Source organism: Cyrtonyx montezumae, unplaced genomic scaffold, assembly GCF_038088225.1.
Source record: "Cyrtonyx montezumae isolate F1298 unplaced genomic scaffold, pur_monq_1.0 scaffold_17, whole genome shotgun sequence".
Taxonomy (NCBI): domain Eukaryota; kingdom Metazoa; phylum Chordata; class Aves; order Galliformes; family Odontophoridae; genus Cyrtonyx; species Cyrtonyx montezumae.
The window spans coordinates 3,714,926-3,787,014 of record NW_027071903.1 but is presented as its reverse complement, the minus strand read 5'-3'; positions in this window follow the sequence as shown (position 1 = coordinate 3,787,014).

Here is a 72,089-nt window from a genome sequence, read left to right as displayed (position 1 = left end):
ACATGAAGTTACCATGGAACTTTCTCCAGAGCCAAAATAATGCTTGGACAACTGTTGAAAATGCTGTTGTGGGATCACTAAAACAGTGACAGAAGACACAGTGTTGCAATCTATCTTGTTATTCATAGCAAAGGCTCATCTGTTGAACACAGAGAACGTGGCATATTGCATCTACGAGGACTGTATCTTCAGAGGAAGATCAATCAATAAGCAACATTAAATATTCAGCGTGATTGCAACACATCCTGGGGATAAGGATTTTGTTTAATGTCTGGTTACTTGCTATTCAAAGTCAGTATAATAGTTGAAACTGATGTTGCTGCTTCTCAGCCCAAGAAGGAATCTCTCAGAAATGCATGTTTGTTGGAGAACATGGCACAGGAAGGGTTAATTCATTATTTGAGAGCATTGTAATCCAACAGACTGTTCAACAGTGTGTAGGAATTAAGTGACCTGAAAATGGCATAACTAATTGCAGAGTCTTGATAAAAAAAGTAATGTGGAGGTTCATGAAATGTGTATGAACTGTATCACATATTCATGCCCTATTACTGTGAATTCTGAAGTGTCTTACTGTTCAAGATAATAGACCTTGATTCAATTCAGTCTGATGTAGTATGAATTTTATGTGCTAATTAGTAAAGCATTTCTTAATGATTAGGAAAAAGTAGATAACATCTGATTGAAATCCTAACTGTCAGAGATAAAACAACAATACAACTCAGGGTGGAAGGAATGCCAGTCAGGCTGAATTCAGGTGTCTTAATTATGATAATTAATGATTGTATTCCCTATATAAATGAACTCAACCAACATGAAAAGCATATTGTAATTAAAGCTCTTTTGAAAAGCAACATTTAAACAAATGCCATTGGTAATATTAATTACTTTTCTCATTTTCCATTTCACATTTGATTGCATTGGTTCACTATGGGGCTAATATGCAAAGACTTTGAGCTACTACAGTACCTACTTAAAACAGAATTCAGTATTACACAGAAAGAGGACTTAAAATCTCATATCTTCATCATCGCACATAATCACTGAATTTTCTCACTTGCAATGAAAATATGTTCTCCCATTAATAAACTGCTGTTTTATTTTCCATCTCCAATATTCTATACTCATATATTTTTGCCTGGCCAAAAGCCTAGATACAAGTAGACAGAGTTTTGTAGAGACCAGAGGAAATGTTAACTGAAAGAAAATATTTCTGGGGAAGAGAAATGCACAGGAAATTTTGTGTCCTAAAGAGTTATGCTTTTTAACCTATCTTAACTATTTACATTTAGGTTAATCGGACAGAAATTAAACTATGGTTTCTTCACGCTTGCTGTTGTTTTGTTTGTTGTTGTTTTTGCCATTTATTTTAAAGATGTAACATTTTTTCTGGAGAAATCTTGATTTAATTCATAATAATCCATTTGTTTTGTTTGCCTAGGCCCATTTTCAGTTGGTTTTATGAAAATAGCAATTCGTACACTGGATTTTTGCAGCTGTGAACCAAAGGCAGCATTTAGACATTCTCGTTTAATGCTTACACTGATTTTATCATGTAAATTCCTGTGAAAACTTCAGGTGACAACATATACATAAGTATTAAAAGTTGTCTTTTAGGATTAGTAAGAAGTATATCAACAAATCTTGTTATCTATGTTTACTACATTACTATACCAGAAAAAAATGCTTAGTTATAACACTTCTCAAAATAGCTTTAAGCCAGTATATTAAGGGTAATTTAGCCTAATAGAAATACTGTGAGTGCAGAATATCTCCCCTGGAAGCCAATCCTGTTCTGATTACAATTCTACATAGGAAATAAAACACAAGCTAGCAAAAGCTTCACAGCTGCAGACCAGAGTGACAACATAGAAGAATGAAGAGATCAGTAATAATGGATAAAACTCTAGCTTCAGTAAGGTCAAGAGCCAACTCTCATTGATTTTAATGATGCTTGATATTCCTAATTCATCATGTTCGAAGTGACAAACATACAAACATCATTTAGTACAGAGCAGTGGTCTGCTAAACCACACCTCCAAAAATATGTTTTTTCTTTTTTGCCTTGTGTAGTCAGACACCTGAGAAATTTGCCATCAGGCTTTGAATATATACTTTGAAGTGATTTAATTCTATTACAGTATAGTCTGCTCACCACATATTTTCGAACTTCATAGAAAAGCAGTCTGTAATTATTCTTCCAGTCAGAATAGGTAAAGGTATAGATACTTCATATTCTTTCTCCCTTCTCTTCAATGTTCTTCACCATTCTCTTTTTAAAAACTGGTTCTCTCCTTACTTTCACTCTAACACTGAGCCACAAGAAACCAGAGTTGATACAAGCAAAAGGAAGAGCTATTCTTTTTAAGGAATAGGGTAATCCAGAAAAGTCATGTATTCTCAAACATGAAAGGAAAACAGCTTGAGAAGTTCCTTCATTTCTGTTAAGACCTCTGTCTTTCACAACATAAACTTTCATGCACCTTTTCCTGTGATCACAAGGACAGCTTGCACCACAATTGTTACCCATACTGCTGTTTCTAAGTCTCTCTCCACTACTTTTTAACATAACTGATGAAAATTCATTTACATTATAGCAAGGCTAGCGTTCCTGTCAGCTTCTACAAGGTTGAAATTTTGCTTAATAGGCACAAACATAGTCTGAGTCTTTCCTGGAACTAATTATGCTGTGATTTCAGTTCACAGACCCACAGGGCAACAAGATTTGAGATGCTCTAAGGACTCAGCTACCTTCTGGACATAAAGCAAGACTCCAATAACCTGGAATAACACAGTCGTGTGGAAGGAATGACTACTACGCCATATGCTCACTCAGAGGGACCTGAGAGCATAATTTCACCTATCCACATTGTAGGCCTCAGATACACAGGGATCTCCAGCAAGATACCCTTACCTCCACTGCCAACACTTAAATGAGGTCTGGGAAGGGATGGATCTTAGCTCCATCTCTTCTAGTCACTCAGATGCATTACATGCACCTGAGGTCCTCTGGGTTGGCCCTACCTTCCCACCAGGTGTTCAATCACTGCTTTAAGCTGTGACAGCATTTATGCTACATACAGAAAGTTTTATTTTTCACTTTTAGCTCCCTATTTCTTCCCCTCAAAAGACTGCTGCTGCCCATACACTGAGTGTCCACTGAGTGAATTAGCATTACTATTTTGTATACAGCCTGTAGTGTACAGAGTGTTGTAAGTCTATTTTTTTAATTCAATGGTTAGCAAGTCTCACCCAAGACTTAATGATCAAACATTGCCTTTTTTCTTAAATTCCATATGTAACAAAAGTGCTTCAGTGCCTATTCCAGTTGTACACATTAACTTGAAGGATCCAAAACAATTGAAAAGATAGTTAATCAGGTTTAAAAAGAAGAAAATAGGAGAGCTTGTGGAAAGACATGCATTTCATTTAATTTGTAATGCTATTTCCTTTTCTTTGGTTAAAATTGTCTTTGTGTTCAAAACGTTTCTGCCAACAAACTTAAATACAATTCTAAACTATGCGATACTGTGTCTTTAAATATTTTATTTTCATACTGAAATTGTGCAGGAATTTAATGATCAGACCTGCTTTATTTTCCAGTCTGTCTTTCATCTTTGAATGGTGATTTTCTTTTTTTTTTTAACACTGTGATTTAATTTGTTATAGAAATTTTTTCAACTACTGTGTTTTATAATTTAAAGAAGTGTTAACATACCCCTGCACTCCCACTGTAGCCTTTGATAATAGAACGTAGGAGTTGAAAACGGCACATCCACTAGATCAATTGCACTGAATGGGAGAGCAGGGCTAAACAGCACAGCAAGAGGGAAATTACTTTGGTGTTTATGTTTGCAATTTGAGGCCCCGATCCTGCAGACTTTTAGGCAGTTGAGCAAATTTACACAACTGAATAATCTGATTTAGTTCAAAGGGAGTACTCATATATGCTAAATTTCTTACCTGCCCACATGTTTATAAGCTGGAGGCCTAAATTACCACCGAGCTGTCACTTTTGGTGGAGGCAGCTTCACTGGATGAAAACACCATTTTTTCATTTTCTTGTAATTGTTGCCAAAGGAATAGCATCACATTCCCCTGATCTAGATTTATGAAAAAGGAAACAAGAGTTTGTACTGCTAGAGTGCACATGAACATAAATCGAAAATGGTAGTGGGGCTTAAGTTTCAGGAGAAAAACTAAAAAGCAATTTAAAATACAGCAGAATATTTTCTGTTATATAGTATATGCATTCTGCTCCTGTTGACTTTGTTAGTATCTGAAAGTACCAAAGAAGGAGGAGGTATTGGTACTTAAAATGTAGGCTTGAAGAGCAAAACTTCTCCCTGTTAATTATTACTCATTAATGTAATATATCTACTGTCACGCTACTATGACTCTACGTTGAGAATCTGCGTAACAAAAATACTATAAACTGATACAATAACAGACAAAACTGTTAGCCATGATCAGTAAACACTAAGGGAAAGCATGAGACTTCTGACTGCATTGAAAAGGCACTGAAAAGACATCACAAATGATGTGCTTCCATTATAAAATACAGTATTTTCTTTCCTAATTTTATAACTTGTATTACTTGCAACGAGGGAACAACTTCACTTATTAACTACAGTTTCTCAAATAAAATAAATCCTCGTTAATGTTATCAACATTTTGTCAAAAGAATATCAAAGTTTGTCCTCTGGCCAGCCATCACTGAGAAAACTGTTGGTCAAACAGAATGGCACCAAGAAAGCTCATGCCTTCTTGCAGTTCCAGTGACATTAAACAGGAGCATGTCTCACACATTAAACAGAATTATCATTGCCTGTGTTGTGCATTTATGAAGGGAAAAATCCTGCTACAATAGGGATTCATTAAATATGTTGAAGGAAATATTGAAAAGAATACAGCCTGAAATACAGACCAGTGTGTTAAAATCTTAATGAAAATTAAACTAATAAATGCATTGAAAATATTTAAATATTTTCTTGTTCATTAATGGTTATTCATACATAAAAGTCTGTTAATCTAGATGAAAGCTGTTGTTCCCAAGAGAGTGGTGATGCTTTTTGTTCAGATGTATTGGTTCAAGGGCTAATATTCTAATGTGATGCTCAGCCTATAAACCAGTTCTATCCTAAAATGCACTTCTACAATCATCTAGCTGTGCTCCAACTGGATATGAAGCACTGATAAATAAAAGACTGTTATACTGATTTTGTAATGATCTAAACTCAGTTTGCATGAGCATGAATGCACAAAGATAGAAAGTCGGGAGATTCAGATCTCAGCTGTGGATATTATGATCAAAACAGGATGGAAATATAAACAAAATATTTTGGATACTTTACTGAAGGAAACTGATCAGCTGAATAAAGGTCTAATTTACATATATTTTATTCTGCAGAGAAGACGTAAATAATCTGGTTCTAAATACTGTACAAACATCTTATTCTGATTTGTACAAGCTACTCTTGTCTAAATAGAGTTCTTTTTTTTTCTGTGTAATGTTGAGAATTAAGGCTTTCTAATCACCTCAGTTGCCATTGTTATTTCAGCCTGCTGTGCAGGGCTCCTACTTGAGAATACTCTCCCACCCCCACAGTTGAGTTGGCTTTCAGCCATGCTAGTGGAACTAGGAGGAGGAGGATGTATAGCCAGAAGACCTGGATGGCTCTTTTCAGTATCAGCTCTCCAGTCAGATCAATCAGTCTAAGCAGACCAGGAAACTGAACCCTGAGGGAGCTGACATGAATGCTTCCAAGGGGAACTATAACTCTGTAATATGTTTTCTCCCCCAAAACAATGTTTTTTGGGGTTTTTTGTTTGTTTGTTTGCTTGTTTGTTTGCTTTGTTTTGTTTTACATTTATAAAAGGATATTTAAAAGATTCATAAAGATTTCATTGTGTCTGACAAAATTACCAAATGTTTATGGTTGAACGATACACACTTTTATAGTAACACTCATATCAGAACAATAGATGTTCTACAAAATCTGAATGTTAATTAAAAGGTTAAGTTAATAAACAAACAAAAAACACAATGAATTAATATTCAGATCGTGTTATTCTTGACCTCAGAAAAGTCCTCCATTCTATCATATCCTTCTCATTATTCTTTCCTTATTACACATTTATGCGTTACAATCGTAGAATCCTAGAATCATCTAGGTTGGAAAAGGTGTTCTCCAAAAGTGAATTCTTCCTAATGTCCCATTTAGAGTTGTTATTTTATAGCACTTTTTGTTAAACAACTTCTGAAAGTAGTAGTGGTAAAACACAATACATGTATGTATAACATCATTTACAAAAATATCACTACCCCAGAAATTGCAGACAGCTGTCAGTAATGCAGAAAGAATGAGCTCTGTATACTTCTTCCAACACAGAAAAGGCAAAATCATTTCCTTTCACTTCCTCCTTTTTACTGGCATTCAGTGTGCATTATTCACAAAGTAAATCTTCAGATACTTGTCCCTGTACTTTCAAAGATTCATATTTGGATCCAAATTCAAATGTTAGGTTCCCTGATAAGGCCATATCATCTTATCTGGTATTATCTGGGACATACCTTCAAAAGAAAGTTTGAACTGTAAGAGGGAATATTCTTTCCTTTTTTATCTCCTTCATCCTGACTAAAAGGTATTTTCTACCTATCAGTAGATTTCTTAATGCTAGTATCATACAAAAGACAGGCTCCACTATGCTTTATATGCAGTAGAACACTTTAATTGGTTTAATAATTACATTATTTCCCTCTATATGAAGGTTTTCTCATTTCTTAGGATTTTTCCCACCAAAAAGTTCTCCAAAATGTCTAAATCCAGCTACTACACTTGCAATTTTCAATTCTAGATGTTCCCCAAAATAATATGAAACCTATAAAGATGCCCCTAGTCACATTCATTGTCCAGTTGCTTTTTTTTTGTCATTTTGCTAATCTTTTTTTTCCAGATGCAATGTGGGTCAGAGTTTTGATGAGAATTTCTGAATTTCTAACTTACACGCTATTTTTGTTGAACTACAAAGTCTTTTTTTTCACAAGAATTTTAAACATTATTATGAACAAAACCAATACAAAGAATTGTCTCTCCTACACTTTTTGAAGAGGAATCCTCAGCACCATTTCATCCTATACTACTGCTACTAAGAAGATGAGGAATATGGAATTCAGGTATCCTGAAATTTCATATTAAAATTGTTTATAGAAGGAATGAATCTTAATGAGCTGAATTTATATGACTGCTTACTGATTCAAATCTAAACATATCCAGCATTGACCACGGATTTTGTATATCAAACATAGTTTTGGACAACAATCTCCAGTAGAGGAGGTAAAAAAAATAAAACATAAAAGACACAGGATCGTAAGATGTTTTGCTTACTGTAAAAGTAAAGTATATGCTTACTGGTAGAAGGAGGGACTACATCTTTCTATCAGTAAAACAAATACAAGAATCAAACATTACTGAAAACTCAAGAGTTGATTCATTGCAATTGTATTTGTATCTGTGGTTAAAATAAATCATATTTGTTCTTAAATTCAGTCAAAGCTGAGCACTGAATGAAATTAGGCTTTACAGTCAAAGCATAGAAATAGTAATCTCACTTGAACAGGCAGCGGTGAGAGAATAGCAACGTGGAATCTATGAAACCTACATGTGTCACTAATTCCATTCAAACACCCTCATCTTCAAAAAGCCATATTAGAAAAGTTATATTTAGGAAGTTATATCTACCATGCTTCATTTACAGCTTCTGCTAAAGTGCTACTATACTCTATACAAATAAAGGATTAGAAGAATAGTCTTAGGAACAAAAGCCCACACAAACGACATTTTGCTGGCTGTTGCTTTCTGAGCCTGCTTTGTCTGTAAGCAGAGTTTACACTGAGTATGTCAGAAGAATTTCTATTTCCATCACACTGCTTATCAGGTCTGATCTAGCTGTGAATTTCTCACCCATGACCTCTTCTGTTGGACGGAAAGGGTCTCTGCTCTCAGGCTAACAGAAAACTCAGACTCACTCTAAAAGCTTCTATCCAGCTTCAGGCTTCTCCCTGCTCAGGAGTTCATTAGCTCTTAGCGTTTTTTGCCTCCAGGACTATCACTTCATAAGTTCATAAGTTCATAAGTTCATAAGGTTGGAAAGGACCTATAAGATCATCTAGTCCAACCATCCTCCTATCACTATCTCTACCCAACTACTAAATTAAGTCCTTTAGCACCTCATCTAAACGCTTCTTGAACAGCGCTAGGGATGGTGCCTCAACCACCTCCCTAGGCAGGCCATTCCAGTGCCTGACCACTCTTTCAGAAAAGAAATGCTTCCTGAGGTCTAATCTAAATCTTCCCTGGCGCAACTTGTGGCCATTCCCTCTCGTCCTGTCATTACTTATCAGGGAGAAGAGGCCTACCCCCTCCTCACCACAACCCCCCTTCAGGAAGTGGTAGAGTGCAATAAGGTCTCCTCTGAGCCTCCTCTTCCCCAGACTAAACAATCCCAGCTCCCTCAGCCGCTCCTCATAAGACTTGTGCTCCAGGCCCCTCACCAGTTTTGTTGCCCTTCTCTGAACACGCTCCAGGGCCTCAATGTCCTTCTTGTAGTGAGGGGCCCAAAACTGAACACAGTACTCAAGGTGCGGCCGTACCAGAGCTGAGTACAGGGGGATGATCACCTCCCTGCTCCTGCTGGCTACACTATTTCTAATACAGGCCAGGATGCTGTTGGCCTTCTTAGCCACCTGGGCACACTGCCGGCTCATGTTGAGCCGAGCATCAACCAACACCCCCAGGTCCTTTTCCTCTCTACATTCTTCAAGCCATTCTGCCCCAAGCCTATAGCATTGCATGGGGTTATTGTGGCCAAAGTGCAGGACCCGGCACTTGGTCTTATTGAACCTCATCCCATTTTGCTCAGCCCAGCTGTTCAGCCTATCCAAATCCCTCTGAAGGGCCTCCCTACCCTCAGCATATTGACACATCCTCCCAGCTTTGTGTCATCTGCAAACTTACTGAGGGTACACTCAATTCCCTCGTCTAGGTCATCAATAAAGATATTAAACAAGATGGGCCCCAAAACTGACCCTTGGGGGACACCACTCGTAACAGGACGCCAGCTGGACTTAACTCCATTAACCACTACCCTCTGGGCACGGCCCTCCAGCCAGTTCTCCACCCAGAGAAGAGTGAACCTGTCCACACCACGGGCTGCCAGTTTCCTTAGGAGAATACTGTGGGAGACCGTGTCAAAGGCCTTGCTGAAGTCCAGGTAGACTACATCAACAGCCTTTCCCTCATCTACCTGTCTGGTCACCCAGTCATAGAAGGAGATGAGGTTGGACAAGCACGACCTGCCCCTGGTGAACCCGTGCTGGCTGGGTCTGATCCCTTTATTGCCATGCACGTGTCGTGTGATCTCCCTCAATAACATCTGTTCCATAACTTTCCCTGATACCGAGGTCAGGCTGACAGGCCTGTAGTTCCCCGGGTCTTCCTTACGGCCTTTCTTGAAGATGGGAGTCACATCGGCAAGCCTCCAATCTTGTGGGACCTCTCCAGATAACCAGGAATGCTGATAGATGGCAGAAAGTGGCTCGGCAATCACCTCTGCTAGCTCCCTCAGCACCCTTGGGTGGATCCCATCTGGCCCCATGGACTTGTGGGAGTTCAGATGGAGGAGAAGATCTCTGACTGTCTCTGCTTGAATCACAGGGGGTGCATTATGCACCCCGTCCCAGACTTCCAGGTCAGGGCAAGTACCATTTGGATAACTGTCCTGTTTATTAAAGACAGATGTGAAGAAGGCATTGAGAACCTCAGCCTTTTCCTTATCATCTGTGGTTATATTGCCTGCCTCGTTGAGTAAAGGAGGGAAATTTTCCTTAGTTTTTCTCCTGCTGTTAATATATTTGTAAAAGGGTTTCCTGTTCTCCTTTACAGCAGTAGCCAGCCTAATTTCAAGCTGGGCTTTAGCATTTCTAATTTTCTGCCTGCAGATCTTGGCCAGTTCTCTGTAGTCACCCCAAGTAGCCTGACCCATCTTCCAGAGGACATAGACTCTCCTTTTCTCTCGGAGTCTCAACAAAAGATCCCGGTTCATCCACACTGGTCTTTTGCTCCTCCGGCTTGACTTACAGGACTCCGGGACTGCCTGCTCCTGTGCCTTTAAGATTTCCATCTTGAAGAGCATCCAGGCTTCCTGGACCCCTTTACCCTTCAGGAGCGAGTCCCAAGGGACCCTTGCAACAAGTGTCCTGAACAGGTCAAAGTCTGCCCTCTGGAAGTCCAAGGTAATAGTTTTGCTAGTCACCCTCTTGACGGCACCCAGAATAGCAAACTCCACCATTTCATGGTCACTCTGGCCAAGACAATCTCCAACCTTCACATCCCCTACTAGTCCTTCCCTGTTAGTGAAAAGTAGGTCAAGCAAGGCATCTCCCCTGGTAGGCTCTTGCACCAGCTGAGTCAGGAAGCAATCATCCACACATTCTAGAAATCTCAAGGACTGCTTCCTCTGCGCAGTATTGTATTTCCAGCATATATCAGGGAAGTTGAAGTCCCCCATGAGAACGAGTGCTGGCCATCGTGCAACATCTACGAGTTGTTTATAGAACATCTCATCTATTTCTTCATCCTGACTAGGTGGTCTGTAACAGACCCCCACCACGATGTCACTCCTAAGGACTATCCCCCTGATCCTAATCCATAGACACTCTACTTTGTCATTTCCAACCACTAGTTCTTCAACATCAAAACACTCTTTGACATAGAGAGCTATGCCACCACCCTTTCTTCCCTGTCTATCCCTTCTGAAGAGCTTGTAGCCATCAATCCCAGTATTCCAGTCATGGGAGAGGTCCCACCATGTTTCTGTAATAGCTACAAGGTCATAGTTAGCCTGCCTCACAATGGCTTCAAGCTCTTCTTGTTTATTGCCCATGCTGCGTGCATTGGTATAGATGCACTTCAGCTGAGATATCTGCCTCACCCCTTTTTCCAGCACAGCCTCCTTAGGCGCTTTACTGGAGAGCCCTGTTTTATCCCCTTCCCCCGTCACAGCTAGTTTAAAGCTCTCTCAATGAGTCCAGCTAGCTCCTGTGCTAGGATTCGTTTCCCCCTTTGGGATAGGTGTGTCCCATCAACAGATAACAGGCCAGGAGCCGAGTAAACTGTCCCATGGTCAAAAAACCCAAAGTGTCTATCTCTACACCAACCTCTCAGCCAGTTATTCATCACTTGTGTTTTCCTAGCCCATTCTGTGTCCTTCACCGCCCCAGAAGGTATGGAAGCAAACACCACTTGTGCTCCCACCCCTTGAACTAATCGCCCTAATCCCCTAAAATCTCTTTTCATAGTTCGCAGACTTCTCTGAGATATTTCATTGCAGTCTGCCTGAACTACTAGTAATGGGTAGTAGTCGGTGGGGCGAATCAAGTCCGGGAGTCTTCTAGTAATGTCCCTGATTCGAGCCCCAGGGAGACAGCACACTTCCCTTCGGTTTGGGTCTGGTCTGCAAATGGGGCCCTCAGTTCCCTTTAGAAGGGAGCCACCCACTACGATCACCTTCCTTTCTTTCTTAGTAGCAGCAGTCTCAATGCACGGAGGTGACTGCCTTGCCATTGGTGACCTCCTGCGGGAATCTTCCTGCACTTCACCCCTTATCACCTCTTCAACTTCCAAAGCTGCAAACCTATTGCTTAGGGGTATCTGGGGGCACTGGGGAGGCAGAGGGGGAGTTCGCCCACGGCACCGAGTAGGGACTCTCTGCCAGCCCTCCCCATCCCTCAGATATCCCCCTTCTGCCCTACGGGGACAGGTCAGGGAGTCCACCAGAAACTGTGGGGGATCTCCCTGGTACCTTTCTCTCTGGCACTCTAGGGAGTTACTCCACCAGTCAATCTCCCTCTCACAGTCCCTGATGGCCCTCAGTCTCTCAACCTCCTCCTTCAATTCAACCACCATGTTAAGCAGATCTTCCACCTGCTCACACCTTGCACAGGAGAACTGCTTAGCACCCTCATCTAGTAGTAGCAGGCTCTGACACTCCTTGCAACCAGAGACCTGTGTAGCCACACTTCTAGGCAGACCTTCTGTCTGGGTCGCCACAGCCTTCTTAAGGCAAGCCCTCTGTCTTGTAGAGACCATGACAGAAAAAAAAAAAAAAATAAAAACAAAGAAGCGAAAAAAAAAAAAAATTGAGAGTAAATAAATAAATAATGGTTTATAATAATATATATATAGATATGAATTGTAATGTGATACTTCGCGGCCCTCCCTGAGCCCTTCAGGGATATACCCCTTCAGCCCTAATCAGCTGAGGAGTGTGGGCGAGGGCGCTGAAACCCTGGCAGCGCCTATGCCTCGTTAACACCTACCTCGTTAACACCTGCGCCTCGTTAACGCTTCGTTAACCTCTCGCGAGAACAGCCGTTGGGACTGCCTGCTCTCACTCGGTTCCCGAGAGACTGGAACCTCCCGAAAACCCACCCTGTACCTCAATCAGCCACTGCAGCTCCGGCTGTGCCGACTCCAAAGCAGTTGATCACGAGGACATTCGTATTACATTCACGAGGACTTCGTATTACATTGAAGACAGAAAACCAGGAATCTCATACCCATCTTCTACTGCAAAGAGAGTTAAATAGTACAGAATGCCATAACATACTACTGCTGTTCATCTCTCACTATCTCCTTAATTTCCCTTCTAACTTTTCATTATGTATTTTTTCTACTTGAAATTTTTCCTTTGATCATAGGTTGACTACCACCAGGCTAGAACACATAACCACCCACCACTGCTATTCTACCTAGGCCACAATTCTTTATAAAACATGTTTTTAATTGACTTCTCCATCACAGCTGGTGGAAGAAAGGATATGGACAAGGATTAAAATGTTCCATTATTGTCTTAATATTTCTCTTGAGAAAACAGGAGATTTCTGGTCACTTCTCATAATTTTTGTCAAACACACATTTATCTTTTTTTTAATAAAGTATAATATAAAGCATTCCCTTCCCATACTTCATTTAACAAGCACTCTATTTCCAGAAAGTTATTTATATTGTTTCATTATGTTTTTTCAAAATAATGTTACACTTGAGTTCACAGAAAGCAATAAATAATAAGTTTCAGTTTCTTTATTTTTGATAATATTTCTGTCAGCTCCATAAATTAACTTAGATTAACAGTCTTATGTAGAAAATCACAAATGAGCTAAGACATTTTTTGTTTCTATTTCTCCTTTCTCTGAGTCCTAGACTGAATTATAAAACCTTCTGAATGTCTCATCAGTACTCTGCCGTTTCATCTGAGATTAAATGCTGTGAGAACTTGGGATGGAAACACAGAAACTATTTACTTCCTTGGAAAAACTTGATGTATAATCATTTTCCTGTTGACCTTGTATTTTTCTACCACACTGGCTGAAACTTTCAGCGTCGTACAAGAATTTTGATACTACAAGTATCAGCATCAACTACTGAAAATATATTTTCCATTAAATCTAGGGAAAGATTCCCTTTCCCCACACATGTTTATGTTTTCAACTCTTAGTATGAGAACATTGTCACACAAAGAGGATTTTCTGTAAACTCGACATGGTGATTGACAAAAGTGATTTCTCTTTAGACAGTTTATCTGCCTACTGGAGATGACTTTTAAAGTGGAAAACTGCTTAAAAATGCCGCAGAATGATTGACAATTAAAAAAAAAAAAAAAAGAGATATGGATGAAAACAGTGATTTCATTTCTTCTGATATATTGCTTACTGTATGAAAATATTCCAGTCTAAGGAAACAACTGAAAAAAATATCTGCATCCTACCTCTAATTGGAAAATAGGCACATAATAAATTTGTTATTTGACAGTATACTTTGCTTCTAGAATTACTGATATTCATAGAATCATAGAATCCTTAGAGTTGGGAGGGACCTTTAAAGGTCATCTAGTCCAACTGCTCTGCAATGAACAAGGACATGCACAGCGAGTATTCATAGTATAATATTCATAGTAAACCAAGACTGAGGTTTTCCTAGAGTCTATAAGAACTTGAGATTCTTGCAGTTTCTGATGAGGCTTTCTGCACTGATCACATGCTTCTGAGCAAGTTTCAAACAAGTTCTCCTCTCTCTGCTACTTCATGCAGTGAGAAATACTTCATAGTGGACACCATGTTTTCAACTCAAAGGGAAATCACTTGGGAAAAACTCTTCCTCAAGAAATAGACCCTAGCAGAGGAAGGCTAATAATAATTTAGAAAAGGAAAAATGCAAACCAAATTCAAAGGAAAGGTCTTTTGGCATTAAGTAATCATTGCATGTATACTAAAATAATTATTTTAAAAGTTTATTGCAATACAGACTCAGATTTTCAGTACTTATTTTTGGTATACTGAAAATACTGGAATCATCTATGAACAACCCAACAGGATGGCATCAAAGGAGAGAAATGCTACAAAGGCTGAGTCCTGCATTTACTTCTATTTACATGTTACAGTACAATATATTCCTTTGGATAAAAGTGATCAAGTGGAAATATTACAGGGAAAATGCAAAAAATTATTAGAGAAGTACTGTTAAAAGATTAACATTTTTAAAAATTTATTTTGTAACTATGACATGAAAGTTAGTTAATAGTGAGCTAGCCAAAGGATTCATCAGTTTTGAACTCATATTTTACTTTGTATAAGTATAGAGTTATGCGTATTTTCTTATGAGAAAATTGCCTGTATGAAACAAACAACATAACTCAAAGAAGGCTATAAGTTACTGCTATTTAAATTTATACTCAGAAAAGTTTTTTGAATGACAACAGAATAATTAGCTGCAATTTCTTCATTACCTCATTATTTGAATGCTTTCAGTTATCATTTCACAAACCCTTTAGATTAAACTAATGCAAGTGGAGGTGTTGAAGCACTTTTCTGTAACTAAAAACATATTTAGCGATATATTGAGTATGTAAGTATAGTTTGGAATGAACATATTACAGAGTAAGAAACACAACTGTTATATATAGAAAATATTTGGGTCTCTTCATCACAGGATGCATATTTGTAGGGATTACCCATAAGCCTACATGAAGTACTGAATATCAAAATTCAAATTCAAATGAATTGGGGTGTAAACTCAGACATTTCTTATTGTAGAATTACCAAGGTTGGAAAAGACCTCCAAGACAATCTAGTCCAACTGTCCACACATCACCAATATCTTCCCACTTAACCATGTCCCTTAGTACAATATCTAAACATTTCTTGAACACTTCCAGGGACGGTGACTCCACCACCTCCCTCGGCAGCCCATTTCAGCTCCTGACCACTCTCACAGAGAATAAATTTTTCCCTAATATCCAACCTGAACCTCCCTTGGCACAACTTAATGCCATTCCCTCTAGTCCTATCAATAGTTACATGGAGAAGAAGCTGACCTCCACCTTTACACAACTTTCTTTCAGGTTGTTGTAGATAGTGAAAAGGTCTCCCCAGATGTTCCTGTTCTCCAGACTAAATAATCCCAGTTCCCTCAGCTGCTAATATTAAGATTTGTGTTCCAGACCTCTCATCAGTTTTGTTGCCATTTTCAGAATATGAATCATAGAATATCCCAAGATAGAAGGGACACAAAGGGATTACTGAATCCAATTCCTATCTTCACACAGGACCATCCAAAAATCACGTGTCACCATATGTCTTAGAGTGTTGACTGGATGCTTCTTGAATTCTGTCAAGTTTGGTGCCACCATGACGACTTCCCTGGGGATCCTGTTCCAGCCCCCTGTCACAACTATCTCACATACATCTGTCCTCTATGTTCTGTTTAGTACTTACTAAGAACTTCCAGGCACTGGCCTGCATGAAAAGCAAGATTAAGTAGTTTTCTAAAATGGACGCTTTCCCTGGGAAATTGGGGAATTGGTGCATATTAAGTAAAATAACTGATCTGAGATTGAATTAATGATCACTGATGTCTCCTTTAAAATCTATGAATTGACAAAAAGGTTACTATATACAGGTTAATCTGACCACTTTATAATTTAAAATTCACTTAGCCATTTCTAAAGATGTCTTTGCTTCCTCACATTCAAATGTTTTTCTCATCGGGTACTCTGATTAAATTTTCTTTAATTCAAAATTATCTTCATTATTTGCTTTTAATGCAAAAATTCAGTCTTATTTCTACCTTTTCAGTGATTTCTGGTTGACAGCTAACTAATATGGCATGGAAAATGTCATGTTATTTCTTCTTCAAAATCAAACAAGTAATTTGCTTCTGGGCATTATAAGCATTACTACAGTGGAGGAAAATCCCACCAGATTTTATTAAATTTGAATTAGTAAAAAAGAGTTCTAGTCTTCTGAATTTAGTGATATTTTCAAAATGTCTTATTTGGTGTTTAAGATATACAGAAATATAGATGTGGTCAAATATATTTTTATCTCATCGATCAAATGACAACTGGAGGAAATTATTGCATGTTTCAAAGAAATATTTTACATTAATATTGTAAAAATGGTTTGCTGAATAAATACGTGAAGGAGCTGCCACTTGAACCATAGCAGAAATGGAGGTTTGAGAATCCAATAGCTAAGAATAACACTGCTCCATTTTCAATGTACTAAAAGGTTTTTACTCAGTGGGAAACTAACTTATTAGAAAGGGCAGTCTAAAAATGTACTGCTAGGAGATTTGGGAGTAGTAGTCCTTGAAATAAAGATTTAGTATTGTAGATTTTACAATTTATCCATTTTTGGTCGTTGTTATGTGTGAGTCACAGGAGTAATAATCTTAAAATAGGTTGAAGTAAAGTTAAGTACTTCCCAGTATCTTCTATTAATTATCTGTGGAATAGAAGAAAAGAAATTAATGCAGAGACATAAGCTCATCTTGGAATAAAAGGGGAATATATTCTTTCATCGTAATGATTTTAGTGAGGGTTTTTTTTTTTTTCAGAGGAGGCTGAGTGATTAAGAAATATTTCATGTCCATAGATAGCATACAATATATAGAATTATTATTTTTTTAATTTAAATGAAAAATCTGATACAAAATGAAAGATGGCAAACTGAAAATACTGTAAACAAAATTATCAAGAGCTATGCTCTTCCCTGAGAAAAATCTGTAGGTAAATCCTAGCTAGCAGATTTATCCACTGGAGCTGTTTCAAAACTATTTCATGTTTTTTGTCTTTTTAGCTCCAGATTTCTTTTGAGTGAAGACTGTATAGTGAGAGAATATTTGTCACATATATGATGGCTCTGTGATTTAGCAAGCAATTGATATATGCCATTGCTCAAAGGTATCTCTAAGCCCTTCTAGCTATTCCAAAGCTATCTGACCAAGAAAATCTATGTTTATAGACTGATACAGAAAGAAAGGATAAAAACAAACTCTCCATTCCCAACACTTTCCAACATCTTTCCTAGGTCTTAAAGCCAAAGATGTACTTCTTCATTTCCCAGTGCTTTGACAGTTTGAAGACTGTCAACATTTTATTAAGAGAGAATTCTTCTCCCCAAGAAAGGCAGGTTTTGCATGCATATAGTATAAGAGACAAATTACAAACTTGAGGCACTAACTGTTGATTTGGGTTGATCTTGATAATGGTATCAGAAGCATATTAAGTTTTATAGGCTTTTAATACACTTAATCTCAAACTTCATATAGATTAAGCAGCGAACAAACAAACAAACAAAAAGACACACGCCAAAAGGGTCATATAAGTCTCATGAAAAAATGCATGGTTTTTACATGTGTTGCCAGTGAGTGTATAAATCATCTCAAAATTTGGTTTCCTAAGTTCTTATTCTTCAGCTCATCAGCATAGCTAAAGCCTCCACACCAATGTCCTTTTGATCATTTCATAACTGGACAATTTCTAACACATGATCTCTCATCTAGAACTTACAGCTTCTTGGCAGCAATAACACAGTTTTCTTCAACTGTTCAGAGGCTTGACAAGAATTGACAATAAACCACTATATTTTAAAATTTTCTTTCCTTGGAAACAGAAGAATCCTAGATTCTTTATTCTCTGCATGAGGAGGGGTTAAGATACTGAAGTTCCTAACCTTCATGTATTATCAAGAATCAGTATATGCGAACATACAAAGGCAAACTGACATCATCTGTCTTCTTCCATCTCTAAGAGAAAACATAAAGCATGGCACTATTTCTTCAACTGGAAACTGATGATTTGCAATTTTCAGACAAAAATAATTTACTATTTCAGGTCCCAAGTGTGTACAGTATATTCCAAGTTAAATAGTATCCATAAAATAAATACAATAATTTTTAATCTATTTCAGTGAAAGTGTTGTCATTTCATTAACAGAATCCTGTAATGAATAGTAGATTAACTGAATAAAGCTGAAGTGTTCAGTTCTAAAATGTTCAAAAACATTGCTTGTGTTTTTTTCCCCTCATCTCCTAATACTGAACATCAGTTTGAAGAATTGTATAGATATAAACAGGTTAATATACTGCATAGTTTTGTGCAGAGTTGAGTTTAGATGAAATTCTCGGTCTAGTTTACGCATTTCTTGACACACTTTCTAGATCAGTCTTCCAAATCTCTAGCTAATTATCAACATCATCTCTCCAGATAATCTTATCAGAGGATGACTGTGTCTGAAGATAATCTTTTTAGGGGATAATCTCACCACAAGATCATCTTGTCTCAAAGTAATTGTATTAAAGACATCAGTAGCTGCTAAGAAGATGGTAAGTTTTCAGAACTGGTAATATATAGCCTGAAGTTTTATAAGCATACAAAAATATGATATTTGACAGCATGGCAGTGGAAATCAATGCACTTACCTTTATGTCTTTGCTAAACAATCTACTCAAAAAATCTTATGAAAGAGAATTATAATTAAGAGTAATTTTGATAGTAATCACAAATAAACAATCTTTAAATTTTGCACTGTATGTTATAGTACTTTGCTTTAAAATCTTCTCTCAGATGAGATTCCACAGACATTATTTTGTGAGCTGATATTCTGCAAGACTTCACAGCAAGCCTCACAGCATTGCTCTTAGGAAAGACTGGAGAATAGTCCATTTCTATGGGTTGATCAAGCCATACATCATTAGTCACTCACAGTAAAGAAAATCCCATAAATAATACATCCTCCTCATGTACAAGATCTAGTAAGTTTCAGCACCTTTATCAGTGTGGTAAACTTCCACAACCAATGAAACAGTAGTAGCGACAGAATTAGAATTTAAGAGTTCTAAGCCTAAGACCCTGTCTATTTTTGATATTTCCAGAATTGCATAGGAAATATCATACTTGAATCCTTCTATTTTTTAGATAAAGACTTTCTAGTTTAGCATTCTTTGCTACTTGTGGACCAGTCTCTGTTCCTCGCACACTCAGCAGGTTGAGGATGGGATTTTTTTCCCCTGTACTTTGAAAACGTGTTTCAATGTGAATACCAGTTAATTTCTTGAACCAGTATGATAAATATAGCAATATTCATTTAAATGAAAACATTTCCACTCAAAAGTTACACTGTCAGAATGAGCAGTGCTACTTTTGAATGTACTCGCTGGAATCAACTACAATTTCCAGGCTTCTTTGATAACTTCACACATACTTGTTGAGATACTGTTTCTCTGACCAGTTAGTTAGTATTGGTTCCCTCACACTAGACCAGAATGGCAGATATTAACTTCTGGTGTATTTTCACATTATCTCTGAGGATATATATATATATATACATATGCATATATATATATATATAATGGGTTGATGTTAAAAACATAACTTCCCCTTTGTTTTATACAATTTCTACTGTTTTCCAGCTTTTATTTTACCTGTCCAGCAGCATGCACTTCATGGTGTGCCTACACTAATTGATGCTCTCAATTTCAGCTGCAGTTTTCACCTACTGTATAGCAGCTGCCTACTTTCAATTTATTTGGAGATATTCTTTATTCTTTTTCCTCCTAACCCTCATGACCCTATTTGTGCTACTGCAAAAAAAAAAAAAAAAAAAAAAAAAAAAAGCAAGCAGCAGTGTCAAACATCCTTGAATCAGTTAAACTTGGTATTTGCAGGGAGTATGCTGTTTAAAACTTCAAGTGACAATAGTAATGTGCTTCTTTTTTCCATCATATACAAAGCACCATTTCAGTAAATTACCAGTCTTCATTACTGGTATAATTTATTGTCTTGTGTTACATTTCTATATAATATTGTCAGTAATTATCCAAAATTCCAACTTTTATACTGATTAATAGTTAATCCCAAACAGCATTTAAAATTAATCTGAGAAGAAAAATAAGTCCATTTGCATGCTATAAAATTGAAATCATACTGAAATCACTTGTATGGGTCAAAAATTATTACCAACTGATATATATTATATTATATTTGTATTTTTAAATATAGTGACTTGGAACTTCTAATAATCTCACAAAGGAGAGAATCTGGGCCAAAACATTTTTTGCTCTGGATAGATCTGTGTTCAGAAATATAAGCCATCTCAGCTTACATTAACTGCAATTGGAGTCTTAGTTGTCCAAGTATCCCAAATAAATACTAATGTAAATTTAGAATTTTTTAAATATAAAATTTCTAACAAGGTTTTTCTCTGTGCTGCATAGCATAGTCCACAGAAACTCATTGTTCTGGCACAGGATTGCTGTGATAAAGTGTTTCCCAAAATTCCAGTCTGTTTTAAGTCTCCTTTTTTGCTGTTTTCCCTTTCCTGACAAATAGGAATCTCATCCCACTGTTATATTAAGATACTTCTTCACCACTTGTCAGAATGCCACTTCATACATCTATATTGCTATGTTCAAGTACAGTATTTCCTAGTGGTAATGTTGGAAGACAGTATCAGAAAAAGATTTCTAGGACAATAGAAATGAATAACTTATATTTACACAAAAAACATTGTACTGAATTTCAGTTCAGCATTCTGTAGGATCGTTCATCTATTTACACAGATGAAAATGAGAAAGAATGTTTTTTCAAGTGAAATAATGAAAATATTTTTTCTGATGCTGTCAGCTATGACCTGTGTTTCCAAGTTATATCTCTTTAATTTGAAAACGAGCTCACAAACTACATATATTTCTTTATGAGAAAATCCACTGTTCATAAATCTTTTGTGGCTTTACTGTGTTTTTCAAACTTAATGGTTTTTTGTTGTTGTTGTTTTTGGTTTTTTGTTTTTTTTTTGCATTCTTTACTTGTTTTTTTATATGTCTTAAAATCTTAACCAACTTAAATGATAGAGTATGAAATGTACCACAGGAAATATTGTCACTAATTTGAAGTTTGTTACGACAACTCAGACATATGGAACACTTGAAGAACTGAAGTGTTAAAGCCATGGTACTTGGAGCTATTTAGCAAAACTCTAAAGATCAACAACTCTGCTTTACAAAACCTTTAAGTGTTTATTAATTTAAGTAAATTTCATAGAATTTCTTTGATCACATTTTTTATAACAAAGCTTTTGCAAAGTGAGCACGCATCCTAATTGTTTATTTACACAATATTAATATTCAGACATAAGGATCATGGAAGCACAGTTAATTAAATATAAATTAATGTGGTGGAATATTTAATTATCTATTCTACACCTCACAACTAATGATTATGTAAATGCCTTGCATTTAATCTTGTTCCCAGGAAATTAACTTAATGGCCTTCAACAAATGAACATTTTGTATGCATTGCAGGACACTTTATCTAAATTTTAACAGCATGGTATTAGTTTCAGATAATAACATGATTACACAATTTAAAATGTAAATGTATACAATACTTCTGTTTTCTTGATTTTACATTAGAATATAAAGTGGAATGTAAATCTATTTATATGACTATAGCTCTGAAGTTCTGGTTCAGGTTGGACGTTAGGGAATACTTCTCTGAGGGTCTGCACAGGGAGGTGGTGGAGTCACTGTTCCTGGAGGTGCTCGAATGTTTAGATGTTGCACTGAGGGACATGGTTTAGTGGGAAATATTGGCGATAGGTGGACAATTGGACTGGATGATCATAGGGCTTGTTTCCAACCTTGATAATTCTATGTTTCTATAATTCTATTTTAAAAGTAAAACAGAGATAATAGTAACATCGTGAGGCAGTTTTTTTCATTCTGCAGTTTTGGACTTTTAGAAATATTACACACACTTGCATGCCTTAGCTTTGGAACCCAGAACACTTTTGAATCATCTCAGGATGTGATTACTGTAATTACAATAAGTATTCTTAACTATCATTAAAGTATGTACCAGATATAAATTTAAAGTGCTGGAAAAGAAATTTCATGCTACTGACCAGTACAACTAATATTTAATTAAGGATTAATTAAGACAATGTTTCTTCGAAAGGAGAAGGAAGGTTATTTGGGTCATGTGTACAGCCAGAGAAGGACTGATGATTACTACTTATTTGTCTGCAGGCATACGAGTACCTGTGCAGACTGTCAAACACTTCTTTCCTCTTATTACTCACTCTTTTGCTTTTGCAGAATGATAACAGCAGGAGAAAACTGAAGAGCATTCAAAGTCAATGGAAGCCAATAGGAAATGATCTGAAATTAAAACAAAGGAATAACAATAAGCTCTCAAAATACATTTTACAGTATTTTACATAACTTTACAGCTTCACAGAGTCAAGTATTCCACATGCTTTGAAATAGCAACACAATACAAAATTATAGTCTGGTAAATTTTACCATGTAGTGGTGTTTAGAAAAAACTCAGGAACTATGCAAAGAACAGTTTCAGACAAAAATACCAACACTTTCAAAACTTACAATGTCATTTTAATATTATTTAAATTAAATTTTTCATTTGTGAAATACAGAAAAAAAATAAAGCTTAAGATAGAATCTCTGTTTCATTTATAAAGGATGAGACTGTAAGAAACCCCTAGGTTTAACCAGGAACAGTCATTAGAATTACACATTTGCTTTTCCTCAGCATTTGTTCTAATCATCACTGTAATTACATTCAGGAAAAAGAGCATGGAAATTTTGTGGAAAGTCTTCTGAGTAATTTACCTACCCTGACTTCAAGGGTAATAGATTTTAGTTTTAAGAAATTGATTATCATTAAGTAAAAGGAAGCTACATTTTGAAGAAGAAATTAGTGTAAGTCTGTTTTGCTCTGAATTCCTAACCTGGATATTTCTTCCTTCATAACTTCAGGGGCCCTTGAGAATATGAAAGGCAGCAAACAAACAAAACAAACAAACAAACAAAAAAAACCCACAGAACTAAGTATAATGATCTACAAGTACAGAACTACATAATGTAAATGCAATTAGATAGACCTGTACAGAGTTCTTTGAACTTGAAGACACTTTGAAACCCAAATCTTGAATGCTGGTTATCTTTCCCATTATTAATTCAGACTACATGCTAAAATAATTTGTCCTTCAGATTCCAAAGAGGTACGTATTCATTACCATTCACTCATCAAAACTGTCATACAAAAATCAGTTGAATAATTACAGTGAAGTACACCCATGAAAGTGAGTTGATCAAATTAAAATTAATTAGTTGACATTGTATTCTTTGTTTAGCATGATCTTTTTTAGTCATCTTGTGCAGGGTTATACTCATATCTCTGAAACGGTTTTTGTTTTTGCAAAATAAATGAGCGATGCTACACTAGGTAAGTAAAGTTCAGAATATTACATCTTCTATGTCTCATATATCCTGCTGATTATAATAGTAATTTATCTACCTTTCAGTGTGTGAACACCTATCCTTTCATGCTTCCTTTGTTATTTCTCATTGTTCTAATTGTCCATTGCTTTTTCTCAGTGTGAGCAAAGTAAAACAGACTTTTAATCCTAAGTGCAGATGGAAAAGTCTTGGAGGACCTTAGCACTCAGTGAAAGCTGATTACACTCAATAATTACACAGAATGCTCAATACCTTCTTAGGATCATTTGCCAGTTGAGAAAGAAAGTGGATGATGAAGAGTAGAAGTTATTTTTACATATTATTTCAAGGGGCCTCATTCAACTCTCACTTGAGTAAATGGAAGATTTTGCTCTGAGTTTAATGGGAAAACTCTTGATTAACATTTTAGATCCTTAAGAATAATGCTAGTTAAACATCTGCCTATCCAGAACTTCTACAAGAAATGAGCCAAATGCAGATTCTAGACACTAGTATGTAATCTATTCATCATATAGCACCTATCTGTACTAGGGAGTCTGTTAACTGCAAACTGTACTGAGTGATGAGTTCAGAGCTGAAAAAAAGGAGATAGTTTCAAAAGCAGAAGTGATATATTCTAATACACCTCTGTATATGATGCTAGAAACATTTACCACATGTAGAAACTGAAAAAACAGTGGAAGATTACATGCCTCCAAACTTTTCAAAGCAATCATTAACCATACTTGAGTCACAATTCCCTATCTAAGCAGGGAATGCTTCTATGCCTCCAACTATAAGCCTAATGTACTCTTCAGAAAATGGATGCTGAACATTCCAATTCCTCATCCCTTTTCTTTCATCTCTGCTGTATTTCCCTTAAAACTCTTCTTGATCTCCTTTCGTAGGAGATCAAGACCTTCTCTCTGGCCTTCTTTTTATATGTAGTAGAAAAAAATGAACACTAAGAAAATAGCAGCAGTCATAAATTCTGGGGGCTGCACCACCACAGAAGGTGTGTGGAGAGGGAGTTCTAAGGGCAGAGTGCTGGGGATGGTCAGAAAGAAAAGTTAATCAAGGCTCTGCAGCCTCTTCTTACTGCCAGGTTCCCTCTGAATCAAGATGACTGTTTGCATTAACATATTTAGAAGAAATTAATTTCCTGTAACTAAGAGCACACAGGAGAGCAATCCAGTTACCATCATTTGTGGTTATCTTTGACATCTTAGACAAAATGATCTGGCTATTTTCAGCTAAGTCAGCTAAGGACATACCTCAAAATCAGATTAGAATTCACTCAGTGACATCCATACTGAGACACATTAATAGCTCTACCTTTGAGTGTGAAGTTTTATTTTTTGAATGATGCAGGTATATATTGTGCCATCTTCCCTGCATACCATTCTTACAGTCTGAGCTCCTTTACTGGCATGAAGCATCTTCAGAAACCAGATTAAATAGGATTTAGCCCAGAATCACTGGCATGACTTCTTCAAATACTTAGGCTTCACAGTCATAAAATAACAACTACTCCTTGGATTATGGCATCACGGTCTTGATCCCATGTAATCTTACCACATGCATTGAAGGGTTCTAATTTTCAGTGACAACCAGCCCCCTGTATATATTTATGTGGTGTGTTGACATTTCAAATGTCCTACAAATACTTTCACATTGATTTGGACAGAATGGGTTACAATTTAGAAAACTGAGTGTGTGAAAATCCACTGGAGAATGACACTATTGCAACTTTCAGATAGGATGGAGATATACATCAGTATTATATATCACCTTTTTAATTTTTCTAAGTAAGATGAAATACAAACTTTTAAAAAGCATTAAGTTTTTTTTCATCCTTTTGAACACAATGATAAATACCAAAAGATTTTGAAAGCAGCAGAATTAAAGTAAGTGCTCCTTTGGAAATCCTTAATAAATCAGTAGCTCAGCCTCTACACTGTTAAAGAACCTCAGCATCAAATTTCAAAGTTGAAGATGTAGTTTTTTTACTCTTTAGGAAAGAGTTGCAAATAGAAATGACTGTTGAAATAAAATAAAAATCAGCTGAATATTTATGGAATTTTTCTGCTGCTGTCTTGCTTATTCATTTCTTATTAGTAGGGACATAATTGTTAATAGAACAGACAGTGAGTTCACTTTATTAACAATTTAAACATAATGTGAAGCCAATACATTTAATTTTATACTTCTTTAAATTTAAGTGAGCATTTTGCTCACTTAATTATATAAACAACATTGTTTATCTCTTAGTGGTTCCTCTCCTTAATGTGAAGGTAATAAAAGCACAATAGAGTGCACTGTATTTTAAAAAATGCATCAGTGTACATATTTTTCTATGAATTCTAAATCATGTATAATTTTTCTCACCTTTGCTAGTATTATTCAAGATTTCTTCACTGTAAAATATATGATCCCTAATGAAACCCTTTTAAAAGTGACTGCACTCATTCTGTAACTAATTAATTATCAAAATGATCTGCTCTAGTGACAGCTATTTATCAAAGCTTTATAATGCAAATCGTGGCATTTACATTCCTATTCAAGTGATATCTACATTTAAAATCTCATACAGGATACTGCCTTACAATAAATCCATGACTTCCTCTTTTTTTGTTGTTGTTTTTTGCTTTCTACTCCCTCCTCTACAGTTCTAATTTTCTTTTAAAAAACAAAACACCGATAGTTTGGCTGAAGCCATTCTCCTCTTCGTGGCATTTTCATCTGTTAGTAATAGTCTCATTGCAGACTGACTAGATCAAGCTATTGAGCGTAAAGCTAGACAGCATTTCACTATATATGAAATGAAGAAAGATCATGCTGGGACAGTCACCTTCAACATAGTGCATTCAGTCTAAATTTACAGTAATAGACTCATACTCAGAGAATGCTTGCTGTGTTTGTTTGCAAACTAGTATGCAGTACTTACAAGTCTGTGGTTTTATTGACATATTCCTTTCCTTTCCTGTGGTTTTTAATTGAAACCCCCACTGCTCAGCCTAGCTCCTGGAAGTCAGAGAACAGAAGTTCTGTGTTTAGTTTAGCATTTAGACAAGATGAACACATACAGTAGAGTTCTGCAGCTTGATTATGAAATACATAGTTCAGAGTTGTTGGGGGGTTTGTTCTGATTAAGTAAGACTCAATATGTGTATGGAATTAGCTCTGCAAAATTAAATGAATGGTGAAGGAAATGTCTTAATGTGAATAAAACTGTCATTTTAATTTCATTGGATTACTTAGAACAAAAATTGCTAGAAGCCATTTGCTTCCCATTATGGGACAGGCACTGCTGACCAAATGCCTGACCTGAGTATTCAGTTCACAGACCTCTAAGTTATGATGTATTAGTAAGCTTGGTTAGCCAGAACTAACTTTTCATTCTGATCACTATGTGAATGCTCCATGAGCATCCCACGCTTTGTAAGAAAGACATGATTTGTTTCCGAGTAGACAGGGCTCTTGACCAATACTGCAACTTCAGTGAATTTTAGATATTTAGATATTTACTGAAACTTTTCACTGAAATTTTAGATATTAACAGTATAACAAAATGCATATGCCAAACTGATATGAACTAACATACAAAGGTCTTGTGAAAGTAAAACCATACATATCTGTTTTGGCATTCTGATGGTCTGTATCATTTCCTTATGACAGAAGTTCATATGCATTAAAAACGTTGGTTACCACTTAAAGAATATATAAGGTAATGCAAATAACATTGAACTATGACAAAAAATGGGAACCAATGCATACCAATCAAGATTCAAAACTAATTGTGAATCCTGGGGACTTTCTAAGTATTGAATTGCCCATGAAGTAGTTTCCTTACAAATCTTGTGTGTGATGAGGTAGATCTGCCATCTAAGAATTTTCACTGTAAATGACTAAAAAAACATATATTATTATTGTCTTATGGTGGAAGTATTAAACTCCTTTTCTTGCTTATAGTTCGCTTTACATATAGTTTGTACTTCCTCTGTGATTGTAATGTCAAATTTGGATATCTGTCATGTGTTGGGGGCCACGGACCTAGACACAACACTCCAGATGGGACCTCAAAAGGGGCAATCACCTCCCCCACTTCTGGCTATCCCTCTTTTGATGCAATGCAGGATACAGTTGGCCTTCCAGACCACATGTGCACACAATGTTAAGTTTTTCATCTACCAGGACCCCAAAGAAATTTTCTGTTTATAGGAACAAAAAACAAATTTTAAACATTTAAATTTCTTTCATGTTCATAGTCATGCCTGAAGAACTGATATGACCAGACATGATGAGATATACATGATTATAAAATAGTAAAAAGATGCTCTGGATCTCCTGATTTCTTAACAAGAGAGTTAGAAAATCATTGTTTTTATTCATATTAAACTTGATTAAATGCATACTGTGTATATGCTGTGGCTGTGCACATGCACTCTGAAACTTTTCTCTGACCTATCAAAATACCTGAAAAGAAATTATTGAATATTTATGCAAAAGTCATCTTCCTCGGAAGAACTGGTGATTGAAGCCTGAAGGATTAAGCTCATTGTTTACTTGTTACTAATAAATGTTGAATGTTTAAACAAGATTACAAAGAGAACTAGATTAATTCAATTTTTCTATAGTTCAAGATTATAAGGTATAAAATTGCTATCTTGTCTGAAGCTCTTTGAAACAGAAAGGTTACTCCACAAGTTTTACAAGTGGGACGCAACAGTATCTAAGAATTTGCAAGTACCCTTGTAAGTGTTGTTCATCATGCAAGAAAAAAAGTACAACAAAATCACACTGTAAGATGCAGTGCCACTCCTCTGAGGGATAAGTGGGAAACAGCTGCCAGAAGTTCATTGAAATTCCAGTGTGTGAAGGACCGCCAGTTGGCTGTCCAGTGCAGAGTAAGACAAAAGAAAGTGATATATTTTGACTGTTAGTACAAAAGTTTTTTGGACTAAGCCCATTCCAACCTTTTCCCACTTAACTCTTGAAGATTTAAATCATGTGTGCTAAAGGTAAAACAACTACTAGGTTATTGTTGCAGCAGAGAATCTCTTTGGGGAGCAGCAGGAAGAAAAGCACCTATTCCACTGCAAATAGCCACCTGGCAGGCATTCACTTGCTAGCTAATATGATCTAAAGAAAGTAAATGGAATAATGAAACAGTTTTTCAAACTCCAGTACTGGTGTTATGGTGTATTTGTTGTAACGCTACTTAGCTACACAGACAAAAGCTAATGGGTATATACCATCCCAATTAATCCATATTGATTTTAAATGTGTAATTTTTCCGCTTACTTTTCTACATCATTTTCACAATCAGTTTGTCAAAGTGGAAGTTAGATTATCTCCTTCAAATGAGTTTCAAATGAGAGGCTCTTTCATGTATTTCCACTTTGCCTTCCTTCAGAGAGCAGCAATTTTTACTTACATACGTCACTGTCATGGAAAGACGACACTTTAGCTTTGAGCTTCATCTAGAGATGAGGCACCAAGTGCTCTTGAGCTGCAGGTTGTGAATTCCTAAACCTCGGGGAATCTCAGCTGTAAATGCTTTCAGCTTAAATTATGCTATTCATACAGCACTTGAGGATGGTATTTCACTGAGGGAATGGACAGAATACAAGCTGAGTTCTGGTCATATACAGAACATGTTGCCTATATAGCTGGCAGAAAACTACAGTGAGAAAGATAATTTCGTAAACACCCTGTCACAAGAGGACAGCTGTCTTTTGGAAAAATGTACTGGAAAAAGTAGAAATTACAGCAAATTCAGTCCTGGATTAAGATGTTTTCCATCGTTTTAGCAAAGTTTGAGCAAGGAAATTTAACTTGTAATGCTGCTATATGACTCATAATATTTTGTCATTAACTTTAATCAATTGTTTGATAATGTATGATGACAGCCTAGTTAATTACTGAAGATAAATTGTTAGTTTGTATTCACTCTTATTTTTCAGGAATGATGTCTTTATCTTTCTCATTTATTTATGATAATTTAAACATCCTACCTGGCTGCTTTATAATGCAGACTTACTGTCTTTTTATAGTGAAAAGAACTCACCCTATACAATAATGAGATGTAAATTAAAATGCAATCTTGGATAAAAATATCAATGCTGGTAACTTATATCATAAAGTATATTATTTTTCTTTTGCATACATGATAACAGGGTTTGAATATCTGATTTATTCTTCATTTACAATTCCAAAGAATAGTCTTATTTACAACGTATCAAACAACACTTTCCTAATTGAACCCTGAAATCTTTTTCACAATATAACATGCAATGATGTACCAGGCCTCTTTTCTATCTAACCCTAATATTTCCACATCACAATTTTGAACACAGCCTACTTTGGGATTATTTCATCATTTTATTAAAGGATTAAGGACTTCCTACTTCATAAATGTAACAATTATTAACTTATTAACATGAGTAAATTGTGATAACAATACAATTTAATTCAAATGTTCAACACTTCACATGTCAGGTCCAATTTGACTTCACCCTAGTTGTCCTTTGGAGCACAAATGGCACAGTCTTGACGTTAACATCTACAAGGCCAAGACTGCAGCTTAATATCTAAAATGAAATAGGGAGGGTACTTGATGTGTGGCTACTGCAGCACTAGAAGCATGCTCAAACACAGCTCAGAGGCCATGCTGTGAACAAGAACTCTGAATTTGCAAGGGGTCCTGGGGATTTTTGTTGAAGCACAGATACTGTACAGTTGTACAGTTAATTTAAAGTATCTAATGGCAGTTAGGACAGATCTTGTCCAAAAAGAAAGGGAATTCCCTTTCATCTTTATGGAAGCTGTCGCAAAATGATATAAACATCACCAAGTCTTGATTTTAAAATGTTAATTTATCTTCCCAAATTACCATGCTCACATATGGCTCATAATTGCAGTATCATGGAGTGTCAATTGAGCAAAACAGATGTATTTTTCAAAAAAATGTGACAGTGTTTGCAAAAGTGCTCTATTCTCCATGGGTGCCCATGCTGCTTCTACCTTCTGCTTCAGAACCTACATATTGATACTGCTGAACTAAATGCAGATTTTCTGCTTCAAGTGTATACAATATTAACATTCAGCCCAGCAAAATGCTTCATTCTGATAACATTTAGACACTTCCAAATAAACCAGTTAAAGCAAATACTGTACATTACATAACAGACCGGGATTTCCCATGGAACTCACAAGAAAATTAAAAACAAATACTCTGACATTATGCTAGGTAACTCATGAATTACAAAAGTAATCTAATGAAGCTTAAATCAGTTTCAGGTATAGTAGGAACAATAGCTTTGACAAAGTAGAGCCTTGTCCTTTCAGATTTGTGACTTGGATCTGTATATCTCTGGTAAAATGAAGAGCTGAGTTGCTCTGAAACTACTCCACTAAGCTTAATGAACACTAAATTTTATTGTGATGAAGTTCTTTTCTAAGCTATATTTTCTTCCATAGTCCTACATGGAAACTGATATTTATTGGTTGTCTCAAGCTGGAGATCTTTCTCTGAAGAAGTCTTTATAATGGAATTGTTGGATGCCATTTTTATTCGCCTATTACTACGCAAGATTTCATTTGCTACAGTGCTATGTGAACAATGTGCAACCTGAAGGATATATATATATATATGTATTCAAGGAATTCAGAGTTATTTAGTGCATATCATCTCACAGGACAAGAGTTTTTCTGTGGGAGATGTTTTATTAGTTCTTACATTATGCAGAATTCTTATCTCCTAGATAGCTCTTATCTTCTAGATTGACACTGGGTTTAGCTGAATACTGGGGTTAATTTTCAGATGGCCTTTCCAATTTCTTGTTAGTTCTCCAAAGAAAGAAGACAGGTTTATCTACCTTTCAGGAAGTCTGAAACTAATTTCTTTTTCCCTTTTTGTTTTTAATTTGGAATGTCATCCTCGTGAACTACTAAAAAAAAGAAGAAAAAAAAACAAATGAAACTTTTTATTCTTAAGGAACTTTATCACTTGAGTTTTCACTCTGTGATGTGAAAAAAAAAACTTTCAACAATGCAGGACAGAAAACAGAGAAATATCTATTTTTGACATTGTTATCTTTTGCTAACTTCTATCAGTTATCATTGATAATGGCTTGTTGTGCAACTGGTTGTGTCCTATAAAACAAATGTAGTCTCATGCATCTTCATGATTTTATTATAGTTCAGAACTCCAGTAGTTGAGGAGAAGCTTTTCATTGCTTTTCTGTCTATCTTCATGTATTTTCTTGCAGCAGAATTTATAGTGGTATTTTCCTCATATAAAGAAGAAATCTCGAAGTGATGGATGCAAAAATACTTCTGAAACAGTGTGATATACTGCTATTGTCTTTCAGTTCTTTTGTATGCAGTACTCTGATGGGAGTTAGATGAAGTGAGAGAGTAGGGACTGAAACCTAAGGTACAAGCTAGAATCCTTTACCTGGTGCAGTCAGAATAAGAAATGTCATATACAGACATCCAACAATAATAATTTTACTTTTATAACAATAAGCTTCTCATAAACTGCAAAATTTAAAACATCTAGTAAAACTCTCCTTCCCTACTCTTTCATACTAAAAATGTTTACCTATTGAAGTTTCTAACATTTTAATTGAGTTGTCTCTTATCTAAAGACTTAGATTTTAGAATTAGATTTTATCTAATTCCACAAGAATAGGATAAAAGCATGGTTTGGTTCCCTCTCAAAGTCACTTATATTTTACAGAAGTGAGTCTATTGTCCTCACACCAAACCAGATACCTTCTGCCTTGTTATGAAAGTTGACAGAGCAATACACTGATGCACTGAAGACTGCTATTGTACTCCTGGATCTGCATAGGAGACCTGATTTCCTTCTCTTCATCCCTTTTTTCTCTACTGCAGGGATAGTAATACTTGCTTTATTTCAAAAGAATTTGGAAAATACAATATAATGTGGTAGTGCTATTATACAAAATCATACATGACATCAACAGTTGTTTAGAAAGTTATCATAGTGGACAGAACTACACCATCGGGATCAAGCTTTGGCACTTGTGGCTGTACTTCAGTGTATAACATGATTGTGTCTGAGAGTCTGGCATTCCATGTTAAAACATCAGCTTTGCAGATAAGGCTCTATATTGGCTTCTTTTATACTTTATGTCACTAAGAGATGAAGGATGCAATTACAGACTTTTATCTTCTCCACCCTATCAGATACATTGTGAACTTTCTCAAAATGTCACCATTGAAAAGGGAAGGCAAAGCTGAAGACTTCAGCTGTGCAATCTGCTACTATCCACTGTGTGGTTTGATTCAATTTTCACAAGACTCCCCTATGAGGTGCAAGAATCTGATTTATGATTCTACATTAAAGGCTTCTTCACTTTTGAGATTCTGGTTAAATACTATATGATCTGACACAAGTATATTGAAAAACAGACTGTTTCTCATAATGGGATTTAGCTTGCAAAGTTTGCAGCACATTCACTTCAGATTGTGCAGGGTGTCCCACATTTCTATTTTTTATGCATCTCTGGTAAGTATAAGAATTGAATTTGATATACTGCAGTATATTCTCTCTCAAACAAAAGTTACTAGATCAGATCCAAAGAAAGGACTTCATCTTCTCGAAGTTCCTAATCCATTACTGTGGGCAAGCAGAAAAGAATATTTTATCACATGTTGTTATTATGGATGAAACTTTGTTTCTGGCCACCTTCCTAAGAGATGGAAATGTGTGATACCACATTCCAGACAGATTCAGTACTACAACAGTGAGGTTTAAACACGATTGTTTGGATAAGTATCAAAATCTGTCTAGTAATAGAAAAGCTTACTTTTGCCTCACAGTGTTTATAAATTGCCCAGATTGTTTCTAGCCATTCCATGGACACAAGAATGTATTATAGCATCTGTTCAGTTTGGATTTGTGACTCTAGGAATGGTTTCAGTAAAATAATACAGTATTTAACCACTTGTATCTTTAAGTAAACCAACAGGCTGTGAATCCAAATTTTTTTTCAGCGGCGGAACAGGGAAAATGAGAAGGATATCCAGGTCCTACTGTCACTTCTCATCCACCAAACTAAGTACATGGCAGAGCAGTGTTTTGGCAAGGAAAGTGGACTACACAAAGAAAAGAGGGAATGTAGCTTTGAGAATCATCGATGTCTAGAAGTCATCCATACATGGCATAGCTATTTACCAGATCTTTCCTTAGTGAAAACAAAAAAACACGAGAGACAGTTCACATTCCACAGCAATCTCTTAACAAATAGGAAAAGATATAAAAAAATAAGTAGTCTGTGTGTTCAAGGAAGCCATCTGATTCCAGTCTATGTCAACTTCAGAATGGTCTGAATCTCTTAGAATGAGACACAAAAGTTAGAGATAGATATGTATTAAAGAGTAACTCTGCATAGATTAGCCATGAAAAAGACATCTAGGCTGTCAAGAATAAATTGTAAAGAACACGTAAGTGGACAGTAAACAGAATTATTCTACTCTGCATGTAGTATATTCACTTTATTACATGTGATTCTTTACATCTCAAAAAAGAATACAATTAGTAGATTTGTAGATTTATCAGAGATATGATACCTTAGGAGGGAGGCTCAGCAATCCTTTGAAAGCTTTGAAAAAAACATTAATGGTAAAGAAGAAAGTACAAATTATTTACTAGTTTCCAAAGCAAAAACTGATTAGGCTTAAAGTTTCAAATGTCTTTTTCTTCAATGAGAACTCCAAATGTGTATCTTAGTGCCACAACATATTTTGTATGCAAAAGCTTAAGTGGGTTAAAAAAGAAGAAATACAACTCTATGTAAAAATATCATTAAATGTAGCTATTGATGTGATCATCTTGATACATTTTTTATATCAGAACTTCTCCAAGCAGCATTTGACCACAGGCCATGGGCTAACTACTTTGAAAATAAGATGAAGTTCTTTACTACTTCACTATACCTCAGCATTGCAGCAGGTGGCCCTTTTGTCTGAGCCATTCTTGTAATTCGTCATCACTACTGTGTAAATCCCCCCAGCAGAACTAGTATTGGGGCTGATTTAATATTTTCTGAATTATTTTTTTTTTAAGCTTTCATAATCTTGTCATCATAGTCAATTGCAAACACATTCATGGCATGGTAGAGTTAAATTGCAAGTATTCTTAATTTAAAAATTATTAGCATGCTACATAATTAATTAGGCTTTTACACTTCAGTGAGTTTTCATTCCCCAAAGAAAACTGAGCATACAGAATATAATTTGATTTAAATTTTTGTCAACGTCTACTCTACCTGAAACTTTCTTATATTTCAGGGGAAGCATAAGCTGCTTAGAACTTGTCAGAATCTCCTTAGCAGGAAGGAAATTTATCTACTTTAATGTAAAAAATACAACAAACTTGTTTAAAAATAATGTTTTATCTATAGCTAATGAGAAATATGTGAATAACAAGTAGATTCAGGCTGTATCCGTGAAATATTAGTAACATTTTGAGTATGTGAACAGTTGTGACAAAAGCATTAATTCTACTGAGATAATTAAACACTTAAAACATAAAATTAGAAAGAATAGATGAGAGAAGTGAAGAAAACAAATGCTTTAACACCTGCTAAGTAATGAGAACTCTGTACAGGTGATGAATGACTCTTCCTATTTACAGTTGGTGAGAAGAGCTAATAGCAAAAATCTTTCCAACTTTCATTATTACAAAGGCTATAGTGTGATCTCCATTAACCTTAACAGAGAGCATGAGAAACCCAGATGATCCTATGTTGTTTCTAGATTAGATGTGAACTCAAAATGTTTTTTTCTGAATTGTCCTCACAAGTATTCTCAGTTCCAAATGGAATTATTTATAGAGACACCACTGCAGACATACAGGAGTTCGTTCCAGGATGTAAAGAAATACATCCATGTTTATGTTACACTGAGCCTCAGCTGATAAAGTCTCTGAAAACCAGAGACAATAGGAAGAGTATTGCACAAACATTTTAATACTTCCCTGCTGAGCAATCTTAGGCTGTGAGAGCAAATGCTGAGCCTAATCTAATGAGCTCTACCAGTCACTGACTCTGTGAAGAACTACTCTGTGTGCATTGCTCATTTAGTATCAGGTGCACTGAATACCCTTATCTGGACTGCTGCACAATATGGTTGAGCCATTAACTGCTACTACTCTCAACATGACTGAGCACTCTGTAAAACTAAGGCTTAACACTTCCCTTTTCTGTATGGAGTTTTAAGGCAAAGAGCATCAGGTAAGTCAAAACCTGATTTCCCAATGTTCCAGGAGCTCCCATAACAGACACCCTGATCAACTAGAGAAAATGTCAGAATGGATTAGAATTCCCATTTCATGCAAACTGAATTCCAGTTGAGATATTATAAAGAAAAGTATTACGCAAGAGCAGGGACATATGTCATAGTCATACAGTAGGTACAAATATTGCAACTCTTGAGGAGCAATAGAAATCGTGCTCCTGCCGAACTATCACACGTTGCCTATTCACCTTTGCAGAAGACATGCTTGCTCCTCTTTTCTGTCTTTATTCTATTCTATTTTTTTTATTGACTGCCACAGATCTCAGAACATGTTCTAGGTCTAAGTTCTAGGTGTGCTCAGGACACATCTATTGGATTTATACTCTCAAGGCAGAGAAGAAAAATGCCCCTAGAAAGGTCTAAAGAAAAATATGCAGAGCTACCACGTTGGCTGCTGTGCGATCAGTTGGAAACAGATGAGCATAAGTTCATGGGAACAAAAGTTTGTGGTGTGGTCTCCAAAATCTCCTCAAGTCTCACTGTAAGCATCTAATTTCATTCTTGAACATTAACTACTGCTGAAGTTAGCCACCAGGACATTTTTCAGAGTAACACAGACATCACTTACAAACACTTAATAAAATTGCTCTGAAAGCTTCCACGAAGCCCTCAGGAGTAAGCAGCAGAGCAAGAAAGCTTGTTCTCAGCAAGATACCTAAGCCCTGAGCATTTTAAGTAGCTCATAATCTAGGGTAGCTTTCAGTTTCTAGGAATAATACCCTCTAATAAAGTCACCTCAGCTCTTCTGTATAACCATTACCCTATTCTTTGCTGAGGCAGCCAGAAAGTACTTAAAAAGCAAACAGACGTTTGAAGAGAAGTTCTATCTGGATATCATTTGGCCCATTTTCAGTGACATAATGCAGCAAAGATTATAGCAATATTATAATGTTATTTCAGGTCATGATAGTTTTGAAATCATTTATTGTTTTCTAAAACGCTATGAAAAGTTGCCACTGTGTGTGCCTAGCAGCTCTTTTATAAAGTCAACATTTTTGTTCTGCCAAAAACACCTGTAAAATATTGCGAATGATACTGTCTACATGCCTGACTAAATACTACAAAATTTTTTCTTAAATTAGATGTAGTTGTTTTAAAATCAGGAAGACTGTTTCTTCTTTGACCTTACTGCAGTTAATAGGTTAGCTATTTTTTTTTTTTAAGTTTTCAGCCAGGCTAGGTTTGTTTTTTTTTTAATAAGTTTTCAGACAGCACATTGTATAATGTCAGTTATTATTAAGGAACAACAGATGGTTTATGTTGGAAATCTGATGTGTCAGATGAACTTTCCCTCAAATCAGAAGGCCATTACACCTAGAATGACAGGCCTCGTCTGCATGCTTGAAAAGAAGCTAAGATAACATTCGCACGTGCATATTCAGTTTGTATTTGGTGCTGTTGCTTCACTGACTGTCAGGCAGGATGTGATACTGGCTCCAATATACTTCTAGAGGAGCTACTCTTAGACTCATAGGTATACTGAAAATGATTTCCATATGTGTAAGCAATCAGTTCCTTTGAAATAAAGGGAGTTCTGCACCAGGCTTTCTGTATTTTTATTTAACTGTGTGTGAGATGACATATTCTGGGGCAGATTATAGAGACTATAAGGAAGGGGAACTGGACAGTACATGCAAAATCCTAATAGGGTTCATATCTATAGGTATAATAATACATGACCTTCTCTCTGTGTGAATCTAGATTTGGAGAGCCACATAGGTTAGCAGAGTCAAAAAAGACCTAGGACACACTAGTTCATTAATGCTTATTGTGTACTCTATCTTTTTGATATAATATATTTTGAAGATCAACAGCATAATTATAGATTTATTAAAGAATCATAAAAATTAGAGGCAGAAAAGGATTACTACATTGCTTAGTTTTGCCTAATGTAGGATTTTCTCTAGAGCATATTTATTCTTCACTGGATTCTAAAATCCATCTTAAAATGTGCATAAATGTGTTTTTGCTAGTGCAGAAATATCCCTGGGGCATATTTATTTCTCATTTGCTTCTCGGGTCCACCTCAAAATGGATGTAGATGGATAGAGCTCATTGTATTAACTTTGATGGTGCAAAAACATATATATCAGGGGACTCTCTTTACCTTTTTTGAAATACGTTTTCAGTTTTCAGGTTATTTTGCTACCCTCAATGTACCTCCTTTTAACTTAGGCCATTACTTAGAGTATAAAGCCTTTTGATAATACTTTATTACTAGTATCTTTCATGTGTTTGAAGATGGTTATAACATTTTTCTCATTGAACTCCTTCTTAATCAATTAATAAGAATAAAGTAAAGTATTTGTTTGAAACCTATTTCTAGAGAGTAACGATGCAGAAAAAAGAGTAACAGAAGAAGTTATGGAGTAAGGCATTATTCAAAAGAAGTAAGAATGGATTAATTCTGTCCTAAGAAGTGTTCGCTTTATCGATTATTTCAGTATATTCATCTTTCGGAAAAACATTAGTACATACAATGATTGGATAATGACAAATGAGATCAAAGATGGACTAATCAAGAAATAAGTGTCAAACCAAAATGCAATAGGAAAGAGTGTGTGAAATAATTTTAATAGACACTAGTTTTCTGGCTGGGGTTATTTCTTGTTCTTCAGTCACAAGAATCATTTTGTTCTACTAAAATGATTTTCCATGAGGCTAGTGACAGTCTCATTTTTCACTATCAAGTAACTCTGCATTATCAATTATATTGTATCTTATTATAAAGCTGTCTGTTCCAACACTCCACTATGATATTGTTAGGGGGAAATAGCATCAGAGAAAACTTTCAGAAATGAAAGATTTGATTCTGTAATAACATTTCTATAAATATACTATCAGAATGCAGTATGTCAACAGCAAATCATTTTGAATAACAAAAGCTGATATAACAGAGAGGATGGGGGACGGACAAAAATGTAGATATAGTAGGCCAGTCTTCAGCTCCTCTTTATCTAACTTGACTCTAGGAGGTCAAAAAAGGTGCAGCTAGAGGAGAAGCAACTAACTTGGAAGGAGCACAGAACCTCTATGTTTTGGCAGCCCCCAGATAACAAAATGTACACTGAGGCTGCCTGAGTATATATCAGCTCTTAGTCATATTCAGACAGTGCTAGCATTGTTGGATCTCCTGCCTTCTGTAGTACTACTGATACACCTACCTAGCACAGTCTAGTTCATGGAAAACAATGTGAACCTCAAGCACCTACATTACATTTCCATGAGATTCTTTAGTGACATATCAAATCACATTAGATTTTGCTCTGACTGAAATACATGTTTTCATTTTTTGGTATGGATATTTTCACAAGAAACAGCTATTTTTGTGACTAATGTCATTTCTTCAGACACCCAGTTTTCAACCAGCCGTGTTGTCACTTGTAAGTGATGCATTTGGAAGATTTTCAGTCTTGAAAGATTAGAATGCTGTTTTCAGAAAGACTTGTTTGTTACTATTATTGCATTGTGCTAAGAGATTATGTTTAATGTATTGTAGTCAAGTTTGATAGAAATTAATTTCTTAAAAATTACTGATAGCACTGATGAAGGACTATTAATTTATAAGTCAATTAATATGCATGTCTCCCATTAACATCAATGAAAAAGTTTCTCAGGCTTATAGGCCTGATCCTTAAACTAGATTCTATCACAGTTCAGTATTCTTGATTATGTATCCTATACAACATATCTCATGACATTATTGATGCTCATTATATATTATAAAATGTCTACATTATACATTATAACATGCTAAATGAAGAGAAGAAACATAATTTATATCAAATTCACATAAGGCAAATTGCTATCTACACAGTGTAAGACCTATAAAACTCATGTATAAAAAGGCTAATGTGCTCAAGTGACACCACTGAAAAGACAATAAGGATCAAAATAACCTCTTGCCAAAAGCTGCAGCTCATGCATTTATCATTTAAAAATGCATATCAACATTGACTTGACAGGCCCAATTGTGAGAAAATAAAGTTATCTTTCAACTTAAAAGTAGAATAACAAGAATGAAAGGCAAGAACAATGTATTTTTATTTATCAAAATTTTGTGTTTAAATTACCTCAGCATTGTCTGTCAAAATACATAAAATAATACGATTAGATAAGTCAAATTCCTTGCACCTGCTGAATCCAGGTTGAGCAAGCTGGTTGTATTACTACAACAACGCTTCATCTGATGACATATAACTTGATGAAAGTCCTCTTGATAGATGATGACAAACAGGCTTTTTACTAAGCCTGGTAATTCCTTAAAGTTAGTATGAAAGCTATCTATCTTATTTTGGGGCTTCTGAATGCTGAAGAATGATTAATAACAGGTATACTATTACAAGTATTTGTTATGTTCACTTAATTTAATTTTAGATGTTGAAATCAAAAAGTAATCGGTATTGGATTTTTTGGCATTTGGACATTCTCTGGAAAACTCAAAAATTGTTAAGTACTTTCAGACAAGAAGTAGAGACAATTAGTTACTGGCTATATGTTGCATATCTCTTTTTAAGGCAACCTATGTATCTGGAGAGATCATTACTGATTCAAAGACCAGCAGAATGAAAAAAAAAAAGGAAGAAAATTGGTTCCTGAAAAAGATATTGGATCTGCATCTAGTAAAACACAAAAGATTAAGTATTTCAAATGGAAAGCTGCAGGTCTGTGACAAAGAATGTAGGCTACACCTAAAGAAGCAGAAATTTGTCTTTCCTAGGAGGCAATGATTCTGTTACAAACATGGAAAACTATTAATTAAAAGAAAATGAGTTTGTAGAGGAACAATGAGCAGCAAAGAGATTTAGATGATCCTTAGACATAATAAGCACAAAAATATCAAATAGGAAGAAACAGGTAATACTGCCTCAGTTCTGTGAATGCTGTAAGCCACCCTGGAATACTGGAATACTGTGCCTGTTCCCAGTACTTACAGAAGTACATTGAAGAATAGGACAGGCTTCAAATAAGAACAACAAAAATAATTAAAAGATTATGGAAGAGAAAATCTCTAATTACACAGATGATACAGTACTCAAAGCAACAATTATTTCCAGGGAATCCTATGGCACATGTTATGCATGAGTCAAGACAAAAGTGTTGCAAGAGTCTCTCTTACTATTTATATTTTTCAAAAGCTGCTTTTATTTCTACATAGTGGTAGAGAAACTTGGGACAAAGTGTTGGCAATGCTTAACTGTTGAAAAAATCCAAAGTGTGGATTTGCAAGAAATGAAGCAGTTCTTCCCATCCTTCTGCAAGGCAAATACATAGGCAGTACAAAAACTGAATTACTGTTTTTGTCTTTTCAGTGTCTCCCGCAGTGATGTTTGCCAGTTTTTTTCTGGATCAGGTGCAGAAAACAATGGCGAACTTCACTATTCAAATGAAGATACTTCTGCAGTTTATTTGAAGACATTCTACAGAAGATTTCTCCTACTGATCGATCTTTCTTTTTGCAAATTCACTGGAGTTTTTATAATAACATTACTCTGAAGAATTCTTGGCCAAAATGAATTGCAAAGAACAAATGGTTCCAGTGCCTCTAAGAAGTTCCTGCTCGGCAAGCTGGTGGTTTTTTTTTTCCTTTGGAAAGGGTTTTGTTATTCTATCAAGAATTTTACTGCCTAAAAAAGAATGTCTGATTCAAAAATGGAAAGTCCTATCATTGTAACCATTAAAGGCATAAAAAAATCTATTTCTGAAGTTCTCAGAGATTTTCTTTCATACACAGAGTTCAAGAAAATCACTGTTCTTTGTTGTGCACATAGCAAATCTACCTACTGAACCATTAAGTTTAGGACTCTCCAGCTTTCATGCTTTCTCCTGTCCTGCTTGCCTTTACCTTCAACACTTCTCCCACATTACTGATGCTAGATTGAGTACTGCTGAGACTCCAACCAGCACCAAACTTGGAACTCAGTTCTACTCTCCTTCATTCAGAATCTCCTCCCACAGACCTGATTCCCAGTATAACTACTACAGGAATAGAAAACATTTTTTACTAAATATCCTTTATCTTTCTATTTGGATCATTCACATATGCATATGCATCTTGTATCCAACACCTTTTCATTATGTACAACAGTTAAGAATTTTTTATTCTTAAGACTAAGTATTTTGTACTGATTGGTGCAATGCAATCTGAGTTATATATATATATATATATATTATTATATATATATAATTTGGACAAAAAGGATCACAATTTGAAAAATATGAAGTAATACAAGTAAATGAAATATTAATTAGAATTCAAGTATGCTGTTCTTGATAAAAATCTTTCACTGTAGTGAATATGGATGCATGAATATGCATTTCTCCATATTAAATATAATGTACAATATGTTTGCTCTGCAAGTTTTTATTGGGAAGCAATCATGGAGATCATGGAGATAAAAGAAATTCAAGAAATAGAGATCAAAGCTTGCTAACTGAACTAACTGAAGTTAGTAGCAAAACTCCTTCTTGATTCAAATAAGGTTAACTTTTATGTTCATTATACAATAATATGTTTTTCTGGAACAATTGTTTTGTGGGATATCCATCATGCAGAAAAACTCCTTTTATTTTATTACTTTTTTGCAGTGTAATACTGGATCCACTGTACCTTGGTATGAAAAAGGACTTGATATTTAAAAAACTGAGCAATTCCTTTTTAAGTTACTGGTCACCATGACTATGCTGTTCATCTTATGTAAGAATTAACTTTCTTTTAAGTGAAAATTTGATAGTGATATTTAAAATCCCACATATTCCTGTTTGGACTGCCAGTATTTTTAGCTATAAAAAGCTGTTTGATATTCATTTTTTTATTCAAATGGTAGAATTCTCAACCACATCTTTATTCAGGTCCCAGAAGTTACAGACCTCTTACATTCACAAAGTGAATATAAGAGAAAGTGAATTACTGATATAGGAAGAAGTAAAAGGCTTAGATGAAAAAAAAAAATTCAATGATGTTCACAGACAACTTGCCTCTTCTTTATATTAAGTCATATTTATCTATCCATTTTCCCTGAGTTTTACTGTATTTTGATTAGTCCCTGAAGCACTGAAAATATATGAAAGCTATTGGTCCCAGCACACAGTTATACTCAAATAAAGTAACAATAATAAAAAGTAAAAAAAAAAAAAGACCATAACATACTCAGGACTGTTAAAATTATCAGAGATAACTTTAAATTATTAATACAATAATGAACCATTAATAATGAATGCAGGAAGTACTAGAAAAGCTACCACAGCATGGTTCCATCCAAATTTTACTTACCAGATGTGTTTTATTGATTTCCAGAATTGATAACTCAAATGTTCTAAGGGAGATATGCTGAGGAAACCGTACATGCATAAATAAATAATTGCATGTGGAATAAGCAATGCTGTTGGGGAAAGCTTTGTGCACCACAGTAATTTTAATCACTCTTTTGAAACATGTAGACTTAAGGAGGAGTCATGCAGATACGTTACAGAAATGTTGGGCTTGTAGTTTGTGCTGACACAATTCTATTTCAGGTGTCCATATCAGGACTAATAGTTTATGAAGGAATTCCAGGCAGTTCAGTGTAGCTTTCAGTAACTTTATTAAGGCTAACATAGGCATGTAAATCCTCTAAGGGATTTAACTAAGTGACTTAACTTTCAAACAAACAGTTTCCTTACAGATTTTACTACAGTTAATCTCTAATGTGCACGCTGCACAATTGCAGGAATCTAGTCACACATAGCTCAAACTTGTAAAGATCTTTTGGGTTGAAGACACAGGAGCTATGTTAGTTGAAGATCTGTTTAATGCTGAAAGTACCTTAACTGAAAGACATCTGATATTTTACACAAGCCATTTAGATATGTGAAATTAGGATTTATTAGCAATGGAAGAGAGATGTAAGTTTAAAAAATGAATCATTTTGTATGGCCTGTTACAGGCCTCCTGCATCTACACCCAAAAATAATAGAAGGTAACCATTCTGCCTGAAATGTCCCAGATTTTGGTAGGTCAGATAGTGAGGGCTCACAAAAACTAAAAATGTGTTGCCTAGAACTGAATAATGTTTCATTTCATCAGTATTCAACAACGTTGTCCTATCATAAATAAGATTTAAAATAGAATGAAACCACAAGAAGAGCAAGTGAACAGATACAAACACTCAGAAGACATTAAGATTTTTTTAGCCCAGACAGCTGTGGATTTTATCTATGACTACTGAATCTCCTTCCCAGCCCAGGATCTGCTACGGAGTTCCTTATCCAAAAGGAGGTATTACTGTTCAATGTGGCCCATGAGAAAAGCTTGCAACTGAAAGTCAGGAGCCTCTTCATAAAAAATTCAGCAATTCAAACTCACAGCATTCCTTCGTTCCTCCCACTCAACTGCCAGATTCTGCATTTGTATTTTTCTTCATTAATGGAAAGTAGATTGTTTGTAACTGAATAATGCTGGAATATTAGCAACATCTGCTGTGATGTTTGTTATTATTCTTTACACAAGTTCTACTGGAGACATTATATTTGCCTTCTGTAGCGAGTTCATTAAATCAAGCAGGAATAAAGGCCTACAAATACTCATTCTACTGGTAAGAGGAAGAGGTCAGGAACTAGAGGAGTGAAGCAGAAACACATGGGTTCTGGATTAAAGTACTTCACAGTTCTCAAGACACTCAGTTTGCAACCAATGGCAGGCCATGTGTCCTGGATGGAAAGCTGAAAGGTGTTTCTTTGAGGCAATGGCTTCAAGTTGTGGCAGGAGAGGTTTCGATGGCTATCAGGAAAGATTTCTTCATTGAAAGTGTGGTTTGTCATTGGAACAGACTGCTCAGGGATGTGGGGGAGTCACCATCCCTGGAATCGCTCTGAAAAGATTAAAGTAATTGATATTAAAATGTATTTTCCATGAATCCTTTTTCTTTGTGATAGCTGATAAGCCACTTGATAACCAACTGGCAAAAGCATGGAAGGTGCTAAATTATCTGCCTCGTGAAAAATCTATTATTATTGTTAAAAAATCAATAACACAGATACACTGCCCAGTGAGCCAGAAATTCCACAGTTGAGGGACCCATTTTGAACTCAGGAGTTTTTACAAGGGTGTTGGTGAGTGTACATCATCAGTGCAACCTCGTGAAGAGCAGTCAAATAATGTGACGTTTTGTCACCCTTTTCTATTTAGAAGTTCTCTGCACTTTCCTATCACGCTGAAATAAATATGAAATCCTTTTTTTTTCTGTTGACAGTAGTTCAATAACCCCTTGCTGTGGGTATCCAAACATTTCTTATCTGATTGTGTATCTTCCCATATGATGGCTTACTTTGCACACTTATTATTAGTTCATTAGCAGAGTGAGGATTAGCCATGGATTTTGAAAGAAGTCATGCACTAGCACACTTTTTCACTCCTTATTTATTTAGCTCTTTGAGAGAATGTGAGGAGAAAGATGTTAGATATTTCCCTCTGTTGCACCGCTAAGTAAAGAAGGGAAGAGATGAGTGTGAATCAATATCCATCCTTTAGCAAATAAATAAGATATAAGGACCAGTTATAGAAGGAATTAGACAGCAGCAACCTAAAGGGAATATGCTCCCCTTCTTCGAGGGGGTGGAGGGATAGTGATGCCTATAAACCAGCTAGAGAACATATGTGTCAGTATCAGTAATATTTACAGTGGAAACTTCATGAACAGCAAGAAAGGGCATAGATGTACAAATTCTTACAGATTGTGTTGAAGTAGCTTAAAGAGATGCTTTCAGTTTAGACTAACATGTTCTAATTTGTATTGAAAGAGACTGGAAGTGTCAACAAGGTCATTTACCACATTCTAGCAATTGAGAAAGAAAGCTCTACTTTTGTAGAAGGATGCTTACAGTCACAGTCATAAATTCTTGAACATTTCCTAAACCATTTGCCAGAGCTTGTCTTTGTCTAGACTGCACAATACCAACATCTTTCATAGCTAGCACAATTCTAGAACGTTTGCCATTGTCAGTGGTTCCTTGCATCCGCCTGCACTTACACTATATGTTAGGCAAGACAGTAACTGTCTAAGTAACTATCCCCTTAAAGATATATCTGAATCTTCATAAAGGTGGTAATAAATCTATGTGGAATGTATTAAAGCATATTCTGTATAGCCTTCTATTGTCTGGCCAACAGGACATGGCATCCGGGTGAGTGCAGCTTTAATACTGTAAATTCAGATGCAGCCTCTAAAATTACACAGATTCCACTAAGTGCAAATGACTTTGGTGGCCCCTGTCATTGTCCCTGGCATTCCTACATGCTACTGGTTTACTCTGAAACTCTCTTGCATTCTAGAACCAAAGCCATTTTGGATCCAGACTGCAAGCACTGCTAATCTCTTGCAAATGCCTGAAATCTGAGAAGGTAACCCAGAAGTGATCCGTTTGTGTTGTTATTTTAACATTTTTTTGGCATTTAAAATTTTAAGGAGAAATCTTATGGCATTGATTTGGGGAATTTGGTTATGTATTAATGTGTCAAAATACTTGGCTTTGTGTATATTACTTTTAGGAAAACATACTACGGTAGAAGAAAAAGAATATGGTTGATGAATAAATGTAGACAGACAGATGTAACCCTAGATTCATTTTTGCCACAACATTACCATCTCAGCTACAAAAAGATGGGATGGAGCAAGGTATATATTTATATATATATATATAAATATTCTTGAATTACAGACTGCTCACTTGCATTTTACCATAAATATCTTAACAATTATTTCAAGAAACATTATTCTTCCACTTAAGTACATGCTATACATGAATGATGTTATCTGTAAAAGCAATAAATTCAGCCACAGCAGTAAAATGTAATTAGAGTATTTTTCTGTGACAGAATTGATTTTGCGTAGGTACATTAAACTCATTTGTAAAAAGAAGACACTGATGTCACACAGCTCAAATTCTTACAGATGGAGTTTGCAAATAAAGATTTCTCCATACTTATGGGAGATTAACTTTTTCAAGATTATTCTGAGACCCTTAGGAATCAATGAATAGCAGCTGTATTTTTCATTGGTGGAGAGAGGGAAGGAAGAAGATTTGTAGGTTCCATGTTATCAGTCAGCATTAATTTCCTATAATGACCATGGATCTATTTCAGAGAAGGATGGCAGAGCAGTATTAGAGATGGGTGAGTCAAGAATCACGTTTATAATTTTAGCGGTCTACTTTGCAACCTCATTTGATGTACAAGGGCATGCAGACATCATCATTTATTTTACGTCGTAGAGAAGAACTAACAGTCATGTTTCAGTGTCTCCTCTGAGAGTGTAGCATAACTCTAGCACTGCACTGAAGATTGCATCTGTGAGGGCACAAGCGCTTCTTGTCACCCAGGCTATCAACACCTTTTCAAATGAGTTCCACAACAGGAGGCCCTCAATTACACAGCATCGATAATTGCAGTATGTTGCCAGAAAAGATTTGCTTCAACTTAAGTAAATAAATAGGGATCTGATACTAATCTGATACTCCTGAAATTCTAATCTTTTATTTGCATTATTCTAATTTATTTGTGCTATGCTTTTGCCTACTGAAACACTGCAGGACTGAAAAAAAAAAAGTCACAGTATAAAAATTAATAAATTTAGAAACTTCTTTCCTTGAAAAGTTGTAGTTTATCATGTAGAAAGAAATGGCTTGGGAGAAACTCAAAAGTAATCAGTTAACAAAAGTGTTTTCAGGAATAATTGTAATTTTTTTCAACTGTCACATGCATTTCTTTTAAAATCATAGAAATCACATCACTTTCAGCATTTAATTAGAGAAGAAGATATGAACTGGTTACTTCATGTTTCCTTCAATACTGCAATCTGTTACCATTTTGCTTACAGAGGCAAAATGTAGCACATAAGAAGAGATTGCTCTAGTATCATTTCCCCAAATCTATCTATTCTATTATGTTTCATCTAGGTTTTTAAGCAGTGTCAATTCCTATTGCATTATCCAATAGCACTTTAAGCAATGTCACTATCATCTGTTGTGCTCTGTTTATTTTCCTTTTTTCCTATATATATTCCTATTCATATATAGTGTTGCTTCTGTCAATAGTTTTCTTTGTTTTCCTTTGCTTTATTGCCTTTTTGCAGTTCATTTTTTATTTACTTGTTTATTGTTGTTGTTTTTAAGTAAATATTATGATATTTTCAGCCTAATTTGGAAGGCAAGGACAGCAAAATGTTCCTTCGAGGTGGAGCTGTCATTGGAGTAATTAGGACAATCTTTGGTTTCTGGGGGAATTTATTCCATGTTGACTCCTGTGTAGGTAACATTTAAACATGTAAATATTTCCATGGGACAAAAATGCAGTTTTCCGTCAGAAAGTTTAGCTTTAAAAATTCAAGATGAATGTCATAGCATAAGAAGACAGAAGTTGGAGACAGCACTTTATTCAACTTTGTGAGTGTGTGGCCAGCCAGTAAAGGGGAAAAGGAAAGATTTACAGTGCCAAGACAGTCACCTTTTGCTGAAGAGATATTTCAGCATTTTTTATTACTTAGAGTTTCCTAAGCACAGTAAGATTCACACCCTTCAATGTACTGCTGCACAGTCTAGACAAGAGGTGACAAATGCATGGGTAACTGAGTCATGCCATCACTCTTCTACTATATAGAACTTTGAAGACTACAGGCAATGGTGTAACTAAATACCATGGGTACCACTAGTGTAAAGCTTAACAAGAGTGAAAAGTCTTGAGAACTGACAGTGAGCCAGCATTATTGCAAAAGCTACAGAGACTCTCTGAAGTGAGGTTTCCGGACGGTGATGCATTCCTTTGGCATACTTCATAGGTGTCTCTTTAAGTGACCTTGATAGAAAGGAATGGTCTAATGTAGTTCAGTTACACTGTTCCATATACCATACTGAGACAGTTTCAGATGAGTGATAAAAGAACTGATGCACATTACTGCATAAAGTATGCATACAGCTGCGTAACTACATCTATTCGCTTCTCTCCAGCTTAATTTCATTATCCAAAGATCATCTTTTCTATGTGAGGAAATGCTATAGGAAAGAAGAACTGTAGACCTTGGTCAGAGAAGTAACTTTGTACCATGAAGTAGCAACCCTTTGTCTGAATCAGGACAACTGGATTATTTGTTTTAAGAGATCCTTATTAATAGGGCTTGGGTTATTCGTATATAAACCTCATGATACAAGACATCATTTTGTTAGCAGAGCTGAGTAAAAATAATGTCTGAAATATGCAGTACTACTCAAGACTGAATTCTGGTGTATCTGATTCTCTAAGGATTTCTATCTTCAAAAGCTGCTGCATTACCCCATTCCATTCCTGAACAGAGGGTTTGACCAGGGCTGGCCTTCTAGTCACTGATGTGCACTGGAACAGCCTTGACTGACATGCTGTGTTAGTGAAGACTTTAATCAAGAGTGTTTAAAACTGACTGGAGGCTGCTCAGCAAAACTAGCTAATCTGGATGAGCATAACTAAGGTCACATTTAAATAATAGTTTAAAAAAATGCTGTTGTTACATTATGAAAAATTTTGCTGTACAAAAGAATATGCATTCTGTGAATGTATTAACATATGCCATTACACTGGCTAGGTTGCCTAGTCCCTCATTTTATTTTAAATTAATCAAACAATAGGTCAAAATTACAGAGAGTTTGGCTCAAATCAGTGTTGCAGTACACAGTTAGTAAATTTAATATTCTGTATGACTTTTAACATAAAATTATTTTAATTTTGTTCACTTCCTCTTGCCAGACTTGCAGGACAAATTTTCAGATAATTTAGATGTGTAGTTACTGTGATTATACAGACAATTGTGCGATAAGTTATTGTAAGCTGGCATTTCAATGTTTACTTACCCAGCTGGCATACATAAAGGAAGTAATTACAGTCACACATTAGTCCCATAATCACATACTTAAAGTGTTCTAAAATCTGGTTCTGACTGCCCAAGTGTAATGGCTTGCTTCTAAGAAAAAGTAAATAAATGAGATTCAGGTTGTGTTTGTATTGTGCCTTTATTTTCAAGTCAGCAAAAGCAATGAAAATCTTCACCTGCAGTTACAGGAAGTCTCAGTTGCAGGGAAGCCTAAAATTTAAAGTAAGATTAGTTTACACTTCCTCTTAGAACAGTAGTGATACACAAAAACTGCAACATTTTATCTGACCTGCTACTCTTTGGAGTTTGCTGCTGTGACGCATGGCACTGTTGTGTTACTCACAAGAAACATTAAGGACCAGATTCTTCGCTTAGGTTCATTCAGCTGAGAGCTAAAACTACTGCAACTGCTGTGTTTTAAAACCAGTGGAACTCTGAAAAAAAGAATTGAGCTTTTAGAGCCCAAACGGAACAATGGAGTGATTAATTAAACAACATTAAAGATTGTTAAAACTCCTTGGTAAATGAGAATTTAATGACAAAGCCTCAGTAGGCTTGGCAACTCATATAAGTGTCACAAAGTCAGCTAGTTTATCCACAGATTAGCTGAATTATTCAGGTCTCTTTTTTTTTTATGTTTTTTTTTCAAAATTGAGCTGAAAGTCTTGCACAGACAGACTTTGCCAGTGGTGTCTCTGGCAAAGAGGAAGAAAGTATTCCCAGGGATTTTTCCCGTGATCAAATATCCCTGGTAATAACAATTTTTTTTTTCACTACATGAAGTGATCTTGCCAGTCCACTAGGACTGCGGTGAAAATGCTCCTGAAATAGTACTAGAAGACCACAAGGAAGCCAACAGCCTTCCTGCAGAGGTAAGAGAAATGTCCTTGCAATTAGAAAATGTAGAAGAGTTCATCTATTCTTCACAATACAGATTTACAATAAAACATAAGAGGTCTAGACTGAACTGACAAATGCTGAAGAAATGCTGCAGAAACACTGGAGCTTTGAATCTCAAGGGTTTTTAATGGGAAGAATTATCACCATAAGGTACAAAATCTTGCTTGAAATGACTCTTGTTGAGATAACATGATAGCAATTGCTTTTCTTTGAACCCTTTGTGATTAGTGATCCAGAATCACTTACTTAAAAGCTGGTGTTCCCACCTTCAGTCCACAAACTCTTTGCAATAAATTATTGGCAAAGAGGGGAGGGGAAAACCTTTCTTCCCTTCCTGAGTCCTTTTACAAGTAGTTCCATTCAGAAGTGTGGGTATGGGGAGAGAAAGGGAGGGAGATCAAACTACATTAGTGATTATGGACACTTCCTTTTAGAGAAGAAAGGGGTTGTACATTAAGAAAATAAAAGCAACAGTTCAAAATTTCAAACCGTGGGGATCGCAGTGCAAATTTCTCAAATTAAAGCTCTTACTCTGTGTACACACACCAGCTCTCTCCCTTATTCCCCAGTTTCGAAGAACTGCATTATTCCTGCTTTATAACTGTAAAATGGAATGATATAATTTTTAGCTTGTGACCACTGTAGTGGTGAATGATGAAGAATTTCAACCTCTCTGTTCCCAAAAATATTCTTTGGGATTAGCCTATGAGAGGCTGCTGCAGAAGGGAGGAAGCAGGAGGCAGCCAGGCAGGTTGCTGAGTTTAATGGAACACAAAGTCACCAAGTTAATTTAATTTGAATCCTAAAGTGCAAAAGGAGAAAAGAAGAACGTCCTTCTAAAACACTTTTTTTCTTTTGCTCTACCCTTTAAATTTTCTTATTTTAAAATGCAGATGGGTCTGTTACAGTTTTCTTTGCAGAGCTTACGGTAAGAGAACACCTGGGTACATGCACCTCAAAGCTCTGGCAAATTCAAATTACTGGTAGTCCTTTACCTGTAACAGCCCACTCCCTTCTGCTTCAAATTCTGTTTAACAGAGTCTGAGAAAACAAGACTTGAAAGGCCAGAGTGAAATAAAGAGGTAGAGTCAATGCATAAATGGAAATTAGTACTTGTTCAATAATCTAACTGCCCATACAACATTCCCTGGAAAGACACTGAGCTTCCTAATGAGGACTCTAGAAATGATACTGATGTGGACATAAGCAGGAAAAATAATGCACAAGGAAATGCTGAGAAAAAGGTTTTAGAACACAAGCTCTGCATGATGGTTTTTCACATGTGATTTAAAGACTACAACACAGCAGGGTTTTTATTTGTTTTACAAAAATCAGACTTGAGTTGATGGAATTGTAATTATTTCAGTGAATACTTACCTCAAAAGCTGAAGCCCTGAAAATAAAAAATACCAAAAAATATATTTCTCATTATAGACATATCACAAAAAAAAAAAAAAAAAAAAAAAAAACCATTGCTCGTAAAAGGAAACTTATCGCTTGCTAAGAATTACAAAAATTCAACTTTCCTACTTTAGGTCATAAATCAGAACTGGTTTATTTTTTTTTAATGTCTGATTCTGATATAGTTTTTTGGTTATACAACAGTGAGGTTTTACAACAGTTTCTTTTATTTGAGCAACTATTGTGCCCAGTTTCAAAATGAAGCCTATAGAGATTAGAGGAAACTGAATGTAGAAAACATGGTAAAAGGAATAACAACTGTCATTCTTTTCTCAAGAAAGTAAATATTAAAGGTTATAAACAATTCTAGGAAGTTCTCATTTCTTCCACTATACTGAAATTGCATTTTCCATATTGCTTAGAGTGGTGAGTTTATTTATTTTCGAAATACTTGAGAGGAAAAACAAAACTAAGAATCCAATTCTTAATTTGTATGGAGCTCCTATCCGAATCAAGATTAAGTAACTGATGATCATGATGTAGTTCAATTTTCAATGAAACCATAGAACTAGGTCACTGAGGTGTAAGGTCAGAAGAATTTTAGACATACTACAGACAAGAATTATTACTTTCATAAAAGAAGAGCTTCTCAAGCAATAAGATTGGTGACAAAAAAAAATACTAATCAATGTGTTGCATCCAAAAAGGTTCAACAATGAATTTCAGTTACATTTACATCATTTCTCATTTATTATTCAGCATGGACTACAGCTTACGAACCTACTGATTCAACAGAAATAATCAAGTGTCTTCAATACAGCAAGATGAATGGGATCCTGGGTTTTGTGAAATTTCACTGATGTAACATGCATACTTATTTTCTGACAGTTGGTTCACATTGTTGCTGATTTTCAAATACCTTCTCATATTGTAAAGACTAATTGTAATGGAATTAATATGCCTTCCATTACGTAGAGACACTACAGAGGGGAGTTTAATCACAAATATTTCTCCATTCTTACATGTTTTGTAAATTGTACCCTTAGAACTCTAATGCACTGTGTGTTTACCTTGACTGCAGGTGGTTGTTAAATTCATATACCTTTAGATTTACATTTATATATAGGATATATTTTTATAGGATATGTAAATGAGTAAAAATACATTTACTAGTTCTTGCCTCTGCAGAATATACCCTTTCATAGCAGTTTATTTTCTTTTTTCAGTATGACTATAACATCCTAATCACAGTAAAGTATATAGAAAAATGTTTGTAATGTCATCAGTATTGGAATGTTTCACTTAATTTAAGTGGCATGTGGGTCATCTACTTATGAGAAATGTGCTACTCATGAGTAAGAAGTGGCTCACTTAACCTTGGTGCTCCATACAGGTATGATATATAACTTATTTGTGATATGTTTATGTGAACTTTGAATAATGTTGTAGCTGTATAAAAATAAGCAGCCTTAACATGAAAATATACCATTGAAAAGTCAACAGAGTTTTCATGAATATCATATGAGGTAAGTCACAGAACTAATGAGCTGTGGTACTAAGCTAAGGCATTTATGAAACCATGATTTAGTAAACGTTATATATATTTAGTAAAATATTTCTACTTCATTCCCTTGGGTAAAGAATACTTCCCCTTGTCCCCAACACTGAACTGTCAATGTGAAGAACTTATGTCAAAATGAATCATCTCCTAAAATATTTGTATTTCATCTCAAGTTTCTGAAACAGATTGAGAGCTGTAAAACATCCAGTGTGATATCTTTATGATAATGGGATCAAGAGACGATATTAAGTGCATCACAAAACTGTAATGGAAAAAGCATGTGATTATTTGTAGTCAGCAATAATATTTTCAATAATGCATGGCAAAAATATTATATAAAATGCATTATTCATATGCTTTTCTCCCACATGCATCTTAAAATTGAATGGTTTACTCCACCTTAGAAATTTTTGTTGTGGTGTTTTATTCTGTTCTTAACTTTCTTACCCACAGCACTTTCTTTCCTAAGTCAACTGTCTGGCACCTTCTCTTGGTGGATTACTCACTTTCTTTAACCATGCCTTTTTCTTCCAGTCCCTTGAATAGAAAGTAGGGATTTCTAGTACTCCTACCAAACTGTTTCTCTGCAGATTAATTTTTTCAGGTGACATCGTCAGAACTAATCTGTTAGCTATGCCTCTTTATTACTAGTTTTATGAGCAAAGGAAGTTTGATGTTCAGTGTTGCTGTGAATGACTGTATATAGTTCTGATAATATAGTCAGCTTTGGCATAATAATCTGTCTCTTAGTTAAGTCCTGCATGGATTACAATATAGCATGCATGAGGAAAGCCTGAGTGTAAAGCACTTACAGAACTGAAAGTGAGGTTCATTATTAAGCCAATTTGTGCAGTCTTACAATTATTACTTGTTTTGCTTTAAATGAATGTCAAAAATGAAGCAGTGAATGATTGCTTCTTCTGCTTCAAATAGTATTGTTATGTAAATAAAACTCTAGTGCATTTTCATTAATGGAAGGCACCGCACAAATTTTAAATTTCTAGGCACTACCTGGAAAACGTAGTTTTGATTAGCAACCATTTCTAAATACAGCATGAATATTGCAAATAATTTCAATCTGATTAAAAGAAGAAAGAAAAAGCATACCAAATCAATATGTAAAAAAACGAGGACAAGGCAGTTAACTTGCTTTTCATTTCCAAAAATGCTTAAAAACTAGAGCTTGCATGCTAACTATAATGTGGTATTTTTTGGTGGTAGCTGTTTTATTACTATTTCAGAGCTTTGTTAATGGTCCTTGAGGATGCCTACTTTCCTGGTTAAGCTACATACAGGGTACTATATTTGTTCAGCCTTTATATACCATGAAGTGCGCAGGATTTGGTTACAGAAGACCTATCAGGGCTTTCTTATGTCAACTCTTATTGGGAAAAGAATGAACTATGAAGAGGTGATCAGGTCAGATCCGTCAATATTCTTGTGATAAGATTCTGGCTCTTTTTTTTTTTTTTTTTATAAATCCCATAATCTAAAAAGGTTATCTTTTGGAATCAACATTATTCATTCTTTTTATACTATTACAACCCAAAGTCTTTGGTTTTCTGTTCCATAAGAGAGAAATATTATTGAAGATTACCAGACCAGAGGTTTACAGAAAGATGCTTAGCTGCTCTCTCACATCCCACACCCCCTGACACCAAACCAATCCCATCTAAAATAAACTGGGTGCTGCTTCTCCAAGAGAATATTTTTAGCTATCCTGCTAAAGTTACGGAACTAGAAAAAGGATCAACTTGAAACAAATAAAACACCAAAGAACATACACAACAGCCTTCCTGAGCCATTAGTTAACTGCCATAGCACTGTAATCCCAACATCTGCAATAATTTCTTCTAAAAGGACAGGACAGTAGTCACAGCTCTGAAATACTTTAATTTAAAATAACAACTTGAACAAAATGCTGTGCTTGAGCAGCTGTCGAGATATAGGGAATGGGAGTGAATAAGAAGACACTGATGTCAGATGCATCAGCCTGATGCAGGAGCAGAGCTTTTAAATGCAGTGGCCATGCTTTCCTGCTGTCCTTGTGAGGTCATTTTGTATAGCATGTAAGCAAATGAAATCAGAACTGTAAAACAATGGGTTATACTGCAGGGACATGTAGCAGATAAGGCAGAAAAGAGACAGCTGCAAGCAGTGGTATGTATTAATGAGAAACTACTAGCACTTTCAGGGTAGAGGATTTGCTTTAGCCTCTTGTAAATCAGGAGATGATTTGTCACTGCTTTCTTTGGGTTAGACCCCTTGCGCCATTCTTCACAAAAGGAAGACATTTTTTTATTAAATCAGATGGCATCGCCTAGGCTTGTCTCATCATTTAATAACTGTTAGCCTCACCAAGGAATAAAACTCTTTCCATTACCCACTTTTTCTCATTCAGAGTAAAGTGTCTTTTATAGCAACATCAATAATGAACATTAGGATGAGATAAAGGTATGTAGCTCATCACTAGTTCTTGAATGAAACCAGACAGGACAGTAATCAGTTTGGGTGATTGATTCTTCATCAGAGTCTTCTGCTGTAGAACAAAGACAATAGTCACAGTGGTGCTACTCTAACAATATATGCAAGCAGTGCTGTACTGAGATTGACTACCAATATTATGTAGCTCTCCTGGACATGGCTAGGGATCAAGCTAAGGCAACACCAATTCTGGGGAGAAAACAGAAATGAAGCAAACAAAAGCAACTAATCAAACAAACAAACAAAAATGAACAGCCAAACCTGCAGTGATGGAAGAGAAAAACTGCATCAAATGAGCTACCTAGATGGTCATTTGAGTATCTGAACAAGTACATGTCAGCTACCAAGTTATGAAGAGAAGAGGCTAATGTGAAATCACATACTCATTGTCTTCCACAAGTATACAAGGGCTGCTCTGAAAGTATTGCAATTTTATTATGTTGCCCACAATATCAGAGGCAGATGTTCATGGTATGGTAGTAGAGACTGAACCTTCCCACCAATATTCCACGACATTTTGTTGCCATGTGACAGATGGCAGCAGAGGAGCAGCCTGACAAAATGGTGTCTGACATGGAAGTGTGTGTGAAGCAAAGGTGTGAAACTGAATCCTCCATGTAGTAAAAAATGGCACCTACTGACATTCAGTCAGTAAGTCACCTCGACTGGTGTAGATTTTTATGAGCACAGCATGTTGGCTTTTGTTCATGACTGTCAAATATGCAGAGCTAACGGTGACAATGTTTAAAATAGTGTTCTGTGGCTGAGAATCTGCTCTATCAAGCAGCATTATTGCACTCTTCGTATCTGTTGCAGATTCCAAGGAAATAAACATAAGGCATTTTTTTTGGACAACTGCATGCAACTTGTAAGTCACCTGATGCAGCGTCAGTTGTGACAGAAATTTTGCTCCAGCAACTTCTAAAATTGTTGTCACAAAGCTACTTTGTGTCCCAGGAACACTATCTAATTCACCCTTGCCTCTGTCTACTGCCCACATTTGCACAGGGACAGCTCCATTATTTGCTGTGCCTTGTGACCATTTGTGCTAAGGTTAAGCCGTGGCACCTACTGGTTCAGTCCGCTGTATATCAAAATCACTCTGTATAAAATAAATTTATCTACTTCACTTTACAGTAAAACAGAAAAAATCCCTCCTAGTACAAAAATTCCACACTACCAATGCACACATCCCTCTGAACCTCTCATGGATTAGAAATCAAAACCAAACTTTTTGTTACTGAAACATATGAAAGTGTCCAAAATGAATGGCATTTAAACAGGACAGAATTTCAACTACATTTCACAGAACAACAAAGAAAAATTAGTCTAGGAGGCTTTTGATTCCTGTCAAGATATTTATCTATTTCCATCATCCTTAGGAAAATAATTAGTTTTAAACAAGTAAACTCTAAAAAATCTAGTTAAAAAACTGAATCACTTTGTTACTTTAGGTAACAGTCCCTCTATGTGACCTTGCAGCTTTGCCAAGCGAGACAGACAATCTGTTTTATCTGAGCAGCTTTTCCTTTCTGCTAACATCTCTCTGTTTCCACCCACATAATTTGTATTTTAACAGAAGAAAATAATTTCCATTTTAAAATTATCACACTTGCTTTTCATATGACCCATTTTTCATCTGTAAGAGTTTCTAAATCAGAATGACAGCCCTCTGCATCTCAGAAAATAACTGACTCCTTTCTCTCAGGTAGGATTTTGATTCCCTTTTTACTTTCCTCACAGATTATTTAACCATTTTGCTGGCCTTATGATGGCTTCTTCAGCAATTCAACATCATTACTCTAGCTCCTTCCAGTGGTAAATCATAACGTTCAACACAAAAAAAAGAATAGAGCTTGTAGTACACCTTTAATCATTTAACTCTATGGAAGCAAAAAAAAATGACTTTTCTTTTAACCAACTTTCTGCTTGTTTCAGTTTTGCATCAAAAGTGAGAGTAAATGAAGCTCAAAGGTATTGTGGAGTGTCACTCACAATTAACACTTTTTGGTTAGGTAGATAACATTACAATTTTATCTCCATCACTGTGTAACTTCTGACGTGGCTTTTTTTCTGTCTGCTGTAATGCAACAGCAGTAATAGCAAATCAATATTTCTGACTAACTACAATTTCTGCCTAACTCAAAGCAGGGTGTGCACTGTGGGCAACATCTAGAAATAAATTCATCAGTTGACAGTTTTGAGAATTTTAAATGCTTTTTGAAATGTTGTTAACAAAGTAAGGAACAGAAAAAGCAATCAGTATTTAAATGATCAGTAAAAACGATACTATAATACTTATTCTAGATGACTATATATGTGAGAAATTCTACATGGACTAATTGAAAGATGAATGCTGAATTCATCTTTCAACAATCCAGAAAAAAACATTAAAAAATCCCCAAATATAACATAGGAGATACATATGCTAATCAAGGGCAGTCTGGGCCACAGTATTATGGGGAAAATAAAGTCAAACAACTTTGTTAAAGAAGGAAAATAATAAAGTAAAAAAACAATTCATTACAGATCTGAAGGTATGTTACCAATATCCAGTCATTCTGCAATCACAGCTATAAACTGTCAGCAGAGAATATATGTGATCATTTATTTGATTATAAAGTACCTAAGAGTGTTCAGCAGGTCAGATTTTTCAACTGCCTGAGCTTTGTAATAGCTCTTCTCAATCAGGGGATTGTGCCACACAGTGGAACACTGAGCACAGATATGAGGATGACAGAGGTCACTGACACATCAATTTAAATAAAAAAGGACAGTCCACAGTCTAAAAAAGCTCCTTCCTACAGGTTCCTGTTCAAAATCTTTGCTTTTGCTGTTAACATATGAATTTAGGCCCTCATCATTAGATACCATGGTGCAATAAGCTAGAGTTGAACAAATACATAGGGAATCATTAGTCTGAATAGTAATTTGACCTCGTCACACGATTGAGACCTCAATCTTTGATAAGATTATGCATGTGCTTAAATCTGCCTACTTGTAAAATGCTATTTCAGTTAATCACTGGGGGCAAGTTGGCTGAGGGAATCAGCGAAAGAACACTTACTTCATATCTTATAATTGGTTGAATCTGTTTCTGATTAATCAACCTCCACTTGCCACTTTAGTACTAGTTAACGCTTAAATTGAAAGCTGGCTGCCCATTTTGTTACACAATTCACATTTATCTTTCACAAAATTTATCTGAGTAAATTTCATACTCTCCCTCGGGTGAGGTTATGATGAAATTGAATGGGAGCACCCAAGGAATTGTAAACTGAAGAGGCTGCTTCCAAGGAAGATGTAGGCTCAGAAAATAGGACTCAAGCACCTAAAATGCCCATCAGCCCAGATGGTCTTAAAAGCTTGCTCAACTGATTTCTAGAGACGTCTGCACTCTAAAATGGCCACTTCTTCACTTTAAACTTGAAGTTACACACAATCGTGGACTGATTTGGACATGGCAAAGGAAAACGTTTACCTTGAAAGCAGGCATGAACACGACAACAGGCAGGCAACGAAACCCTGACGGATGGGAATTCACATGGGGCACATCCCAGCACGCTGTGCCCCCAGTCTCACAAACGCCCACCTCCGTGGGGACAGGCTCAACTCAGCACACATTTTTCCACATCCCTCATCGAATCTGAGCACTTCTGCTCCTCGATAAAGCCTGGCTACCCTCGGCTACTCTTTTATGTTCAAAGAGCTGCTGTATGACTAGCAGAAATTCCGCGGGGGGTATTGCTGCTCCGCTCTGCGTGTGCACATCGGCCCTCAGCCCCGAGCAGCAGCGCGGCTCTGAGGCACCGCCGCGCGGCGCCCCGTGCCCGGGCGCGCGGTGTGAGGGCAGGACGCTGCTCCGGGCGCCGTGCAGAAGCGCGGCTGCGGACAGCGCTCCGCGTGGGGGCACAGCTAAAGGTTTCCTCGCAGAGCTTTGGCTCGATCAGCAGTCTTAAGGTTTCTGTTTCAAGTTTCCTTGAGGGCCATGGAGTCTTTAAGGATGGAAGAGACCTCCAAGGTCAACTAGTCCAAGTGCACACGCTGTACCAATGCTGCCTGCTACAGCGTGTCTCAGAGAGCCATCTTGCCACAGTTCTGGTACGCCTCCAGAGACAGTGACCCCTGCACCTCCCTGGGCAGCCTGTGCCAGGGCCTGATCAATCTTCTGTGCAAAAAATCTCCTGGAAAGTGTCCAGTGGAGGGCTCTGAAGATGATAAAAGGAGTGAAACCACCTCCCTTAGAGGGAAAGGCTGAGGGACTTGGGGCTGTGCAGCCTTGAGAAAAGAAGGCTCAGAGGGGAAATGATCCATGTTGATGAATATCTTAGGACTGGGAGGCAACGGGATGAGGCCGAACTCTTCTCAGCAATGTATGGCGATGGGATGAGGGGAAATGGCCGCAAACTGAAACATAGGAATTTCTGCACCAATTTACATGGGAACTTCACAGTGCAGTGATGGAGCACTGGCACAGGCTGCACAGAGAGGTGGTGGAGTCTCCTTCTCTGAAGCCGTTCAAGACCCATCTGGATGACTACCGCTGCAACCTGGGCTAGGGAACTGCTTTGGCCGTGGGGTTGGACTAGAGGTCTCTTCCAACCCCTACAGTTCTGTGATTCTGTGATCTTTTGGAGAATTGTTTTTCTTAATATCCACCAACCCATACACATCAACCCTGGCACAACGTTCCCTCTTATTGCTGTCACCCAGGGAGAGAGGCTGAGCCCCACTGCTCCTCGTCCACAGAAAATGTAAGTCAGATGTGATTCTGTTGTAGTGTGGTTTTGGCTGACTCAGGGTCCCACTGCCTCTCCATGAGCACTGAGCAGCTCCCCCCACTAATCAATTTAACAATTTTTTATCAAATAACACATTGCTGAATTCCCTCTTTGCCAAGCAGAGAAACAAGCATCAGCACTGCCCAACAGAAGGTTCTCAATTCTGGACTCAGGGCAAAGAGCTTACTGTTTAATGGATCCAGGCCTCATAAATTGAAAATGCTGAAAGCAGTACAGCTTTGAAGAGGCATGATTGCCATCTTCGAAAGCTTAAAAACAGTTGAGATAAAATCATTGGGTAATGTAAAAGCAGAAAACACCAGGTTCCATCTGGTTACTTATCCTTCGCTCTTCTGAAAAATCTGGCAATAACATGTGAGGGGAGGGTGCTGAACAGCTTGAAAGGTTAGAGTGTGATCAATGGGATGATGTGTGGATGCCACACGGTAATCCCCCTACACGCCATCCAATTCAATTTGGCCTGTATTATGTTGTAGAAAAGATTGAAATAGTCTTTCAAGGCCAGAAGAATAACACTACCTCAATCCTCTATTCCTTGTTAATGCTATTCTCTCACAAGTAGATTTAGTATGGAAAAACAGTTTCAATATCAAATATAAATTAGTTAAAATAGTGTATCCACTCAATCACCAATCCAGACATCAATTGGAAAACTGCTTATTTCTCAGCTAAACTTTCGTTTTCAGGCAGAATTTCCAGTAAAGGAAGTTGAAATTTGGGAACTAGATGATGGTGAAACACAAGATATTAATGATCTTTTCCATACTCAATTGAGAACTTGCAGAGGAAGTGCCAAAGACAAGTCTACATGGATAATATAGTTAAAAACCCTCACTAATTAGTATTTTTATAATAAGTTGGTCATGCAAAAAGGGATTTCAAGAGTTTAGGAAGGAACTATTTAGCATTTCCAAATGACAAAAAGTACATGCTTAGATTTTTAGGGTTTTTATGCCAGAATCTGTTTTTTTTTTCTTTTTTCTTTTTTTTCCCTGACCTTGTTTTGTGCATAAACCATTTTAATTAGAATGTTATCAGTGCAAGGACCATTGTGTATACATTTTGAAGAAAATAGCAATAGTATTTTGGGGCACTCAGTAATGATATTACACATTAGGATTGATTTCTTGAAGAAACCTCCTGTCCATCTAAGGCCATGGATATCAGGCTTTCCTAGATAGTAGTGCTATACTTAATTATTAATCTCTGTCTCTAGAATTATTCACAGGAAACAAATGTTTTCATGGTCTTACCTCAACATCTTCAAGAACATGATACTTAAGGTACATTACACTGCTCCAAGCAGATGCTGAATATTGGTGAACAATGCAATAGGAGTCATGTAACCCACCAACATGTGGAAAACAGAAAGCTAGGTAGAAGAAGATGTAAAAGCATATATACATTCTTACAGTGTTGCTCATTATTTCATTCTTTTAAAAAATAAAAATAAAAAGTGAAATTGAGAGGCATTCTTAGGTTTGAGCTTAGATAGGTGATTTTAGAGCTTAGAGTGTTGTGATTTTATTAATACATATTTCAGTTATGATGTTTCTTTGTTAAGAACAAAGCTAATTGCTACTATACGTTAACCTGCCACACTTACTTCTACTGAAAAATATTTATTTCCCAGTCCCTCTGAAGTCTGTTCTTAATTGTTTCTTCTACTTAGTTATTATCTTTTCTCATTACCCAATCACCTTTCTATTCATGGTCAACAGAAAATGAAGGGAAAGTTGTCTGCTGTAGCACTACCCATTTAACAAGTCTTCATGAGATGTGGAGATTCGTTTGTCATTTTAGTGTTTAGTGTTTGATCTTTTCAGTCATTTATACTCTGTACAAATGTATATTCTGTTTATTCTTTACACTGATGCCTCCTAGAAATCCTAATCCTTCTCATTTACAATCTAACAATAGTAAATCCAGATGTCAGAGCTGGAAATCTTCACCATCACCTGTCATTGTTTTATGAGAATTGGATCTGACAGTGGCAAATGGCAAGCTATGGATTATAAGAACCGCTGAACAAATCTGACTCCCATAGACCTTTAGAGAATGTGAATCTACTTGCTGTTTTCATGGGATTATTGGCATAACCACTCTAGAAAGTGCTCTGGTAAATATCCTAATGTTACATAATGTAGATGTTTTTTCTTCCAAGTTAGCTGTAGATATCTTCAGAGTTATTTGATTTTGTAAGTGTGCAAGTTCTTCATTATTTTGCCAATATATAAGCGCAACTTACTTGCATTCATATGGTTCAATTCTCTACTTGTATCTGGTAGTGATCCTTCAAAAACAATAGATATACACAATAAACTTAAATATCCAGAGCCAGCTGTCGAAATGAAAAATTTCTACATGTGAGTCACCACTCTGAGTTGGAGAACTGTTATGCCCAATTTCTGTTCAGTTTGTGTATAATGAGGACTGAATTTATGTGCAGTGTTTTTCCATTCTCTGCTCTGCCAGAGAAGCAGTTGGGAACAAAGAAGGGAAAAGGTACTTGGGAAATGACATGGAGAAACAGAAAAGTAGATGGTATTTTTATATTTAGACTGCTGTTGGATGTTCTTTTCAGAAGCTTCACCCAGATAAATATTTATGTATCCAGTAGAAGGACAAGATTTCCAAATATTTATGAGCCAGAATCAGTAATCTAATTTGTGGTATGAAAGACCATGAGAAGTGATAGGCCTTTGAAATGTTTTGCACTCTGATCATTGAGAATCTTTACCTGAATGCTGAATAAACTGGTTCTGCTTCTGAATTTAATATTGTTTAATTATTGCCTCTGGTAAGCAGGCTGTAAGTGCTTTGCAGAGTGGATAACATGAGCTGACAGAGGTTTACTCCTTCAGCTTTTGCAATCTGTGCTAATCTGAACAAGTCAGAATGTGGTGTTATGATTATGGCAAAGCTTTAGTTAAAGTAGAAGGAAACTGCATGTCCTTTTTTTCTGAAAGGTGAATGCGTGTCATCAGTGCCAAAATTCTTGTACAGGTTATGTGTGCACTGTTAAGGGTTAAGCTTCTACAGTAAATCCAACCCACTGGCAGAACATTGAGCAAGCCAGCCAGCATATGTTTCACAAGTACTTCTGCACTGAAGTGGAGAGACAGTCAGTGCTGTGCTAGAGAAGGATGTATGTAAATCTCATGGATTAATGAGATAACTTGCTTGATATTTCTGCAATACTTCTAAGGTTCCTGACATGTATAGATTCCTCAGCTTTAATGTGAATCATTTCTATAAATCTTCATTTTAGAATTCATGAAATGATATTGTTGGTATCCTCTTGTGAAAATCACTGGGTCAGAATTTTCTTTTCTGAAACAGAGCATTTTTTATTTTAACTGAATAGAACTGATGACATATTAGATTGAGCAAAATGTTAAATAATGTTACGACCATGGTATTAAAACTTTAATGTTTTAATTATAAAACTATTTCAGGCATATGAAATATGCCTTTCAGAAATATCATTGAAATAATAACAAAATAAAAGCAAAAAATGATTGAAATTAGCTGAAATCTCTGGGAAAAACTCACTTAAAAACCACGATCACTTGCTTTCTCAATCACAATTCCTGAATCAACTTTCTAAATGATATAGTTAGGCACAAATCCATGATTTATAGCCATGTTCATGAAAGCAAATATTTTATGGAGGTTCAGTTGTGCTACACTATTTTTCTTTATTTTGTTGGAGTAACTTAAGTATACAGAAACAATACTGATTTCTTACAACACCAGGCAGAAAGATAGTGTGATGAAATAACTTGCTGAACAGTGTGTATGCATTTCAATATTTAGACATCTAAGTTATAATAGTTCTAATTCCACTTACAATTAATTGGTTTGATTTTGGAACTGATAGAATTATGTCTTTACAGTAGAACAGTTTCATTAGTTCTGAGTATTGCAGAGAAGTTAGTGATAGTGAATTGGCTCTATTGCACTGTTTGCTTTTGACAAAGTTTTATAAACTAACTGGTATCATCCTGCAGATGGCAACTAATAGAGGAAGTAAAAATATTTATGCAATAAACAGATGGCAAAAAATAATTTGCATTGCAATATACTTCCCTTGACACTAAGGTCGTTGTCACATGATTAGAAGCGATCAATTGCAGAATTTGGCAAGGTATTGCTTGTAGCTGAGACAGACTTGATCACGTGTGCAGCCTTAATCCAACCTCAGCTTCAGAGCTACGAAAAAGAGTTTCAGACTTACTGTTGGTTTACACTGACACTGTGACCTTATTTGCAGCCCTCTGTATTTCTTAGTTGTGGATAGTTCCCTTTCTCAGCTGCATGGTTGAGATGCTTTCCAATCCTCTGTTCTGTCTCAGAATGACAACTCCTGTAGCAATGCTGGGCATTAGTCACAAAAGTCTATCTATCAAAACCAATGCAATGTGAATACAGAAAGCAGTTATCAGTAGATTAAGTGGGTAGAAGAGCAATGATAGCACCTACCTACACTCTTAGATATCCCATATTCAATAGATCATTCTTTACTGTGTTTAGACATGTTGTGAAAGAAGTCTAAGAAACTGATTTGCACAACAGATACAGCATTAGTTTTGTTTTTATTATCATTTTATTTCATTTCAGTGCCAGAAGTGGATTAAATAATGCTTTGGTTAAATGTCAGGCATCATTAATCACATTTCAGTGAAAATCTACGTAAAGCAATTCTTTTAACTTGGATGTGAGTAGAACATTAAATCCTTCCCTACTTTTCAATAAGCAAGGGCAACCTAATGCCAGGAGCTTCTGGAATACAGCGGATAATAGGGGGCTTTAGTTAAGTTTTGGAGCTCCCAGCTCCAAACTGGGACTTTTTTTCATAGACCCCTCTCTAGACAAACACCTGCTCAGTAAGGCATTTTATGGAAACCAGATACTTTATCAATCTCTTGTCATAGAGATTAAGTGAAAAATAATACAGAGGTATTGGCCCTAAAAGTCAGTTGGAGTTAAAAATTAAAAAAGCCATTAGTCCATCTTTTTGTCAGTCTTTATAAAGAAAAATAAAATGCAGGTTAATGCAGCCATTCACTTATGCTGATAATATTTTGATTTTGACATAATACAAGATATAATAATTTTTTAATAGGTGATTGATTTTATTGTATCTGGGATTTTTCAGGATGTTTCAGTGCTTATGACTTGCTCATTGGGCATAAACTTGCTAAACATCATATAAAAACTATCAGAGAGTAGTAAGGCTTTATTTTATTCCTTCTAGATATCATTTAATGAGCTTTGCTAGATACAATTTTCTGATTAAAATAAAGCTGATTAAAAAGTAAATTAAAAGTAAACTCTCAATGATTGTTTTATACTGTAATGTTTTTAATCACAGAAGTTGTATCAGCTGGATACGTTTGCATTGCACTATCATGCCTGCCATGATGCTACTGTATTTCTGATTGCATGCACCACTGAGGACCTCAGTCTGCAGAACTGCTAAAGTTGTATTATGATAATGAAAATCATATATGAACATTATTAAGCAAACAGTCGATCAAATTGCAGCTTTTAATTTTTGTTCTGGTAAATCAGTGTTCTTGATCAGCAGTATTCCAAGTACTTACATTGTTTTTTGGTTTCAGAGAATGATATCCAAGTTGTCATTTGTTTTTTTTTAAATCTGATGTTTGAGGAAGGTGAATTACCTTTAAACTCCACAGATCGTCATTTAAGGTTTATAACTGTCTGCCTTTTTCTACCACCAAAAAAAAAAAAAAAAAGCAGTTCAAGCCGCTGCATTCTTATGGCTCTGTATTCTCCAAATCACTATCAATAATTTAAAAGAGCCTACACACTGTGAGAAAACCTTGCATGTCAAAATTAATTGTTCCTTTTCCAGTCACTGTGTATTAGAGAGTTGCTTGTTGTACAGCAGGAAACATTTGTCTGTAACATACAACTATGCACACTAAAATTGTTAAGCTTTGTTCTGACCAAGCTAAACTTGTGTGCGAGAATGTGCAAATGCACGCATGTGGTTATGAGGAGTCAACAGGAACCTGCCTGCTTTAAACAGCTAGTCATTGTTTGTCTTCCCATAATGTAATGATAGCTTTGTGTACAGCCAGCTCCTCAGCTGGTGTCTTAAATCATTATGCTTCTCTTAGCTTCCCTGAAGTGGTGCATTTACACCACCTATATGTCTGGATGTCCTGTTTATTAAAATAAGGTCTGCCCAAAAAAATAAACAGAGCTGAATGATGTCATATTTTTTTAAAAGGTGCTTTTCTCTAACTAAGCACTTGAAAGTCCCTTAGAGTTACCAGATCAAGTAAACAAATATATATATATATTTATAAGTAAACAAAGATATATATATTTAATATATAATATTATATAATATATATGTATTATATATATTTATAATATATTTATAATATATATACAACCTGGAATGGAGGTAAAGATCAAACTTTTTTTAGGGCTATTGGACAGCAGGTCAGAGTAGCATCAGATCACTTGATACATTTATCACATTCTGCTTGACTGCATCTTTCTTGGTTTGAGATTTCTAGCACATCAGCTTATCCAGGTCTTTATGAATGTAAAATATCACTGTGGCAATGTCTCCATCAGTGTTGAGACAGACACTGAGGCTGCACAGATCTTGAAGAAGCATGGAGGAAATATGGAGGGTCATTTGAAAACCTTTTCTTGTTTTACAGTTACAAAAAGATTGATCTTTCATCCTCTCTTCTAGCAAAAGCTTAGCCTGAAAAGAAAACATTATTTTCCTCTTATCTTCTGCAAGTCCCTGCTAGGCTATGGTGGGTCTGCAGGGAGAGCTCTGTGCACCACATTTCTAAAGCTGACATAGCAGACCAAATCCTCCTTTTTGGAGTTCTTAGAGCTTTCCTTTATCATCAAAGCAAATATTAAGGCAGGTATGATCTTCAGTATTTATGTCATAACATAGCAAGTATAACGACACTGACCCTCTTATAATCAGTATAATCCTTAAATTGAAAAGAGAACATATCAGTCCTGTAGACTTCTTTAACATACCAAGTTCTTTGAAGCTCTTGTTTTCTCCGCAAGTGCTTTGTAAGAGTGTTTTATGATGCAGATTAAGAAAAACAGACATTGTTCAAAATGTAACTCATTTGTGAGCAGCAATCTCCCGTGCTATCTTTCTGTTGAGGAAGCAGAAGGAAAAGATGAGAGAACGGGTTGCATTTGAAGGGTGTTTTTTCCCTGTGAACTTCACTCTGCTAACATAGCACAGAGCATCAGCAACGTTGTGGGTGGGAATGGTAAGTCTGCATATTCAGCTCAGTGACCCATGAGCCAGTGAGTCAGGATCAGAGGGTCTCTGAGAACGGCTTACTCTATGGTGATTTCCATTTTTCACTGTGCTTGACATTTTTGAGGCTGAGGTTTGTTACAGTCTAGATGTTTACGTCGCAGGGATGGAGAGATTAAATCTTACTGCAGTATCGAAAAGAGACTCCTAAGGAAATGAGTGAGAAATCAAACCAACCTAGTTTGGGAGCTTTTTCTTAGTTAGTTGCAATAAATTATTCTTTTGTGATACAGTCAAATGAAATATGTACACAGAATTCTTAGAACTTCCAAATGTAAACAAATAATTATACAGAAAGTTAACTTAGTTTGAAAAAGCTGTCAGGATAGTTTTTGATTAATACAATTGCACAATGCAACTATTAGACACTACTGAAATTTCATACACATTTTTACATTATTTTACTAATTTCAAGTTTTGACTCCTCTGTCATTTCCTGACAAATGGAAGTATTAAAAATAGGGCATGGCTTTCTCATAGCTTTTTTTTTTTTTTTCCTGTAAAGGAGCTGTTATATCTTTGTGAACAACCTTTATAGTACAGGAAATATTCTGTGTTCGGAGGTAACAAAGAGAGTGTCATTTTGGTAATTATATGCTGTTTGCTACAATTATAGCCCTCAACCTGTAATTCAATCTGTGTGGGCAGACCATACGTCCATGTGAAACTCCAATGACTTAATGGGTTTTGCATTGGTATAAAGACCAATTTGCATGTCTTAGATTATAAAGTCAGGCTAATGTGCATATCCCATAAGCATTTAAAGACACATTCCAAAACCATGACAAGCATAGAAATTACACTAAAATGAGTAATAAGTCCATGTTTATCAACTGTACATTCACTGAGTAATACTGAAATCGTGGAACCCATTGCCATAGGTTGTTGCAGAGGAAAAGAGAATGAACCGGGGCTAAAAAGGATTAGACAGATTTACTGGGGCTATAAAGCCTCTAAATCAGGCTTTGTAGGAAGCTAATTTACTGTTGATATTTGAAGCCTTGGAGGATAGATCTAGACACGATTAGTTTGCAGTTGCCCTCTTACCTGAAATGCACTGTGGGCCTTCCTGGATACCTCCAAGCTTCAGCTGTTCTGAAAGAACAAAAAAAAGTTATCAACCTTCTTTGGAGAAGAAGATAGAGACACTGAAACTGCAAAGAAGGGAGTAAGGGGGTAACACCTGAAAAAAGGAAAATGGATGAAGGTCATCTTCTATGATTTTTTTCATTGAAAGAATGACAAGTGATGAAACATGGAAGGAGCTTATGTTATTAATGCTATTTCTCATTTAATTTTAGGAAAAAGTGAATATATTTTAAAATTACTCTTTTTTTTTCCCAGAGGTCTCACAGATTTCTATTTTCTTGAAGAAACATACACCTTTTTCTTGAAAGGAGCATATGAACTGAATAGAAAAAAAGACTATAACTTTGTAAGCACCTCAGTTGTTTGTTTCAGCAGCTATTTGTAACCAAAGACATTCTATGTATTATTTCTGGTAGTATTTGTACTTCACCTTCCGCTTGGATGCTTTAATCACAAATAGGTGCTAAGTAACAATTTATGTGTACCTGCGTTGTGTATCTCACAAAGCAAAGGTGCAGCTGCAGTAGAGAAAAAAAGGTTTAAAGTGGAAAGGAGTTACTAAAATAGTTAGCCTTTTATTTGTACTTGTATAATAATGTGTTCTACAGTAAAATCTGCAGACTTATCAGCCAAAACAGTTATTACGAAGTATACAGGTACAGTTCTGTAAAGCTGGGAGATTGTACATACCTATCAACAGCTTACTGAAGGCTCACTGCAGTCTATAATTATCTGAGGCTGAAATTCTGTATCTACCAGTCTTTATCATTAATCATTTGTTATCACACAAAGCATGTGACTTCTATATTGCTTCTTTAAAAAACCCGAATTACTCAATGCACTAAGCACATATATTTCTAGGTCAGTCCAACAAATTAAATATTGTAGTGAATAGCAACATTCTGGTACCGTAAGTACTAAGTCACTGCTCATCATGTGCTAAGATGCTTTGTGATTTGGCAGTTTGCATTATTGGTTCATTGGTAGGAAGGGAAGTTTGCACCGAAATTGAGACTGTGTGTTTGGAACTACAGAGCAGAATAGTAGAAAAGCTAGAAATAGAATCTCAGAACTCTCACTCAAAGTCAGATTCTTTTATCCAGAGCAAACACTGACAAAACTGGAAATTAAAAGTGTTTCCACTGGCTTGAAAAAATTAGAGCTTAAATATGTTAATTTTTTTCATCACTTTTTTACTGAGTATTCCTTTTTCCCCTCTATTTTAGCTTTCCTAAAATGTAAGTTTTTCAGAAGAGCACACAAGCTTTCCATATTCACATTCTAAATTTTAGCAAAAGAAAAGAATGACCCAGTTCTCTAGTTTTTCAAGATTAATAACTACCTTCTTTTGATTATAATTAAAGCATATCTGTGGAACCTCATGGAAAGTGAGACATAAACAAAAAGATGAGTATGGAATGACTTAGATGAAAGCCTTCCAGTCCCCATCACCCACTGTTGATACTGACATTAATGTTCTTGGAAGCACTGAAAGAGAAAAACAGCATGAAAAGTAAGAAAACCACAATGTATTTTGCAATAATAAAGATAAATTATTTGGCAGCATATTTTTGCCAGTCTTACTGTAATTACTTTTGTTAAACATACCAGAAAAATTTGGTCCTCTGCATGGCATCATGAAACTGTTTGATTTCTTTACTTATTTTTTTTTAATGTCACTTCAGTAAAATAGGTTGGCTGTTAGAGGGTATATTGAAGTGTGTAAGTGATGTTCATCAGTCACATAAATTCTATTTGCTGTTAAAATTGGTTGCAAGTATCCTAGACTGTTCCATGAAGAAAATGCAATGATCTATTTTTATATGTTTAGTCAAGCTTTCTTTTTCTTAATATAGTCTCCTTTTCAGAATCTTATTTTCTGATGCTGAGATTGCCATTATGTGCAGGTTCTCAAAACCTTTACACATTCCCTAAACCCTTTCCTATTCAAGTAGTCATTTTGGTTGAATATAAGCACTTTCCATTGCAATGGTTTGGCAAGATGATACAGTACATAAGACTCAGTGAAATGAAATTAATCTCAGTTATTGGACAAGACCAAATAAATAAATAAATGCTGCTCAATGAATATCTGAAAGTAACATTCAGATTGCAGTAGTAATATTCACTTTCAATCGTCATAAAGAGTGCAAATACAGCAAAGAAGCATTCTTTACTTCAGTTTGTTAATCCAGCAAAGTAGTGACTATCTTGAAGTTGGCAGAGGTAGGGACAACCTACAACCACTCAGCAGGGGGAAGCACAGGTACAGTCCAGGCCCAGTGGCTCTTACATTAAGGAATATTATAGACAGTCCTTCAGTGATGAGCACTGGCAAGATTGGTGAAAAAACATGCTATTGAGAAAGGACGTTTCATTGTAATTTATAAAAACAAAACAAAAAACAACAACTGAGGTTTGTACATTTATATCTCTTTATCAGCTGCTGATGTCAAGTTCCAGTGGGGCTAAAGAAGGAACAAAGTAGTTTTAAACAGCTGCTTTTCAAACAACTAAATTCATTTTCCGATCAGAGCTGAATTTTAAGCTCTTAAAACATCAAATTCCAGCTGAAAATGAGGGTAGGAACAGCCAAGAAATTAAATGATTTACTACCAGAGCATTTTTATTAGCAACGTGCCTCCCCACAGGCAATGCAAC